The following is a 72089-nucleotide window of genomic DNA, read 5'->3' as shown; positions in this document are numbered from 1 at the left end:
GGTGGTGTATGGGCACCCATTCCATATAAAGGGCACAAGGGCTTGAACAAATAGAGCCGTTGATATTAAGAATGGGTGGGATGGATGCAGTTGCGGTTGGGTAGCAGGGTCGGGCTGGGACCAGAAATAGGCCCGGTCACCCATAAAAGTGCCCCACCCCTCCCCTCACGATCCTTGACCTCTGATGACATCACCGGAAGTGATGCCCTTTGACTCCATCCCAAAGTGACATCCCGGGAAGCGATGCAACACAACCTTTCACCCCTTGACAAAACAGGAAGTGGCATCAAATAGCATTGTTCCTAAGTACCCTAAATACTGTGAATCCAGGCAGACGTCCAAGGTCAAATGATAATATGTTATTCTATAGCACTTACGCTTAAGCTCTTTTTTATAGAACAACCATGCATACAATATCACCCAACCTGTGTTGGGACTCATTTCTCGACCTAAGAAGGATGAAAGGCTTTCTGACAAAAAAAAATAATTTGCAAAAATATATATATTTTTTTCAATTTCCTTTTCTTCCAAACCGGCCAGGCATGGCCAGAAACCGGACCCCACCCCCCAGGGACAATTTCTGCCCAGCCACGGGCTGAAAGGCTGAGGGGCCAATCCGACCCTGTTGGGTAGCGAGCAAGACATCAATAGTGACACAGAACGGTGTGCAAATTCAGAAGGTGCATGACGGTCAGATGGCTTCCAGTGGCATGACAGTGCCAGACAGTGAAACAAATGTTAAGCCTTATCAGTGGCCCTTTACATCAAACACTAAAAACATCACTGCAGCACACCAAAAGGTTCAAGCCTCTATCCACTTCACTTCAATATTTACATGACCCCCCTAACGAAGCTCATACAAACTCATGGACTGACATCCTACAACTACACAGATGACACCCAGCTTATTTTCAAGAAAACTATCAGCAATGACCATAACAACACTCTCACTAAATGCCTCCCCAATGTAAACACGTGGATGGCAAATAACAATCTAAACTAAACCCAACCAAAATGAAATTATGAAAACCCTATCAAAACGAAAGGCTAACACAAACATCTCTCACCTGGCCCCAGAGCATGGGAACCCAAACTAAATCCTCAACAGAGATGAAAAACCTGGGAATAGTCATGGACAGCGGTGTCACCCTGGAACCACTGTTCAATTCTACAGCAAAAAGATGTTGCTACCATCTTCGATTAATAAGCAGGATTTTGCCTTACCTCATCTTTCCACACAGAACCTTCGCTATCATTTCCTTGGTATTATCAAGAATAGATTATGCCAATAGTGTCTACCTAGGAATGCCTGAACAACTCACCAAAAAACTGCAAGGCACCCAAAATACAGCAGCAAGAATGCTGGTAAGACTAAATAGAAGGGACCATATCACCCCAGCCCTAAGAAGTCTACATTGGCTACCAGTCAAGAAACAAATCAATTTCAAAGCCCTCTGCGTTGCCCACAGATCACTACATAGTCAAGGGGCTCAATTCCTGCAAGAAAAGTCCCACAATATATAGCCAGAAGTACCTTAAGATCTAGCAGATAATTAAACTAGGAGGAACTGCCTTTTCCATTCTCATAGCCAAACTATGAAACTCAATTTTAAAGGAATCAGGATGACGGAAGACCACCTAACCTTAAGGAAATGGCTAAAAACCTGGCTATTCAACTCGCCGGAATGAAAACAGTTCAGCAAGTTCTACACAAAGATCCACCGAAGGGGAAGCCACTTCTACTGAATACAATTCACAAACCACACACAGAATGTGCATGTCTACTCTAAGGTAAACTCCCCACAAAAGAAAATAATAGCATAGCTAAATAATATCCAGAAACCACCAAAAACCTACTAAAGATCTCCATTTTCTACGACATGTCTCCACTACACACCTATCACACATTTACAGATCACTACCTCCCCCCTAAAACACCTTAACCTCAATTTACTCTCATAGCAACTCACACTCCCAAATAGCCTGCAACACTTGACAACACGATCACTGGACATCGCCCTTCTCGAAACAAACATCCAGTGTATGAAACAAAGTACACCCAGAAAACACACACGCTTAGACAACAGTTACTCCTGGTTCTTCATGCATCTACATGCATCAACAGATGAGTACAGCACCTGCTATATCCCTCTCTTCCCTGAACAAACCCAACTCACTTTACCTTACAGAGCCACGACAGCGCCTGCAGACCATTAAGATGGCAGCGGTGCGTGGTATAAATCGACTTAGCATAACATAACATTTATGGGATCAGGTATCAATATTTCCTCTATACTATTTTCCTCCAGTTACTTTCAGACAAGACGAACCATGCGACATGTGCCTCCCCTCATCGTCTGCATTGCATTATGGCTGATTGTGTGCCTTATTCATTCTGTTATGCTGGGTACAGCATTTTATGCCCTTAGACCTTCTGTCTCGTAGAGAAGCAGCTCAAGGACCCCTGCTAATCACATATCTGTGCAGGAGATCAACAGCTTCTGCAAGCCAAGTAACACCTGTTCAAAACACAGGCAGGACTTTCTCCACTACCATGTCTCTCTATTATCTCTCCCTGCCGTCACCCACTTCCTGTCCACCCTACAACCAATCCTTGCCTGCCGATCTTACTCATGGACTAGCAAAGTGTGAGGCCTACCATCTCCACATTACAGCGGCCGCACTCCACTTGTATTAATTGTTTAATTTCTTCACAAGCAATTGATTGTACCCCTCGAAATCTACTCAGGTGGTTCAAATGGTTATGATTTTAAATAATTTAGTGGTTGTGACTAAATAACTTCTGCTCTGCATAGGTAAAAGGATGATGTGATGACTCAGAGATGATTCCCCCAGAAAACCTGGCCTGCGACCCTTCTCATGTGTCCAGGGAAAGACAGATGCTTCCTGACCCTGGGGGTGGTGTTCTCTGGGAGGATCACATGGGCCGGGGAAGCAGGCCAGGAGGAATGGGAACACCCCTTTAACAACTTCCCCAAAGACCCTACCGTCTTAATGGTTTACTGTAAAATTTAAACTGTGAAAGGAAAGGGTCATTTGTACATTGAGGACTTCAAGTCCCACAATGCCCAAAGTACTGGGACGAGGAAGAGAGTTGCAGATGCACTGGACTGGAAGATGCAGCCCAGTGATGGTAATGACCCACACCTGAGAGAGAATGGGCAGTACAAAGGACCCCCTTAGGTGTAGGCCAGAAGGATATGTAGCAGGAGATGGAGTGATTGTCGTGACTCCACGTTGCAGTGGCTGCAGCAGATGAAGGAGAGAAGAAAAGCTGGCACCACCGCAAATTGCAGAGCGGGTACTGGTTCAGAGAGGGTCTCCACCTTTGAAGATCTTGTGTGCAGAGGCTGCGCAGTGCGAAACGTTGTTATGGAAGGTTTCCCCCATTGGGCCATGAATGCAGTGTTTGCACAGCGGGAAACGTTAACATGAAAAGCTTTCCCTAATATAAATTGGGCTGCAGTGGCAGACGAGCATCAGAGTGTTCGTGGTGCTGGGAACGCTCCTCTCCTGACCGGCATGGGTCGTGGGGAGTACAAAAGAGTGGGCTGCCATGTAGAAGGAATGAGAGGAAGCAGAAGTCACTGTGGCAGCGGGGCGAGTGTACGCGTATGCATCAAATGGTGAGTTCGCTGATACCGTGTAACCCCCGGAATGCTCTGTAATCGGCCACTGGCCATTAGTGATAATTTTGAATACTGAACTGATGGTTAAAGTGGCAGACTGATAATGACTTTGAACGCCGAGTTGATACAAAGAAGAAAATGTGGCAGACAAAGCACTTTGGGAACAGACAAACCTGTATTACCCCACTCTCTGTCACGCACTTGCACTATCTGAAACGTTGTTGGCCTAGTACGGTAGTTTAAAAATTGTATGTTCTTCTCCCTCTATCCCCCTTCTCGCTTCCTTCTTGTCTTGCACTTGCACTAGTATTAATGCTGTCAGGCATAGTTTGCTAGTCATTTTTGTTAGATCATTCAGAAACTTCAAGGCCTAAGATTGACTCTGTATTCCCTTGTTCTCTTCCCACCTTGAAGCGCTTTGAAGCACTTCACTTGTGTGTACGCGCTTTACAAATAAACAATTACAATTACAAGGAAATAATTATACTTATAACAATCAAAGCAATTGCCAAAGACATAAGAGGGCAATGTTAAGAGAAGTGAACAAGAACCAATATTGCCAAAGCCAAGAGAGGGGAATACTAGAACCAGTTGACAAAAACCATCATTGCCAAAGTCATGAGAAGGCATTTATAAACAAGCTGAGTATAACCCTTGTTCCCAAAGAGAGAAAGAGGCAAGAGTTGTAAAAGAACTAAACAAGCATTGGCTACGCCAAAGAGTAGCAAGTATAATAAGAACCCATTATAAGCACTTGGCTGATGTAGGAGTGGGAAAACAAGAGTGGCAGGACAGCAGCTCTCCCGATAGAGAGTATTCAGGGGGAGAGAAGCATAACTTGCATTGGATGTGGCAACGAAAGGTGTGGAACAAACAGCACCAATGTGTTTCATTTCTTCCCAGAAGAAGTAATCAATACTGATGTTAATGAAAGTGAAAAGATGTTGCTTACTTGCTTGAGGTAGAACTTTACCAAAGAAATACTTGAAGTAGTAGTGGTAGAAGCTTTCTATCTCCTGACAGGCAAGTATACCAGGGCAGGGACTTTGTAGCAGTAGTCCTGGCAGGTGAGTGGACCAGGAAGAAACAATTGAAGTGCTGTGTTCAGGTTAAAGATTGTGAAGAAGAAGAGGTGGCAAGGCCCCTAAAGAATAATGTGAACTTTTGTGGAATCATCCTGACAAATCATTATTGCTGATGCAAGTATATTGTGAACTGTTGTGGAATCATCCTGACAAAAGCATTTTTGTTGATACAAAAGAACTGTGGAAATATTCTTGTTTTCTAAGAAGGAGTTGTGTTGAACTCTCTACTACAAGTGGAGCGATAAAGACTTTTTGAATATTTTGAACTGCTGGTCAAAGTCAAATGGAAGACTTTTGGATGACAGAATAACCTTATCATTAGAAAAAGAAAGACTTGTTAAAGGTGTGTTATAAATGCCATATCATATCATATCATATCATATCAAGACAGATCTTTCCGATTTTTAACTGCTGATTGAAAATCCTGGTTGTGTCTGGGGGAGGGGATTTCACCCAGGCTACAAGGAGAAAAAGTTATCAGGTTTATATGGAAAATAACAGTAATTTCTGTTATATTTGAATTGCTATACATTACCTTGTTATGTTTGTTGTATGTATAAGTGTGAGGAACAGATTCCTTTTTTAGAGTGTTTCCTTTAGTTTATTTTGATAGGCAGGGACATCCTCATTAGGGTAGGGATATTGAGGCGTTTATCAAACCCAATTTTAAGTTAATAAAATGGCATCTTATGAAACAACTCTACAATTGTGTCTGCCTCACATTTGTGATCCCTCACAATGAGTAGTGGCGAAGTCGACCTACTCAGCCTTCACACTACTATAAACCTACAGTGATACCATTCAAAAAGGAAAAACAGGCACAGCTAAGAGATATACCTACTTTGCCTTTTGAGGAAACGTGGGCCAAGGGAAGGCTTTATTCATAGAGGGGTCTGAATGTGAGACAGTAGCAACTCAGCAGCAATAGTACACACGTTCCCAAATAAAAGAATGTCCAATCAAGGTTCTATGAAAATCTGTATACTGAAATTAAGCAAATCATTTGTACAGCGAGCCATTAAAAACACTGAAAAACGACCCCTGAAAAAGAAGACAGAAAATGCAAACAAATATGTTTAGGCACTCTCCATACTTAAGCAGGGAGAAAAGAGCCAAGAATTGTAATAATGCGACTCAGTCAGATGACAATCTGACTCGAATGCACACAGCCATTCTACAGCTGGCGTGAGCTCACAGTGTTGATAGGTGTATCCTACAAACCGGATGTGGCTTTAATAATTATATGATTTACAAGCCATCATACCAAATCTAGCTATGGTTTATACTTCAAGATAACCCTGCCACCAGGCAGTAGTTTATCTTATTATGGTTTTGGATCAGAGTTGTAGATTTAAATGCAACCTGTGTTTGCAGTGACTTCGTTGTCAAATGCTGCTGTCTAAGAGGGCACACGTGACTTCCAAAACTGACCAGTGCCATTGCAGAGCAAGGGTGACCATCAGGACACAGGTGGGCATTATGTTTTCTAAAAGGGGGGTCAGATTAGCACACATCATTTCTGGGATAGAATTACCTGCACAATTTAATTATGATTTAATCAAAATTAAATAAAAGCAAGGACTTTTACACACTTATTATATGACAGTTCCTCACAGTGGTTTTGTAAAAAAAAAATGCTCAACCTTTTCTTGCCCGTGACTGTTGAAAGAAATACATTTTTGGGAGAAATGCAAAATTTATAACCTTGTATTTTCACACCATTTTTTAAAGAACCACTCAGTTCTATGAAACCATAACCATTCAAACTACTTAGTCACCGAGATGCTTCATATTAAATTGAGTGCCCTCCACCAAAATCTATGTGAAACATTTTCTTTAAAATCATATGTTGAACTTATTTGCAAAATAAATCGAGTTCAGTTGTTGCGATGAGCAAGTAAATGTTCCATCATAGGAGTGATTAAGTGAATCTGAACCAAAGCATCTCGTTGGCTGAGGCATGCCAACCACTGCACTATGCCCTTGACACAGAACACCCACAAACAGGTATGCACACTGTACTGGGTACTTTAGAAATGCTGCCTCAACACAGCAGCAAACCTATCCTCCATTGTTCCTCTCTCCCCACTAACCTAAACTAGCCCTTCTTTTTCAGATTCACCAGAGAACCTGGAGACCATGCAAATGGCAATGGCACACGTTATAAAACCCCAAAACATAAAATCACACTTAAAAAATATCTGTTTTATCTGATCTCATGTAATGTAGTGTCTTGTTAGTAGAGTGTGTCACGTGACTGTTAGGCAAGTAAGGGGTGTAGAGTCTGTTTACCAGATTAGATTTCTAGGTCGACATTCCATTCTTGTGTTTTATTTGTGTGTATTTATTTTTAGGTATCTGTGTTTGGGGGGTGCTACCTGTGCTTTATGGCTCTTTCAATGTGCTTGAACATTAGACATTGAAAGCAAAACAACATAGTGACACATCACATACCATAACCATCCTGTCTCAAAAAAAGAAAGACAAAAGAAGGGGTTAATATGTACATAAAAATGCATGTAAAAAAAACATTCTGATAGATTCCAGTTAATATGCATTTACCTATGGGAACAAAACACATTGATGCCAGCAATAGGACACATGTTATACATTTATTTAGTACTCCTCTTTAGTTTGAAGCACTTGCCTCCTTTGTAAGTCACCTGTTTTCTTATATACCTTTTGTTTCTGTTTGGTTAGTTTTGTTCGTGGTATATGTACTATTATTTTACACCATCATTAACTGGCTCACTACTTGTTCTCATCTTTATGCTATTGTACAGTCACCCTTCGTGGGAATGCTTCTGCCATCTGCAAAAGTGCTAGTGTAAGTCATTTCTGGTCGAAATTGACATGCCTGTTCTTCAAATAAATACACATACAAATACAGATGACATATTATGTTCCTACAGCATAAACTCATTACCTGGTGTAGCATAACCCAGTGTATCATACTAAACCTAAGTGAACATATCCTTTTAAAGCAGGGCACGGCATAGACAGTACAGCATAGAGAGCAAAACATGCCATAGTTTAGCATGCCAAATTATAAAAAAGTAGGTGTGGAGAATTCAAGGGAGGACATAAAAAACAGGAAAACTAGAAACATAAGGACATGCCACATGAAACCCTGACTCTTTCACACATGAAATATTACCAAGGGAAATAAAAAGGCAGAGACCGACTGACGAACAGAGTTAGAACAATGCAGGTGCAGAGTAGAGGTTGAGGGTTGAAAGTGGGTGGAGTACAACTGATGGATCCTGCAGAGAGGAGAGTATATAAAGGGCGCCTGGCAAAGTCCTGATATGCCCAGGAGGGTATTTGTAGGTAAATAGATAGAAATCAGGGTGAGAGATCTGAGAGCCGCTGTCGAATTTTTGAAGCTATTTTATTTTGCCCTCAAAAAGATTTTGCACAGATTAGTATTTTTAAACATTTACACAGCTTTCGATAAGCACGAAAGGTTAGGTGGACAGATATTTCTTTTTTTGCGAAATACAAATGAGTATCGTCCTCTTTTCTTGCGGAGGAACAATTTTCACAGTGGTGCACAAGTATACAGTACAAGTGATTGACGACAGAAGGTGTCAACGGTGTGCAGCCCAGGACTGTGATAGGTCCAGGGGTACTAGAACAACAATAGCGAACACAACACTATTCTACAAACACGTATAAACAGGGGTTGTGCCACAGAAAATCGACACAACAGTGTTCCGGCCAAGCAGGGCTGGGATTACGCCCGAGGTGGTAGTGGCCTTCATCAGGATGCTTTCTTGCTACAGGTTCTGTCTGTAAGAGAAATCTGTGGGGGAAGGGGAGAGCTGTCAGGATCTTGGGTAGTTAAGGTTTTATTTACGTATTAATAAATAATGGCTGAATGGTGCCTAACGATACACTTGGAGTGTATTGCCATAGAACAGTTTACCGTCTGCTGTGGTGCAGCGGTGACGCTGTGCTGGAGTCCTGTTAAGGTTGCCGGACTCTTGGAGACATGGGAAGACTCGTATGACTAGGGTCACTCAGGCTACTAATTAGTGCCTATGCTCTCTGGGAGCTGTAGAGATAAAGGTAAGTATACCGTTAACCCCGCAGGTAGGGGAGTCAGTGTATTTAAAGCACAACACAGGCCCATGTACATCCAGCATGGGATGTGTTGGAGTGGTAAGTACTGGACCTGGAATGATGAACACCGGTGGTGTGGGTGTCTTATGAGAGTGGTGTTTGTTGGCAAAACGATCAGGTGGTGCCTATCGAATTGGTATCCTGTCGGTGGCAGGAGTCAAGTTAAAAAAGCCACGGTGAACTATGGGCTGTGAAACCCAGTTTACTGTGATTAAACGTGATATTAGCGTGCAAGAGGAGATACGATTTTGAGGTTGGTGCAAAAAGTCTGGAGTACTTGTGCGCGATCAGGGTGGAAGCTGGCGTGTTTTTTGGTATATGCAGTTTGCCAAACTTTTAGCAAGCATGGAGCTGTCGTGCGCGTGTAGAAGATGTCTACCAAAAGGCTAAAGGTTTCTACAGTGCACGAGTGGGACTATAAAAGGACAGTGAGTTAGGTAGGAAATGCTGGAGGTACCTAGACTGTCTGTTCTGAACTTTCTAAATGAGGGAAAGAGCATAAAGCAACAAGGTGACTTACCGGAGCCTGTGTTGGCTGTGTCTGCGCTCCTCGCGGTAATGGATGCTACTGAGGAGTGCAGACGCCATAGGTTAAAAACAGCACAACCGAGCCGGCCAGCCAATGGGTTGCCCAAAGGAGAGTAGGTCAGAATGAGTAATGGCCGTGGTTATTGGTGTTCGACAATTGGCCAATAGAGGAGAGGCATGACACGCAACACATGAGACCCGTATGAATGGGCTCCTGTCATGGATGACTTAAAAAACGGGCTGGACTATTGTGTATTTGGTACAACGGGAGTGCAGCAGGAAGTAAACTGCTACAGATAGATGGATACTAAAAGATGTCGGTGGCTTGAAACGAAGTCCATCAGAAGTCAGAGATTTAACATAGTTTCATTCAAAGTCTAGACTATGTCCAAGAATGTCCTTAGGAGGTGGATACAATGTTGTGTGCTGGAGACTCGATATACATAAATTGGTATTGAGGTCCTGGTCTACAGTTGAAAAATCCACATAAACGCACGACAGTATAAGGGGATAGTTGCTTATGTGATTAAAGCAGGATCATACAATGCTGTATATACATAGTTGTTCAATGGCATATATATTGTTGTTAAAAAATGCAAAAAAAAATGCAAAAAAAAAATATGCAAACATACCGTGTCAGATAAATGACAGCAGGATGTGAACCAGTACTCGGGGACGACCTGTACTGGACAATCGCCAGTAGAGTCTACGGGGGTCACTTAGTCCCAGAAGTGTTTCCACTCTACGGTGATGTTGAGTCCAGTTCTAACTGTGTCCAGTCTGTGGACCCATTTCTGTTCGAGCCTCGTGAGCGCTAGATTGATATCGCCTCCTCTTCTTTGTTGTTGTAGTTGTTGTAAGATGGTCCAGGTAAATTGCTCATTGGTGTGGCCTTTTCTGCTGTAATGCTCCACTAGTGGTTTATCCTGTATGGAGTTCTTGATGCACGATCGATGTTCACTTATCCTTTGTTTAATGGGTCTGGTTGTTTTCCCAATGTAAATGAGCTCGCATGGACACTTTATCAAATAGATTACGTTTTTGCTCTCGCAATTCGTATGGCTACGCATTGTCCAGATTAAATTTTTATGCGTGAATGTCTTGCTGGTCTTGGTGTAGCGACATGCTACGCACTTTCCACATGAGTAGTGTCCTACTATGGGCGGTAGGCCCCATAGTGTGTCTTGTTGTTTTTCCGGTTCGAGAAATGTATGTACCAACATGTCTCTAAGGTTCCTGTTCTTTTTAAAAGCAAATAAAGGTTTTTTGTCCAAAGTGCCTTTGTTTTTTATCAGGTGCCAATGCTTGTTTATGGTGGTTTTCAACAAGTTGCTGATGGGGTTGAACGTGGTGACACAGACAGTCCGGTCTATGGGTTCCTTGGTGTTGTTGGTCAGACAGTGCGGTCGGTGTTGGCTGCTCTTTTGCGGGCCACTTTGATGGATTTTTTGGGATAGCCTCTTTCGCTTAGGCGTTTCTGGAGTTGTTGGGCATGATGTACGAATTTGTCTTTGTCCGTACAGTTCCTGCGTACACGAAGAAATTGCCCGTACGGTAGGTTGTATTTGAGTCCTAGCAGATGGAAACTAGTGAAATGGAGTAGGCTGTTCCTGTCGGTTGGTTTCCTGTATAGTTCTGTTTTAACAGAGTCTCCAGAGCGGTAGATGTGGAGGTCCAGGAAATTTACCGCTTGATGATCCCATTCGATGGTGAATTGTATGTGGGAGTCTCTCTGATTTAGCCATTTGTGGAACGCAAGCAAAAGTTCTTTGCTCCCTTCCCATATTAGGAGAACATCGTCGACGTATCGGCGCCAAAGTAAGATGTGAGCTTTGTAGGGGTTGTCATCATGGTAAATGTTGTCGTCCTCATGTTGGGCCATGTATAAATTGGCTACATCAGGGGCAAAGGTAGCCCCCATGCTGACGCCTTTCACCTGCTGGTAAATCTGGTTTTGAAAAAGAAAGAAGTTCTCGGTCATTGCTAATCTGATACACTCCAGGATGAAGTTGGTGGGAGTGGACGTGATGTCGGTTCTTCTGTTGAGGCAGATTTTTAAAGCTTCCAGTCCTTCCTGTTGGGGGATAGAGGTGTAAAGGGCCTGTACATCCATGGTAACCAGGATGGAGTCGGCGGATAGGTGTATATTCTGTAGGACCTTCATAGTGTCAGTGCTGTCTTTGATGTAAGACTTCATACGTCCGATAAATGGCTTCATGAAGAAGTCAGTGTACAGAGATAGAGGCTCCAGAAGTGAGTCACAGGCCGAGACGATGGGACGTCCGGGTGGTTGAGTGGCATGTTTGTGAATCTTCGGAAGTATGTAGAAGGCTGGTATCCTTGGGCGGGTTTTGTTGAGGAAATGTCGTTCATCTTCGCATATCCAGCTCTGGTCTTCAGCGTGTTTTGTAAGGCTGAGGATCTCTTCTTGCAATCTCTTGGTAGGATCTCTGTTTATTTTCTTATATGAAGAAGTATCGGCTAAAAGACGTAAACATTCCTGGTTTTAGTCTGTGGTGTTCATACAGACAATCCCGCCGCCTTTGTCTGCTGGTTTTATGGTGATGGATAGGTCTTCGTTGAGGTCGATTAGGGCTTTTCTTTCCTCTTTGTTAAGGTTTTCTTGGTAGAAGTTTTTGTTGGTTATGCCTGTGTTCACAGCGGTTGTAACCAGCTTCTCGAAAGTGTCAAATTCACTAGGAATAGTGTGTTAAGGTGGTACAAAATTGGACTTTGGTTTAAGTCCTGTTGTATTTTCTTCTCTAGTGGTGGTATTCTGTAAAAGTGTGTCTTCTGAGTTCTGTTTGTTAGGAAGGTATATTTCAAAAAAGTATTTAAGTCTCAGAGTACGGAAGAATCTTCTGAGTTCTGCCTCGGTTCTGAAGGAATCTGCTTTAGTAGTGGGGACGAAAGATAACCCTCTTTGTAGTAATTTTTGTTCTGCGTTGGTCAAAGTTCTAGTTGACAGGTTGAAGATGGGTATCGTTGTCATGGTTGGTTGAAGTACCATTGTCTCGTCCTCATGTACTGTCCTGACTGCTGCTGGCGCCTTCTTGGTCGGCCCCGTTGTCCTCCCCTCTGAAAAAAAGGGTGTTGTGGAGGACCGGTGGTTCTACCACTCCCAGGTGGGCTGGGGATGCTGCCACTCGATGAACCCGAGCTTCCGGAAAAATTAACTATGCGGTTCCATTTGTTGAAGTAGTGCTGTTGTTGCAGATCGCTATAGAACGTCTCCTTGAGGAAAGGGTATGTTTTTTCTTCCGCGTAGTTCGCCAAATCTTTTCTGAATTTTTGTACTTTTCTGTCCACCGTTAGTTGTTTGAATTTGGTGATCTCCTCTTCTAGTTTTTCCAGTTTCTTCTTGGCTTCTATTATGCGAATAGTATTTGACTCAATGACCAGTGTCATAAAGATAAGTATTCAAATGCATTAGAAATAGAAAAAACACTTCTGGATAGTCATAGAGCAGCTTCCCTAGCTCTTAGAAAATAGCCCGACCCTAAGATGATTTGGGCCTTTTGACCATGTACTTCACAGATAGGTTTCTTAAGTGTCAAAAAGTTAAAGTTCAGGTAAGTAAACTTACTCAATCCCAGTCCTTAAAATAGTCCTAGGAAGAGATCCTTGACCAGGCCTACATCGAACAAGGTCAGGAAAGAATGATTTAGAGACAGAACTTTATGCCCATATAACCAGGGGGACAAGCAGGGGACACAAACATGCATGTAAACTTACACCCCTGACTTGATATCTCCAGAGATTCCGTTGGGGGGACAATCGTCTGTGCTTGGTCCTGTCAAAGAAGGCCCAGATGTCATGGGTGCAGAGATCACTTCCGAATACAGCATTTAGTTTCGGTTGGAGCTGTGTTAAGGAATCGGTTTCAGATAGCTTCCAGTACAAGACCCAAACAATCCAAGATGAACACTTCTGCGGAGCAGTACACCTCCAGGGATCGAAGAAGGACTGTTGCAATCGGAATCACCACAGTCAAGCAGCGACAGGCGATATTCAATGAACGAACAATGGGCAGGCCCAGCACAACTGTCAATCATGAAAAAAGACAAACATGCAGAAGCAGGTGTCTTGTTACACAAGCTGAAGAGCTTCCAAGTTTCAAAGTTGAGCTTAGACTGGCGACAGCTGCAGAGATGTAGCCCAGGAGAAAGAAAGCTGCTCACTCTACCGGTTGGTCAAGGGACACGTCAAAGGGCATGGATTCTCAAGCAGGGGTTGAGACTGATTGTTCCCACTTGTCCAGGGGTCTCAGAACTAACACAGGTATTCTTGGGATCAGGCAGAAGGACAAGGCTTTGTCAGGACATCGCTGAAGTCAAAGTTGTCAGCTGCAGCAGCTGTATTCAAGTTGTCAACTAGCTGCTCTTCTTCGTAGAAGATGAGCTTCTAACAATGATCTCTTGAATGGCTAAGGAGCTCTCCTTTTATCCAATATTTGGGCTGGGGCATTGCCCAAGCCCACCATTGGTGATGATCTTCACCATTCAAACAGGCTGTGGCTATCAGTCATGAATTGCCACTGGCCACCACATCTGCCATGCAACAGACATTCAGGCACCTGAATGTGAAATGGGACCAGGCAGTCCCAGCCTCATATCCAGACCACCAGACAAACATCCCCTTTTCATGCAAAAGCCGCCGCTTTTGAAAGCATTTCCTGGCACGAGAAGAAACAAAGGAGACCAAAGAACAATCATTACAGAAACGGATACACAGTAACCTAACCGCACTTCACTTTAAGGTGATGCGTCCATTTATAACAATAGAAGAAATTCTCAAAGAGAGACATTGGGCCTCATTATGGGTCCGGCACTAACCATGCCGGTGATACCGGCAGGTTGCAGCCAGACCCATAATGATTTACCAGCACCTGACTTCTCGGTAACACTGATGGATTACAATCCCGGCAGACCGGAAAGTCAGGTGCCGGTAAATTGTAAGTCCCCATTCCCATAGAGTTGCATAGGACTCTATGGGAGTGGGGACCACGGAAGCACGGGCACTATTAATAACAGAGCCAGTGCTTCCGTGAAAACTCTGCGGGCGGGTGCCATTCCGCCCGGCTGGTCTTACCTGCAGGGTGGCACGGTACCCGCCTGCAGAGTTATAGTGTGCCGGTCCAGAAACAACGTTGCTGGTAAGCTTACCAGCACCATTGTTTCCAAAACGGCACTCTTAGAATGAAGCCCAGAGTCTCACCGTACTGCTAGCCTTATGGACTTATCAGTTTTCCCATATGAATGTGCAAAAGGGCAAGAGAAGTAATGCAAAAGGCTTTACTTACTCCAAAAAGCGAGAGCCCAAGGTTCAAAACAAGCAAAGAGAAAGCAGTGGTTGCTATCCTCTTCCCCATTACAAGCATTCTTTTACTTTTTCTTTCTGCTGGAGCCTCATAGGTTAATTTTAGGGTTCCACAGCATCTCTGTGCACTGCTAACTACCATGGAGCCAGTTATTGATGCAGTATAAATAACATCAGATGGAGAAAGTTTGTACTACTTTTCCATGCAGGTGTTGGTGGCCGCTACTGTCACCGGAGCCTCCATAGAGACCTGAAGGTGTCTCTTAACAGATTCCATACAAGGGACAAAGTGTGGAACTGATTTTGGCTTTCATAAAATGTCCTCTATGAAGTTCTTCTCTTCTGAAATTGACTGGATATTGATGCCTAACGATGCTCTGGTGCTCTTTTGTTTGGCAGGTGGCTGGTGGTGTTTGTCGAGAGAGTTGCTGTCCATACATGTCTTAAGTGCACGTAGGTGTGTTAAGAATCCTTATGTTCTGGTACGTGTGTGGTTGCTTGGTCATGATCTACGCTGCACTAAGAATTTTTCACGGTTAGCACGACTTAACTCACTGGAAATAATGTGTTGATTGCATTACTGTTTTTTTCTTTTTTCTAGATTATAAAATAGATATTCTAGATTTCTCTGCACACTTGCCACAATTAGTCAGTCTTTTCCCAGCGTTCGACCATTTTTGCCTTTGAAACATTCCAACGCCCTTCGTCAGGCTCCTGGTTTTATACTCCTGGCTCATGCTAACTTGATCCAAGGTTGCCCCTAAATCAACTGGATGCCTAGATTCCTGTTGATTCCCCTAGTCCTCACTATGTAAGGCACTGTGAGGAGATCTAACTGACCTGCTTCCGTGCATCTTGGATCTCAGTCTGCATATAAACCTCCCCCTTATCAAGCTATCTCATCCCCAAGTAATAGTCCCCCACACGCTTTTCTCAGGTTTGTCTGTTAGGTAATTCCCTAACAATCAACATCCTTATTCATTTGTCCCTTCATTTTTATCTGACCCAATCGCCCTGATTTTAGACTATTGTCTCCATTGCTTTCACAGTGAGGTTCGGTGCATAGGAGCCATTACAGGAACTTGCGATGTATGAAGTTGCTGTTACCACTGTTCCAAACTAGACCCTGATGCTGCATATCTAGTTTGGTCCCCTGCTTACTCCTCTCTGCAGGAGTAGATAGAAATCAGGGTGAGAGATCCGAGAGCAGCTGTCGAATTTTTGAAGCTATTTTATTTTGCCTTCAAAAAGATTTTGCACAGATTAGTATTTTAAACATTTACACAGCTTTCGATAAGCACGAAAGGTTAGGTGGACAGATATTTCTTTTTTCGCGAAATACAAATGAGTATCGTCCTCTTTTCTTGCGGAGGAACAATTTTCACAGTGGTGCACAAGTATACAGTACAAGTGATTGATGACAGAAGGTGTCAACGGTGTGCAGCCCAGGACTGTGATAGGTCCAGGGGTACTAGAACAATAATAGTGAACACAACACTATTCTACAAACACGTATAAACAGGGGTTGTGCCACAGAAAATCGACACGACAGTGTTTCGGCCAAGCAGGGCTGGGATTACGCCCGAGGTGGTAGTGGCCTTCATCAGGATGCTTTCTTGCTACAGGTTCTGTCCGTAAGAGAAATCTGTGGGGGAAGGGGAGAGCTGTCAGGATCTCGGGTAGTTAAGGTTTTATTGACGTATTAATAAATAATGGCTGAATGGTGCCTAACGATACACTTGGAGTGTATTGCCATAGAACAGCTTACCGTCTGCTGTGGTGCAGCGGTGACGCTGTGCTGGAGTCCTGTTAAGGTTGCCGGACTCTTGGAGACATGGGAAGACTCGTATGACTAGGGTCACTCAGGCTACTAATTAGTGCCTATGGTCTCTGGGAGCTGTAGAGATAAAGGTAAGTATACCGTTAACCCCGCAGGTAGGGGAGTCAGTGTATTTAAAGCACAACACAGGCCCATGTACATCCTGCATGGGATGTGTTGGAGTGGTAAGTACTGGACCTGGAATGATGAACACCGGTGGTGTGGGTGTCTTATGAGAGTGGTGTTTGTCGGCAAAACGATCAGGTGGTGCCTATCGAATTGGTATCCTGTCGGTGGCAGGAGTCAAGTTAAAAAAGCCACGGTGAACTATGGGCTGTGAAACCCAGTTTACTGTGATTAAACGTGATATTAGCGTGCAAGAGGAGATACGATTTTGAGGTAGGTGCAAAAAGTCCGGAGTACTTGTGCGCGATCAGGGTGGAAGCTGGCGTGTTTTTTGGTATATGCAGTTTGCCAAACTTTTAGCAAGCATGAAGCTGTCGTGCGCGTGTAGAAGATGTCTACCAAAAGGCTAAAGGTTTCTACAGTGCACGAGTGGGACTATAAAAGGACAGTGAGTTAGGTAGGAAATGCTGGAGGTACCTAGGCTGTCTGTTCTGAACTTTCTAAATGAGGGAAAGAGCATAAAGCAACAAGGTGACTTACCGGAGCCTGTGTTGGCTGTGTCTGCGCTCCTCGCGGTAATGGATGCTACTGAGGAGTGCAGACGCCATAGGTTAAAAACAGCACAGCCGAGCCGGCCAGCCAATGGGTTGCCCAAAGGAGAGTAGGTCAGAATGAGTAATGGCCGTGGTTATTGGTGTTCGACAATTGGCTAATAGAGGAGAGGCATGACACGCAACACATGAGACCCGTATGAATGGGCTCCTGTCATGGATGACTTAAAAAACGGGCTGGACTATTGTGTATTTGGTACAACGGGAGTGCGGCAGGAAGTAAACTGCTACAGATAGATGGATACTAAAAGATGTCGGTGGCTTGAACCGAAGTCCATCAGAAGTCAGAGATTTAACATAGTTTCATTCAAAGTATAGACTATGTCCAAGAATGTACTTAGCAGGTGGATACAATGTTGTGTGCTGGAGACTCGATATACATAAATTGGTATTGAGGTCCTGGTCTACAGTTGAAAAATCCACATAAACGCACGACAGTATAAGGGGTATAGTTGCTTATGTGATTAAAGCAGGATCATACAATGCTGTATATACATAGTTTTTCAATGGCATATATATTGTTGTTAAAAACTGCAAAACAAACTGCAAAAAAAAAATATGCAAACATACCGTGTCAGATAAAGGACAGCAGGATGTGAACCAGTACTCGGGGACGACCTGTACTGGACAATCGCCAGTAGAGTCTACGGGGGTCACTTAGTCCCAGAAGTGTTTCCACTCTACGGTGATGTTGAGTCCAGTTCTAACTGTGTCCAGTCTGTGGACCCATTTCTGTTCGAGCCTCGTGAGCGCTAGATTGATATCGCCTCCTCTTCTTTGTTGTTGTAGTTGTTGTAAGATGGTCCAGGTAAATTGCTCATTGGTGTGGCCTTTTCTGCTGTAATGCTCCACTAGTGGTTTATCCTGTATGGAGTTCTTGATGCACAATCGATGTTCACTTATCCTTTGTTTAATGGGTCTGGTTGTTTTCCCAATGTAAATGAGCTCGCATGGACACTTTATCAAATAGATTACATTTTTGCTCTCGCAATTCGTATGGCTACGCATTGTCCAGATGAAATTTTTATGCGTGAATGTCTTGCTGGTCTTGGTGTAGCGACATGCTACGCACTTTCCACATGAGTAGTGTCCTACTATGGGCGGTAGGCCCCATAGTGTGTCTTGTTGTTTTTCCGGTTCGAGAAATGTATGTACCAACATGTCTCTAAGGTTCCTGTTCTTTTTAAAAGCAAATAAAGGTTTTTTGTCCAAAGTGCCTTTGTTTTTTATCAGGTGCCAATGCTTGTTTATGGTGGTTTTCAACAAGTTGCTGATGGGGTTGAATGTGGTGACACAGACCGTCCGGTCTATGGGTTCCTTGGTGTTGTTGGTCAGACAGATAGTGCGGTCGGTGTTGGCTGCTCTTTTGCGGGCCACTTTGATGGATTTTTTGGGATAGCCTCTTTCGCTTAGGCGTTTCTGGAGTTGTTGGGCATGATGTACGAATTTGTCTTTGTCCGTACAGTTCCTGCGTACACGAAGAAATTGTCCGTACGGTAGGTTGTATTTGAGTCCTAGCGGATGGAAACTAGTGAAATGGAGTAGGCTGTTCCTGTCGGTTGGTTTCCTGTATAGTTCTGTTTTAACAGAGTCTCCAGAGCGGTAGATGTGGAGGTCCAGGAAATTTACCGCTTGATGATCCCATTCGATGGTGAATTGTATGTGGGAGTCTCTCTGATTTAGCCATTTGTGGAACGCAAGCAAAAGTTCTTTGCTCCCTTCCCATATTAGGAGAACATCGTCGATGTATCGGCGCCAAAGTAAGATGTGAGCTTTGTAGGGGTTGTCATCATGGTAAATGTTGTCGTCCTCATGTTGGGCCATGTATAAGTTGGCTACGTCAGGGGCAAAGGTAGCCCCCATGCTGACGCCTTTCACCTGCTGGTAAATCTGGTTTTGAAAAAGAAAGAAGTTCTCGGTCATTGCTAATCTGATACACTCCAGGATGAAGTTGGTGGGAGTGGACGTGATGTCGGTTCTTCTGTTGAGGCAGATTTTTAAAGCTTCCAGTCCTTCCTGTTGGGGTATAGAGGTGTAAAGGGCCTGTACATCCATGGTAACCAGGATGGAGTTGGCGGATAGGTGTATATTCTGTAGGACCTTCATAGTGTCAGTGCTGTCTTTGATGTAAGACTTCATACGTCCGATAAATGGCTTCATGAAGAAGTCAGTGTACAGAGATAGAGGCTCCAGAAGTGAGTCACAGGCCGAGACGATGGGACGTCCGGGTGGTTGAGTGGCATGTTTGTGAATCTTCGGAAGTATGTAGAAGGCTGGTATCCTTGGGTGGGTTTTGTTGAGGAAATGTCGTTCTTCTTCGCATATCCAGCTCTGGTCTTCAGCGTGTTTTGTAAGGCTGAGGATCTCTTCTTGCAATCTCTTGGTAGGATCTCTGTTTATTTTCTTATATGAAGAAGTATCGGCTAAAATACGTAAACATTCCTGGTTGTAGTCTGTGGTGTTCATACAGACAATCCCGCCGCCTTTGTCTGCTGGTTTTATGGTGATGGATAGGTCTTCGTTGAGGTCGATTAGGGCTTTTCTTTCCTCTTTGTTAAGGTTTTCTTGGTAGAAGTTTTTGTTGGTTATGCCTGTGTTCACAGCGGTTGTAACCAGCTTCTCGAAAGTGTCAAATTCACCAGGAATAGTGTGTGAAGGTGGTACAAAATTGGACTTTGGTTTAAGTCCTGTTGTATTTTCTTCTCTAGTGGTGGTATTCTGTAAAAGTGTGTCTTCTGAGTTCTGTTTGTTAGGAAGGTATATTTCAAAAAAGTATTTAAGTCTCAGAGTACGGAAGAATCTTCTGAGTTCTGCCTCGGTTCTGAAGGAATCTGCTTTAGTAGCGGGGACGAAAGATAACCTTCTTTGTAGTAATGTTTGTTCTGCGCTGGTCAAAGTTATAGTTGACAGGTTGAAGATGGGTATCGTTGTCATGGTTGGTTGGAGTACCATTGTCTCGTCCTCATGTACTGTCCTGACTACTGCGGGCGCCTTCTTGGTCGGCCCCGGTGTCCTCCCCTCTGAAAAAAAGGGTGTTATGGAGGACGGTGGTTCTACCACTCCCAGGTGGGCTGGGGATGCTGCCACTCGATGAACCCGAGCTTCCGGAAAAATTAACTATGCGGTTCCGTTTGGTGAAGTAGTGCTGTTGTTGTTGTTGCAGATCGCTATAGAACGTCTCCTTGAGGAAAGGGTATGTTTTTTCTTCCGCGTAGTTCGCCAAATCTTTTCTGAATTTTTGTACTTTTCTGTCCACCGTTAGTTTGTTTGAATTTGGTGATCTCCTCTTCTAGTTTTTCCAGTTTCTTCTTGGCTTCTATTATGGTTTTGTCGTTATTGAATTTTTCTTCGAGCGTAGCAAGTTCTTCTCCTTGTTTTTTACATTCTTCTTGCGCCGTGTCCATAATGAGTATGATCCAGTCACGACTGCATTTGTTTCCAACCCCACTGAAGTTGACTTTGAATTTAGGGTTGTCGGTAAAAACCCTGGGGATGTTCTTTACTTGAAGTCCTTCTGATATAATTCCCGCTTTTAGATATTCGAGCATAAACGTGCCGTGCATTTCTGTGCGGATGAGTTTCTTCTTTTTTTGTTGGAGGATGTCGAGGTCATCTTTGTTCGCACCTTGTGCAATCGCACCACCTTCGGCTCCTAGGGATGAGGTGGTGCCCAATAGTTTTTTTAAGTAATCGTCTGAGTATGATACAACGTTTACTTTTTCCATTCTATATGGAGTGGCTATGTAGTGATTTGATGACACACAGCCGGATACTTATTAGCCCTACAACCACGGGTTGTGCTAGGAGCCGAAGGTGATGCGATGTCCCTCCCCAATGAGGCCGGGTACTTACCCAGCCATGTGAGCAGTTTATCCACCTTGATGGGGGAAAACCCCTTGCTATTGAGGCCGTTCACCGGCTCCCCTTGTTCCCCCCTCTTTCGTTCCCCCATACCCCACCATTACCCATGCTGTCTCTTGTGCCTGTTCCCGTTGCCGTGCGTGCCCTTGTCCCCTCTCCTCTTGATGAATCAATTCTCGAGGCACCTTAAGAGAAAAATTGGTTTATTTTAGTATACATTGTAGGTCGTGACAACCCCCCCACATATATCATGGCAATTGCCCAATGACCAGGAAATATCTTTCCAAGTCCTTCCCAGCGCTCATTTTTGCGGGTCATTCACCGCGGGCCTATTCCTGCACCAGCGCGCAGGGTGACCATTATGGCCACAGGTGGGGCAGGCATGCCTAAATTTTGTTGGTGTGACAATATTGGACTAGAGGTCTTACTTGCTTAGTTTGTATTTTAAAGGCGTAATATACTATTGTACATTTCTAAATCTACCTCTCTAACTGGAATTATTGTTCTTGCTGTGTGGACTCATTGCAGCCCTACAACACTTTCACACAATTGATGAGATTTACAGGCCGATTCATGGAATAAATGTGCGCCGAAAATCTCTGCGCAAGCGTGTGAAAGTGTGCGAATCGCAGCGCAAGTGCGAAAATCGCAGTCCAAGCGTGCGAAATCCGTGCACATCGATTCATGGAAGTCTGTGCGCATGTAAAATTTGGGATGTGCGCTAAAATTCTGCGTGGCGCACGCGTGCGCACATGTCATCAAACGGCATGCACTACGTGCACAGCGAAAGCGCACATAGCGCGGCGCACACAACAAAAGTAGGCGGAACACGGGGCGTAACACGCGGAATGTGGAACAACGTGTGAAAATGTGGGCGTTACGGGGGAAGTACAGGAGGCAAATGCGCGGCTACAAGACGTATTCATGGAATCGAACAGGGCTAACGCGTGCACCAAAAAAGACGCGCTAATCCGGAAACACGTACGCCAGCAGGAAGCAGGCGTATGCGGACCCGCGGAGCATAAAAGTGCGCGCAAACAACAAACAAGCTCAGACGCTACGATGAATATACCGTTCCTCGCAGCAGTGGTCGTGGGAAACCGCAAGAGGAGGAGGATAGTCTGGCTCAGAATTTTTACACCCAGGACCATGATGACCAGGTGTATGGGAGGTACAGGTTTCCACCTCACATAATACTCCATCTGGTGAGTGAGTGGGAGGATGACCTCACATCACCCACCCTGTCCTCCCAAGCACTGAGCCCCTTGGAAAAGGTGCTCAATGTACTGCACTTCTTGGCCACTGGTTCATTTCAGCGGACAAGTGCCATAGTGGGGGGGGTGTCAAAGACCACGCAGTCACGCTGCCTACACCAGGTGTTGGCCATCATGACTGCACGCCCATCAGTCCGCAGGCACATATACCTGCCCAGAACACCTGCAGAAAGGCAGGCTGCCGTCCAGGATTTTTACGGGGTGGCACACTTCCCCAAAGTGCTAGGTGCCATTGATTGCACCCATGTGGCTCTACGTCCTCCCAACCACAAGCACTGGCATTCCATCAACGTGAAGGTAGTATGTGATGCCAAGGGAATCATCACCTCAGTATATGACAACTATCCAGGGTCCACCCATGACAGTTTCATTTACAGAATGTCAACCCTAAACCGGGACCTAGAAGCTGGGCGGCTTGGCGATACATGGCTGCTTGGTGAGTATACATGCCACTCCACATGCATGCATGTCAGATACTGAGTAATGTCACAACCCCACTAATGATACCCATCATCACCTCCCCAGGGGACAGTGCCTACCCTCTGAGCACCCACCCGATGACGCCAATTCGGAACCCCACCACACCACCCGAGGTAAGATACAACACAGCCCATATTGCAACCCGGGGCATAGTGGAGCACACATTCGGAGTGCTCAAGTCACGCTTTCGCTCCCTTGACTGCTCTGGTGGGCAGCTGCTATATGCGCCCCCAGTAGTGTGCAGGATCATAGTGGCAGCATGTGTCCTGCACAATGTTGCAACCTGCCGGGGCCTGCCGGTGGACATGGTGGTGCCCCCACATCCCCAACCACAAGCACGGCCGCTACGCATGGGAGGGGAAAGGGCATGTGGTGAGGCAGCCCGTACGCAGCTGGTGTCCAATTACTTCAACTAAAATCACACCCCTGTGGTGTGCACACAGCCCTGGTACATACCAGCTGACAATCAATGATGATGACATAAGGGACAGTCAACTGTCACAACCATACCAGCCTGGGATTGGTCACCTGGAAGTGTTACATTGTGTGCATCCCTACCTACCGAAAGACAACCAATGCTGTGTCACAAAAAGACACACATTCATGCTGCATGAATGACTATCCCCTTGCAAAATACAACATGAAAACAGCGTCATGTCACCCAACCCCTCCCCATCTCCGCTACCCAACACAGCATGACATGTCATGCAATGTGAAAGCAAACAAAGGAATGCACAACACATGACACAAGTGTCACAAAGTGCACTGTCCCAAATGGAAACAGGCCACAGACAATATTCTCCCAGTAATCAATAACAAACAGCACACATGACCAAATACTTACCAGCAACACAATACAGCAACACAGGATGCAACATTGCCAAAATATGACAGTACCAAATTAAAGTAGTGCAAGTTTAACAACCTGAATAAGCCAGCACAACCACCCCTTCCAACTGCAGAGTGTTGACGTCAGGCAAATGTGTCAGTGTACTGCATACAACATGAACTGCATCCGCAAAGGAGACGGACTTGTGAAGACATGAAGAAGGTACCTGTGAATAAGGAGGAAGACATGGATGCACAAGCACATATCAATTCACCATGCAGTGTTCAATACAACAACAATCCCCACTAGGGATGTACACACGGTTTTGACTACAGACTGCCCACACAGCTCATGGGAGCCCAATGTCACTGTGTAAGTCACTGTCACTTAGTCACACCCTTTGCAAGCCCATGGAAAGGGAAGCAGGAGGGGTGTGTGTGTCAGGAACCCAAGCATCTAACCCAAACACAGGACAAGCCTGCATGTGCCCAGCTGGAATACACAGTGGATGCCCACGGGAGCCACACAAGGCAACACACTGTAAAAAAATGGCCTTGTGGGGGCCAGGGGGGGAGGCCACCCAGGAGGTTCAAGGACAGGGTGCATACCAACAGCCACCTGTGTGGATGTTGCGAGAAAAAAAATACCTCCATGGGCTCAAGGCCTGCACGGCTACGCTAGTGTGGGAGGAGTGCTGCTGTCGCTCTCATCACCCTCTGCTGCTGCATCAGGAGGTGGTGGTGCTATGGGAGGCAGCCCACGCAAAGCCCTGGTATGGGCCTCCATAGCAGCAAGCATGTGGGTGTGGAAGGTCTTGTTCTGGAGGATGATAGTACGGAGATCCCCATGCAGCACCTGACGGGTTGCCTGCATTTCTGCAAACATGGCCTCCCGTGATGCCCGGATCTCCTCCCGAGTTGTCTGCAGCTCAGCTGAGAGCGAACGTGTGAGCTGCTCCAGCTTCTGTTCTGACCTTCAATTTCAGGAAGCCTCAAGTTCACCCAGAGTCTCCCTGAGGTTATGGAGTTCTACCCTCAGGGCTTCCCTGTGGCCCTGTGACTCTATAGATATAGCTTTGCGCAGAGTCTCCAGTGCCACCCGTCGGTCCCTGTTGGACGCCAACATGTCTTCCCTGTGTGATTGGCAAATGGAGTCTGTTGCCTGCTGTTGTTGCTCCATCTGCCTTTCAGGGGGGAGAATGGAAGTGGCCACCCTCTCCATTGCCTGAGCCATCATTTCAACCGATGCTCCCTGTTGGGCTGCTGTACTGTACATGGAGTTTTCCCATACAGTATTGCCTGGTGGCGTACGGCCACCGCGTTGGCGGGCATCACACCTGTTTGGGGCAAGGGGATCTGCACCTTGCTGTGCTGGCACTGCCTGAGGTTGCAGAACTGCATTCCCCCTCTGATCTGCTGGCCCAGGAACAGGATCAGATGTTGTGGAGTGTGACCCTGCACCTGTAAGGCGGACTTACCAACACTGACATCCCCATAGAGGGTTCGACCCCTGGTGCAGGTGGGTTGGACAGAACAGAATCCCTGCCAGAAACACTCACCTGCGACGGCACATAAGTCTCATCATCCGATTCAGCACCTGAATAGAGGTCTGGGGAGGTGCACCCATTGACACCCCTGGACAGTATGGTCTGCAGTAAGATTGGGTTTTCACCCACCACCACACCACGTCCCCCACTGGTGCCCGGTCGTGGCTGAGATTCCTCCTGGGTCTGCACCATCTCCTGAACCTCAACAGCATCAAGTGCGTCATCACCTGCAAAAACATGAAAGACAAAAAATGGAAACAGGCATTAGCACCATAGCACACACATAGGCCTGACAAGCCAGAGATCCAGTACATGATTTACACACGTCCCACATGACTATAACCCTGGCATGCATGCACTGTCAATGAGTTGGAACGGGAGGTAAAAAGCAGACGCTGATGACACCAAGATGGAAAAGCAACACATTTGCTGCATGCTGGGTAGCACTAGCATCACACATTAGCCTGTGAGTGGCATGTCCAATACACATACATGGCACATGCCAGCACACAGATGGCATGTAGCATAGCCATGGTACATTTGACAAGTACAGCCATATGTCAGTGAATGAGTACTGTCACCCATCCATGTGAGATGGACATGATGAGATGAAAAATGCAAAATAGTGTGACAGAATACGCATGTGCCACACACTGCAACACATCCAGTGTACAATAATACAGTGATGGCAGGCAGATGTACACATTAGTGGTTGGTCACTTCAACATGACAGGAAACAACTATCATGTACCAAATTCAAACAGGCACCAAAAATCAATGTGAGCAGGCCAATACTCAATCAGCCTGAATGGTCTAATCATTCACATGACAAGGTAACAAATGTGGCCCAATGAGGGGTGTAATCAATGACAGAAGCATGTCACATATGTGGCATTAGGGCTGATAAATGCGTTGCGAAAATTGGAGAATTGAAACAATCAGCCTGAATGAACCCTGAAAAAATCTGAACAATGTTGTTGCAAGATGACAGTTCAAGGGCAACTGCAGTAATGTTGCGCTTGGCTACTGTGAGCAGAAGGGATACTGTCATAACCAAATTCAAGGCCAGTGAATATTTTGGAGGAAGCACATGGGTGACCCATACCACTCAGGCGAACACACCCTCACCAGACACTCAATCAGAACCCGTCACCCAAACAACATACACATGGATTACACACACATGCATGGGCACTCACCGGACAATGCTTCGTAATCTGGTAGGTCTCCCACGCCTTGGATTTGTTCCTCTGTGATGAAGGTTCCAGCAACAGACTCATGCTCAGTGAGTTGGTTGTCCTCTGGTGGAGACCCACCGCCAGTCACCAGAGTAGAGGCATGATTTGAGGCCAGCTTGTTCTTTGCTCTGCGTTTCAGGTCATTCCACCACTTGTAGCAATCATCAGATGTGCGCCTCACAAATCCAAGGGCACTAATGATGTCGGGGATGGTCTGCCAGTGTGCCTTACGTTGACCAGGTGTGGTCTTGCACCCTTCAGTCACCACAATTTTGCGGCTATGTGCTGACACATAGGCCACAAGTGCATCAAGTTTGGCGTCATTAAAGCTACGCTTCCTTGACGTGCCGGAGTGTGTAGCCGTGTCTGGGGTCTCAGCCTGTACTGCCAGAGCACCCTTCTTCTTCTTTTTCAAAGGTGGTGCGGATCCTGCGTGGCTTACGCCACTCTGGTCAGTAGGGGCAGAAGCGCCGGTGGACTGGGTACTAGGAGTGTGCGAATGCACAATGACCATAGGTCTTGGTGCAGGCATTGGCTGCAGGGTGATGTTGGCAGGGCCAACATCGGTTTGATGGACCTGGACCGACACTATCCCGGCTGGGAGACTCAGAGCTGGGGTGGATAGAGCTGCAGCTTCCCCTGCAGCCTCCCCACCCTGCCTACTTGGGGCAGAAGATGACATTGCTGCCCCAGATCCACGTGGCCTGGTGACAGCAACTTGCACCGCCACATGTGGCTTAGACTTGCTGAACTGGAAGTCAGCCTGGGAGTCATCCTGTGCTGGTTCTGGTGCCAAAATGGGCTGGTCCAACAAGGGCTGAGCTGGGATGGTGTCAGCTACGTTTCCCTCAACCATGGGGGGGCATGGGTGTCCCTTATTGGTTCTCCACACATGGAATTCTAGGGGCACCCTGCAAGTCCTGGCCACGTCCCCTACTGCGCCCACCACGCCCACCTTTTGGAGGTCAGCCACCTTTGCATCCCTTACCACTTGGTCGCCTCCCAACCATGGCACTGATATTGTTGTGCATATGGGAGTAGCAGTAAACAATTGTCCTGGGCTATTGGGGGTGAAAGGGGTAGGATACTAGATGGAATTCGTACCCTAGTGCTCTAGCAAGGCTGTCTGTGACCCCTGGGGGAAGATGACGGGTCACGCAATGCACAGGCACTCCGAAAACAAAAATGAACGTGCACGCAACCCCTAGTAGACCACGTGTGTTGAAAAATGAACCCGCACTACGCTGTGGCACCCAGAAACACAAAAATAAGCATGCGCGTAATACACGCAGCCTACACTGACCTCTGAAGGGGTACGCAACACACGGGGCAAGCACAGTTGGTAATTACGTGCGCGACTCACCATATGCCTGGAAAAAGAACGTGAAAAAGACACGTGTGTGCGCATTGGCAACACCCCCGCCAAAAGAAGAATTGTACGCTGTCTGAGGAAACAGGACAAAAGAAGAAGTGAACGCTGTTTGAGGAAACAGGCCAAAATAAGAATTGAACGCTGTCACAGGTAACAGGGAGTACGAACTTGAACCTTTGTGAAGTAATTGCGTGTGAACCGACTAGAAATACAAAATTCACCCACTCGCTCTCCACGAAAAGCACGTACAAGAAAATGGCGTGCTACACGTACCTTTTCTATCGGCCCACACGTACAATGTCACTTACGCGTGTACGCGCTAAGGCCCTTTCCTCCAATTACACAAGCTGACACTCGGACATGCAGTTTTTGCACGTGTACGATGAACATGCAACCGTGTTGAGGGAAACGCCCTTGCGCGTCACGTCACAGACGTGCTTACGCGTTACAGGGCCTTTGGTCCAATGAATTTGCGTACGTGCGGTGTATTCACGTGCTGATTCACTATGCACCTGTCACGAGGGAAACACCTGCACGCGTAATGTCACATACGGGCTTACACGCTAAGGGCCTTTCCTCCAATTACACGCTGACGTGCAATTTTTTCACTTGCCAAATCACTCCGTATCAAGATGGCCACGCGAAAACACACGGAAGACCACACTCCTGCCCAGAAGGCCGAATTACTGCCCCCAAGAGCCCCGAGCACGCTCCCACCTGCCATCTGCTGCTGCCTGCCTGCTGCCCACGTGCCCTGCTATTTGCTGCCTGCACGTCAGCCAGGGGTGCAGTTGCTGTGACCACCCCTGCTGGAACTGAAGACTCCCGACTGGGATACCATCACTCCACAGCCCAGCCCCAGGACCCAGTTGCCCACCCACTCCTGCCTCTGGGATTGCCATGTCGGGCACAACACCATCTGGCACCACTGGCAACCCCCAGCCAGAGAGGCAGAGGACCACCAGCTTCAGTGCCAGGGAAGTTGGTGTCCTGGTGGAGCAAGTCCTGGGGCAGTATGATGCCCTCTTTGGAAGTTCGTGCGCCGACTATGAAGGACGGACCAGGATCTGGATGGACATCGTGACTGCCATCAACGAGGAGCGGGTGGCAGTCCGCGGCATCAAACATGTCAAGAAGCGCTGGGAGAACTTCAGGTCCAGGACCCTCGACAAGGCCCGGCGCCTCTTGAAGGCAGCGGATGCCAAGGGGCACCGGGGTCACCTGGCCGACCACCAAATGAGGGTCCTGGAACACATAAACCCAGCGCTCCATGTCCAGGTCCTTGAGAGGCAGACCCATCTGGAGTCGAGCGGTAAGTGTACATGCATACTGGTTGGACGCTGTGCGTGTCGCGGTGTGCTAGTAGTGTGCCGGTTGCACATGTGTTTCTGTAGGGCCATGTATGGATGTGTATGTACAGGGGCGTGAGGCTGACACATGCAAGTCCTCTCATGTGTGAGACACATGGATGGTGTATGTGTGGGTAAGCATGCAGGCCAAATGCAGATGTGGGAGCACACATGTTTGAATTACTGTGTATGTACATTTGCATGGTTGTGGTGTCACACATGGATGTTGGTTCCAGCTGAATATATCTGCACTGTGTAAATGTGCATGTGTGTGTATTTGACAAGTGTGCAACTGTGATGCAACATGGATACATGTGGCACTGACATGTAGAAGGCTGAATGCCAGATGTGACATGGATGGCGATCTCATCACTCTGACAGTTGGTGGATATGTACACATGCATGTAAGTGTGTTGGTGTGTGTGCATGTGTTGTGTATTCCCCGTGTTTCATGTGACGTTAGGCTCACCTTCGGATGCTGATGCTGTTGCATGTGTAAGAATGGTGCTGCCTGGTGCAATATTGCTGTGGTATTGGTCATGTGTGTGAGTAGAAATGACATGTGTGTTAGGGAGTGTGATGCCATGTCTGAAGTTTGACACTGCCACTCATGTACAACTGTCATGTGTGTATCAGTCCATTGTACAGTGCCCTGATGCCTGTGTTCTATCTCTCCCTGTCTGCAGCGTCAACTGATGAAGAGTGCGGAGAGGCTGCTGTGGAGCAAAGCGGCAGGGATCGCACCACCAGCTGGAGACGCAAGGCCCGGCTCCCCTCCCAGATTGTCATCTCTTCGGGGAGTGAGGAGTCCGGTGCCGCATCCCAGGCCGCTGCTGCCGAGGGTAGGTCCAAGAGGCGGAGTTTGGAGATGGACTCCTCGGCAGCAGAAGGGGCAGCTGAGACCCCACAGGATCCGATGGAGGAAGATGGCATGGAGTCATCCAGGTTGGTGGGGGGTTTGGAGGAGGCCGTGGACGGGACACACACGGGGTCTGGAGGTGGGGATTCCACTGGTGCCAGTGGTGCAGTGCAGGGGCAGGGACAGGAGGCAGCACAGGCCGCCGCGAAGGTGCCTGTGTGTAATCATGTCCCTGATCCTGTGACTGCATCATCCGGCACCAGCAGGGATGCCGACGTCCAAACCCGTTTTCAGGGAGGGGATGGGTGCACAACAACTGGCCTTCCTCTCCCTGCGGACGTGGCTATCCGGGACCGGGTTGAGCCTGTCCTGGCTGGGATAGCGTTGTGTCAACGGGGCATGCAAGGTGACCTGCAGTGTTTTCGTGAAGACACTGCACGTCATCTCGGATGCCACTTTGACCGCGTTGACCTACTGGGACGGGTCACCAGTGCTGGATTCCTCCGTGTGCTGGACCTTCTTGCGACCCCCTCCTCACCTGAACCCCCTACGCGCCAGTCGTCCTCCATGCCATCTTCCCACCCATGTATCACATGGGTACCCTGTGGAGCTGCCTCTGACCCAGCGGCCAGGCTGGTGGAGGACACATCCCTGCCACTGTCGGGAGTCGGACGTCCAGCATGGGTGGCCACCACAACAACTGCACCCCAGCCAGAGGAGGACATGCAGGCAGCAAGAGCCAGGGCGCAGGCACAGGCACAGCAGCAGCAGCAACATGGTGGGAGCAATGATGGCTCGGGGCCTTCAACATTGGAGGGGCAGGCATTGGCCAGAGGGCAGGAGGACCCAGGATTGCAAGTGTCTTCCGTGTGGCAGCGGTTGGGCCACGCCATAGATGCGGAGCGGCAGTGGGTGGAAGAGGCACGGCTCACAATGGTCAGGGCGGAGAGCTCCATGCGGAGGGCACTGAGGCGGGCCGAGTGTCTCGAGGCAATTTGCAGGGAGTTGGAGGTCAACATGTCATCATCCCTGCAAACCTTCAGGGCCATGGAAGAGGACCGCCTCCAGGACATTGAGCGGGAGTTCGATGATGCCCTGGCCCGGGACATCAAAAAGTGAGCCGTCGGACTAGCCCGCTGTCATTGTAAATAGTTAGTTAGTTAGTTCGTGTTAGGTTGCATTTTTGTTTTCATTTTTTTGTTGGGGCGCTTGGACAATACCCCACATTTTTGTATATAGTTCTTCATTAGTTAGTGTCGGCATTTTCTTTTTTGATTTTTCCATGGAGCAATGGATTTTACTTTTTCATTTCTGTTTGGATTTGCTTTGTTGGAAGGAGACTTTGGAGACATTTTTGATTTAATATATTTTGGATTCTGATTTCCTTTTTTTATCATTCTGCATTGTTTTCCTTATGTCTATTGTTTGGTCTTTGAATTTCTTTCACCACATTTTTTGTTCAATACATTTTTTCCCGTACTTCAATGTGTGGTATTCTCTCATTGGTGTCATGCATGTCACGATGTGGGTTTTCACATTCACTGGCACCCATTGTGTGTGTGTGTGATGGACATGTGTTGATGTACATACATGCCATTTGGGTTGTTTCATGTAATGGGCATTTCATTGTGGGGTGTATGTTATGCTTGGTTGGTTATTTGGGCAGGGGTGGCGTGCCGTGGGATTTGGGTGGCCATGAGGACCATGATTGTGGGTCATGTTGACGTGTTGGGGGGACATGAGTGGGGGCCTGCTGGCAGGTGCCCCTCACTGCTGGGAGGTGGGGGTGCAGGGAGACATGAGTGAGACATGAGTGGGGGCCTGCTGGCAGGTGCCCCTCACTGCTGGGGGGTGGGGGTGCTGGGGGACATGAGTGGGACATGAGTGGGGGCCTGCTGGCAGGTGCCCCTCACTGCTGAGGGGTGGGGGTACAGGGGGACATGAGTGGGACATGAGTGGGGGCCTGCTGGCAGGTGCCCCTCACTGCTGGGGGTGGGGGTGCAGGAGGACATGAGTGGGGGCCTGCTGGCAGGTGCCCCTCACTGCTGGGGGGTGGGGGTGCTGGGGGACATGAGTGGGACATGAGTGGGGGCCTGCTGGCAGGTGCCCCTCACTGCTGCGGGGTGGAGGTGCAGGGGGACATGAGTGGGGGCCTGCTGACAGCTGCCCCTCACTGCTGGGAGGTGGGGGTGCTGGGGGACATGAGTGGGACATGAGTGGGGGCCTGCTGGCAGGTGCCCCTCACTGCTGAGGGGTGGGGGTGCAGGGGGACATGAGTGGGGGCCTGCTGGCAGGTGCCCTTCACTGCTGGGGGTTGGGGGTGCAGGGGGACATGAGTGGGGGCCTGCTGGAATGTGCCCCTCACTGCTGGGGGGGTGCAGGAGGACATGAGTGGGGGCCTGCTGGCAGGTGCCCCTCACTGCTGCAGGGTGGGGGTTCTGGGGGACATGAGTGGGACATGAGCGGGGGCCTGCTGGCAGGTGGCCCTCACTGCTGGGGGGTGGGAGTGCTGCAGGACATGAGTTGGTGATCATATTGCAAGGTGACATGTGGCTTGGCTGGGGGGCATGCCCATGGTGGATGGGCTGCCTACAGGACATGACCAGGGGTGCAGGGTAGTGCCCTGTGGTGTGGGCTGCCTGCAGGGGCCATGCAGGGGGTAGAGGGGACACCTGGGAGGACCCACACTGCCAATTCACGTGTGGGACTCCCCGCGCACCCCACTGGATACACGTACCCCACTCTGACAGCGAAATCACGTTTGAAACTTCACGCGCACCCCCGAAATACATGTATCCCGCTCTGACAGCGAAATCACGTGTGAAACTTCATGCGCACCCCCGAAATACACATACCCCGCTCTGACAGCAAAATCGCGTGTGAAACTTCACGTGCACCCCCGAAATACACGTACCCCGCTCGCACAGGGCCAATTGCGTGTTAAACTCCCCGCGAACCCCAGTAATACACGTACACTGCTCGCACAGTGCCAATCGCGTGTGAAACTTCCCGCGAACCCCAGTAATACACGTACCCCGCTCGCACAGGGCCAATCACGTGTGAAACTTCCCGCGAACCCCAGTAATACACGTACCCCGTTCGCAGAGGACCAATCGCGTGTGAAACTTCCTGCGCACCCCAGTAATACACGTACCCCGCTCGCACAGGGCCAATCACGTGTGAAACTTCCCGCGAACCCCAGTAATACACGTACCCCGCTCGCACAGGGCCAATCGCGTGTGAAACTTCCTGCGAACCCCAGTAATACACGTACCCAGCTCCCACAAGGCCAATCGCGTGTGAAACTTCCCGCGCACTCCAGTAATACACGTACCCCGCTCGCACAGGGCCAATCGCGTGTGAAACTTCCCGCGCACCCCCGAAATACACGTACCCCACTTGCAGAGGGCCAATTGCGTGTGAAACTCCCCGTGCCGGGGTTTACATGTATTTGGAGGAGTGCGCGGGGAGTTTTACAGGCGTTTTCGTGGTTGGGGGGCTGTATGCTGGTCCAAAGGCCTGTGCGCCATGTACGGGATTTGTATATATAGGGTGGCCTTCCAAAATCCTTCCCCAGGACTGATTGTGGAAATCCTTCTTAGCCATCGCCCTAGCACATTCCTAGTGAAATACTGACACAAAAGTGGCCAATGGAGTTACACAGTACTCATACATTTGCAGTCGAAGAGTATCTTGTAGAACAACTCTCCAACAGGTAGCCTGGACATGTTTTGTAACAGTAGCATGGCATTATGGGCAAAGGAAAAGTGAGTGTTCTTGAGTGGGGAGACTGGCTTTTATGGGTACAGCCAGCACTGACATGCTTTCTCACAGTGGCATGGCATTATGGGCAAATCCAACATGAAAGTTGTAACATGGTAATTCTGTCTGGTTTAGGCATAGATCTGTTTAGGATATTCAGGGACTCAGACGGGGGTGGGGTCAGTGGTTTTTCTCTAGTTTTCCCATGAGTCTTGGAGATTGGTGATGTCATTAAGCCTTGTCGCTCTGCTACCTACCTTGATTGGGTTCGGCTAAGCTCTGTGCCTTCACTGTTCACCATATAGGGTGGCCTTCCAAAATCCTTCCCCGGGACTGATTTTGGAAATCCATCTTAACCATCACCCTAGCACATTCCTAGTGAAATACTGACACAAAGGTGGCCAATGGAGTTACACAGTACTCATACATTTGGATGTGACTGCATGTGTTTTTCAGGTAAAGTATAGCAAAGCCCTCAACTGTAGACAGTTGCCCTAGGGGTTTGTAGACTATTTATAATACCAATTCCCCCTCGTGTGCTGCAATCCATAGAATACAGCTGAGTCTCACAAATAAACTGGGTGCAGTTGTCACACGACATAACAGTCATCTCTGCACCTGAACACAAAGTGCTGCATGATTTTAATTATATTTTAAATTAGCCATCTCTTCTAATAATAGAATAGTCACTAAATTCTAATGACTATTTGCATGCAATGTAATGCTGCTTTTATTTTTCATGTTTGCAAAGAATATGGTCTTTCGAAGGGCCTTCGTCCCCAGCAGCGCTTCAAAGCCATAACAATGGTAGCAGGTGCTATACAAATACAAAATAATAATACATAACATATATAAATGCATGCCTAAGGATTTGAGTGGGTACCATCAGCAAGGTAATTAAAGGATTCTGGCCACAGAGGCCTCATTTCTTGTTTTACATCATGCAAATGGCTAGGCAAAGGTTACCTTTAGGGGCTCAATGCCCCCTGTGTTAACGCATATTCTGCCACTATTTCCCTTGCAGTATTCTCATTTGTAGTCCCACAGGGGTCTCACCAATCAGTGCCTGTTCTTTGCAGATCATTTGCTGATGTATTGAGGGAGGCTAAGGGGACTGTAGGTCCTACCTCTTCACCACATAGCTAAGAGCAGATATTAGGAAAGGGAGCCACACAAATGCAACTTGATTAAACTGGAATACAGCAGGAACAAATTTTAACTGGTCAACTCTGAAATCCAAACGTATACACTTCCTACCATCCATTCATGCTCCCACCTCTCGTTCCCATTATGAAAAAAAGACCTTCATTTGGATGGTCCAACCCTGATTTGATGTTCATTGAGTCAGAATGACTAGTTTGGTATTGTGTCCCTTGAAAACGTGAATCAGGTCTAATGCTTTTCAAATAAAAGTTCAAGTTGTAGAAGCATTTCCATGACAGGGACAACTACCCATACCACACCTCCTGACGTCCTTTTCTCTAGCATGTCTTCCATTCTTCTCTCTGGCTTCCCCTCCTCAATTGCCTGCTTGCACGTCCACCCTACCCTCAATGTCTTTTATTAATGCCAGACCCCGTGATATACTTCTACTTTAGTCGTTCAAGTGCTGGGAGGTCCTCCTTGGCGCTCTCTTTGTGATGAAACCTGGAGGCGTGGTTCGGCTGTAGCCAAGGACCGTAGTATTTAAGCCTGTAGCAAGAGTCTGATGCCCTCTGCACCCACACAGTGCCGAGTTATCTTTGTCTGGTCTTTGGCTAGACTCTTCTTCTGGAGACGCTGCCTGACTCCCATTGCCCTTTTTATGTCCTTATAGTCCCCCACATCTCAATATTACCCTGGTGGATTTTGCGTTACTCTTTACCTACTTACTTTCTTTGCCTGCTAGTCTTGGTGGCTCTTGCCCTCCTGTATCCTGTTTTGTAAATGACCCAAAGTGGTTGCCGGCTGGTATCCCCGTTGATTGCCTGTTTTTACCTTTAAACCACCTGCCGTTGTAGCCTCCATTGGTGTACTTCACCAGCTTTGAACAACCACCTTCGTCCGAGTCTCTCCAGCAAGAGAAACGGGTTGGTCTAGACATATCACCAAGAGAGCTAAGCAAGAGAAAGTCAGAAAAGCACGTGCGATGTTTTAATTTTTGGCCCAGTCATGCAAAGAAACTGACAGGCTTAGAGCTCCCTAGAATTGCATGCCATGTAGGCAGGTCGAGGAGTCAAAAAGAACACAAAAATGTTCCTGTTCTATGATGCTAGATTATGCAAGTGGAAAAGGAAAAGCAACAAATAAAGGTAAGTGTAGTATACTTCCCCTACCGGGTCCCACTTTCGAGTCATGGAATTCATGACGTGGGGTGTCTAGACGTTCCCTGTGCATGCTCACATTGTAATTGTAATTGGTTATTTATAACCGCTTAATCAGGGGTGTTGCTAGGTCTGGAAAAGATCTGGGGCTACGATAATTTTGGGACTGTTGGGACTCGGGCTAGCTTGCCTTTTCGGTTGCAAGGCTTGAGCTTCTATCCGGGGCTACAACCAAAAGACCCAGGGCTATAACCCCCTCAGCCCACCCCCCCCTAGCAACGCCTCTGCACTTAATACTGAAGAGGTTTCTAAGCACGGACCCGGGATTCGAACAAGTTTTATTTGTCGTCTTGCTTCCAAGATGAGCACTTCCAAGACAAGCGCATTGCCCCTAAGCTATCCCATGTACAGGCATGTGAGTTGGAGTTGGTGTGGTCGAAAACATGACATGAAATTAAGACATTTGCATCCACAATGCTGTCTGCACCGGAAAAGAATAATCAGTGATAGAAAGATAAATGTTGGCCTGTGCCTGTGAATTTATGCACTCCGCAACATACCTCAATAGCTCAGCAGCAACGTGCTCGTCTTGGAAGCAAGACGACACGGTGCAACACCGCTTCGATCCCGGGTCCACGCTGAGAAACCTGTGGTTATTAAGCGCATTATAAATAACCTATCATATCTTATGCATGAGGTCGCAAACTCCCCCTCCTGACTTACCACAAATCCCTCCTATATGTGTTCATTTCAGAAAGAACAAAGTGATCCATGTTGACTTAGCAAGATGGGCAGCAAATATGCAAGAGTAAACATTTGGAGTCTAACGATCCTGGATGCAACCTGTCCTGCATTGGATAAGCATCCACTACGTGGTTAAAGGATGACATTGTTAGTAACGAAGGACAAACTTAGGGTAAATAACTGGATTGATGAAAGGACCACTGAGGGTACGCTGCTGAGAGTTTGATACTATGCAGTAGAATGTTGGCCAGATCAAAGATGCCCACCACCAGCACTACAACCATACAAGGGAATCATCTGCGAATTCTCATTGACAGAACACATGATATCCAGAGACAACAAAGCCTTCCCTCCCTTCAGTATGGGATTTGTTATCATTGTACTCATTGCAAGGCCACATGAAGAACATCTGGGGTTCACACTCACTAAGTATAGAGTGAGAGAATACCAGTGGCCTCAAATGGACGATGCTGTTGAAAAAGTACTCAGTCAGTACTATGAATGTCACATCAGCTATAAAGGCCTTCATACAAAGCAGACCCCACAACAGAGCATTACGCCACCAGAGGCGCCTATGGCTGTATTTTACTGGCTCATTAGATCGGACAGAACCCGAGAGCTGGTGTTTTGTAGTTATGGTGGATCCAAAAAAAAGAAATTATCATATCACCTGTACAAATGGATTGAGCTTCATTGTGTCTCTGAAATGACCACTAGAAGGGTGGTCCATGTATTGAGATGCATGTTCTGGAGAATATTTAACCAAAGAATTGGGGGTTGACAAAGGAGTTTGATTAGTACTGCACAGGATGTTAGCTTCACTAAACAAACTCAATGTAAAGCACATCAAAGAAGCTCTCCATTATCCACTGGTCACTGGAGAAGTCGAAATGGTGAATACATATTGAAAAGCAGTGGCTTCAAACCACAGACACCTAACACAGCCACAGTAGCCATACCATTCCTATTGGTGGGAGGGAGAAGGGCCCTTTTAAGTTGGATTCCACTTGTGTTACCTTAGAGAACACAGTAACCCGCCAGCAGAAGACTAGAAGAGATACTGTGGAGTCTTAAGATAATGCTAATGAAACAAATCCACCTACATGGCTAATGGCACTCAGTAAAGGCACCTGACATACATCTAAGTGGTTGGGTCAAAGGGAGGTATAGTGGTTCAGATAACACACTGACTCAGGTAGGTAGTCCCAAGTAGGTTTAGGACCAGGATACAGGTAGAGGATTACAGGTAGGTGTGAGGCTTGAGATGCATTGGAGGGACAGGGCCTTCATGCCCTTGTCCTGTACTCCCATATCATGCGTGTGCTGTGTTGTTTTCTGCACAGGAGTCCATGTTGGACTCCTGGCAGTGTAGCCCTTCCTATTTTTGGTTGTGGTGAACAGAGACACTTAGGATACACTTATGGCACCCATGGGTGGGGGTACAGCCCTGTACTCGTAGTGTATGTTTTTGGGCACCTGTGTTTGGCCCACAGAGTAGGGTATGGGCTGGTAGCAGCTCCATGCTGAATTTGACAGGTGCTCTGAGTATCATATATTTTGGTATACCCCGGTCCTGCCACCGGAATCAGTGGACTCCTGATAGGAGATAAAATGGCCCCTGTGGCTCTTTGGTTTCTATTACCTGTTACCTGTTACCTGTTACCTTGTTCCCAAGAAGCCCTGACTCTGTCCCTTCCAATGACTGGCTGTTGGGTGGAAGAATCATATATGGTATTGTGGAGAAGTCCAGGCCAGACTGGCTGGAGCCTTCCCAGTGACTGTATGTTGTGGGTACACCCTTGAGATGGGACCTGGGTGAAAGGAGTGTGTGACCAATATGCATTCCATGTTATGGGTGTCTGGTTTCTGTGTGTGTGACACAATGAATGAGACAGCCCTGCCAGAAATTGAGATGAATGCAGTGTGGTGTGCTGAAAGGCAGGGTGCTTGCCCCAATCCACATTCCTTGTTATGAGTGTCTGGGTGGAAGTGAATGGCCTGAATGCACTGTGATTTTAATTTTTTGCCTGCCTGCATGAATGCCCTTCTGACGGATTGGCTACCTGAGCTTGGCTCAGCAGTGTGAATGAGGGACAGATCTGTTTATCTGGGGACCTCTCTGTCAGGTTTGTATTCCTCTTCGTGGAATTCACTTAACTCAATCACCCCCTCCTCCTCACCTGTGTCTTTGGAAGCTGTGTCCTGCTGCTGTCCCTTCTTTTTCCGGTCTCTTCATTTTTTCCTGAAGAGAAATTGCCTCTCTCGGGTAAAAGCCACTCTGCTGCCTCAATGGATAAGGTGGACAAAGAGCCCCCTCCGGAGAGTGTCTGCGACAGGAAAAAGCCAAAAGGCAGAAAAAACATCTTGTGATCTGTGTGGACAGGTATCCTTGTAGCCGGAGGTGGCAAGAGTGGCTATTTAGCAGGCAGAATCCAGCAGAGAGAACAAATAAGGTATGTAGTAGAACTCCCACTTCCACTGTTTGCTCACTTTCCCTCCTCGTCTGAAATGGAATCGTCAAGCAGGGATTCAGTATGCAGACCTGCTCTTCACAAGAAGCAGCGTTCCAGAGTGGAAAAGAAGAGAAACGCTGAAACCGGGACCAAAGCGGAAGCAGGAAGGTTTCTGAGGCACAAGACAGATAGGTGGTAAGTAAGTATGGCATAGGGATGGATGGAGTCCCCCGGGGGGTTAGGAAGTATGGGCGAGAGCCCACCACCAGACAGGAAAGGAAAATGTATAAGCAGAAAGTGCAGACAAACTGGAAAAATAAAGCTGGACAGACCGCAGAGAAATGCAGCAAGAAGAGAGCACGGAAACACCCGTACGAAAACAGGGAGAAAGCAGAGACAAAAAGGAACGGGACGGGACCTGAAAAGGAAACGGAGGAGGCAGAAAGAGGAACGGGCAGAGACCCGGAATAGCAATCAAAGGGACGAGTGAAAAGGCTTGAGAACCGTAAAGGCACGAAAGCAAGAAAAGCACTAGCTCATAAACCCGGAAGCGAAAGCAGAAGGGTTGCAACGCGCAGAGCTGAGGAGTGGGCGTGATTAAGTAGGAAACACAAAAAACAGACAGAAAAGACTAGAGCAGTGCTGCAGGAATCAGAAAGAGGTTGCTGGTACAATTCAATGGTGGTGAAGCCGCCAGGTATTCCATAGCCTCCAGGAAGGCAGGCGAGTGAGGTGCGTGATAGTCTCAATTACCAAATTGTTCAGAAGCTGCTTATCCTTGAAGCCCAGCTGGAAGAAGAAGGTTTGCTGCTGCTCTCCGTCGACAAAATCCAAAAGCTATCGTGTCTGTCAAGGACTGACACAAGAGAGGACCTGGCTAGGAGACCTCTCCCCGAACTACGAGGGAACATCGTGCAGAAGCTGATCTTTATCAGGGCACCCTGGGAGTCAGTCCCCAAAGGCTGTCAACCGGAGACTGTGTCCGCCAAGAAACATTGAAGTAAAGCACCAGGATATTGAGAGGCTGTCTATGTCCATCACCGTCGACCGGGTTCGGAGGATTTCTCTGACCACTGGTAGCCCGTTGAGTCATGTTGCACAGAAGCGTGGACAGCTTGACGCCATTATGCTCAACAACCGGAGCCTCAATGCTCCACAATTGCCTAAGAACATTAAAACGAAGCGCTCCCTTGCCAACACTGTCGTCTGCTTTGTCCCGCTGGAGAGAGTCGAGGTCACCAATGACTGAGCAGAATCCGCCGGTGGGTCTCCAGCCACCTGATGTCAACAAATACGCAGACGAGTGAAGATCCAGCTGTGGTTGAGTCCCAATCGTTAATGCCAACGCCGACACCCGATGGCCACTGCTGGGCCTACGCTCCTCTCGGAGGTCTCTTTGCGGTACCGAACTTTGCCATCAAGTTGCACCGCAAGGCTCGTCTATGCAGGACTTCTACGATCGATCGCCAACGAGCACCACAAAATTCGAAGCTGCTGTCCCGACAACGGTGTTCACATTTTCTTTGCGGAATCTCGATGGCCGTGGCTCCTGATTTAAAGGGAGTCCACTCACGAGGAACCCGTGGACGAGTCATCGAAGAAACTCTGCTGAACCCAGGTACATTGGGGTAGTGGAACATTTTTGAGTGGCTATTTAATAGGCAGAATCCAGCAGAGAGAACCAATAAGGTATGTAGTAAAACTCCCACTTCCACTGTTTGCTCATTTCCCTCCTCGTCTGAAATGGAATCGTCAAGCAGGGATTCAGTATGCAGACCTGCTCTTCACAAGAAGCAGCGTTCCAGAGTGGAAAAGAAGAGAAACGCTGAAACCGGGACCAAAGCGGAAGCAGGAAGGTTTCTGAGGCACAAGACAGATAGGTGGTAAGTAAGTATGGCATAGGGAGGGATGGAGTCCCCCGGGGGGTTAGGAAGTATGGGCGAGAGCCCACCACCAGACAGGAAAGGAAAATGTATAAGCAGAAAGTGCAGACAAACTGGAAAAATAAAGCTGGACAGACCGCAGAGAAATTCAGCAAGAAGAGAGCACGGAAACACCCGTACGAAAACAGGCAGAAAGCAGAGACAAAAAGGAACGGGACGGGACCAGAAAAGGAAACGGAGGAGGCAGAAAGAGGAACGGGCAGAGACCCGGAATAGCAATCAAAGGGACGAGTGAAAAGGCTCGAGAACCGTAAAGGCACAAAAGCAAGAAAAGCACTAGCTCATAAACCCGAAAGCAAAAGCAGAAGGGTTGCAACGCGCAGAGCTGAGGAGTGGGCGTGATTAAGTAGGAAACACAAAAAACAGACAGAAAAGACTAGAGCCATGCTGCAGGAATCAGAAAGAGGTTGCTGGTACAATTCAATGGCGGTGAAGCCGCCAGGTATTCCATAGCCTCCTGGAAGGCAGGCGAGTGAGGTGCATGATAGTCTCATTTACCAAATTGTTCAGAAGCTGCTTATCCTTGAAGCCCAGCTGGAAGAAGAAGGTTTGCTACTGCTCTCTGTCGACAAAATCCAAAAGCTATCGTGTCTGTCAAGGACTGATACAAGAGAGGACCTGGCTAGGAGACCACTCCCCGAACTACGAGGGAACATCATGCAGAAGCTGATCTTTATCAAGGGACCCTGGAAGTCAGTCCCCAAAGGCTGTCAACCGGAGACTGTGTCCGCCAAGAAACATTGAAGTAAAGCACCAGGATATCGAGAGGCCGCCTATGTCCATCACCGTCGACCGGGTTCAGAGGATTTCTCTGACCACTGGTAGCCCATCGAGTCATGTTGCACAGAAGCGTGGACAGCTTGACGCCATTCTGCTCACCGACCGAAGCCTCAATGCTCCACAATTGCCTAAGAACATTAAAACAAAGTGCTCCCTTGCCATCACTGTCATCTGCTTTGTCCCGCCGGAGAGAGTCGAGGTCACCAACGACTCAGGAGAATCCGCCGGTGGGTCTCCAGTCACCTGATGTCCACAAAGACGCAGACGAGTGAAGATCCAGCTGTGGTTGAGTCCCAATCGTTAATGCCAACGCCGACACCCGATGCCCACTGCTGGGCCTATGCTCCTCTCCGAGGCCTCTTTGCGGTACCGAACTTTGCCATCAAGTTGCACCGCAAGGCTCGTCTATGCAGGACTTCTACGATCGACCGTCGACGAGCACCACAAAATTCGAAGCTGCTGTCCCGACGACGGTGTTCACATTTTCTTTGCGGAATCTCGATGGCCGTGGCTCCTGATTTAAAGGGAGTCCACTCACGAGGAACCCGTGGACGAGTCGTCGAAGAAACTCTGCTAAACTCAGGTACATTGGGGTAGTGGAACATTTTTGACCAGGAAACAAGACCATTTAATCATAAATGGACCGGGCTTGTTAATACACTTTATTACAGGTTGTCCATGTAGTGGGATCCTCGCACAGAACTGTGTCTTAGTAGCTAAAGTACTATTCTACCATTGTTTAACCCAACTTGCCTTTCCTCCTATGTCCTATGCTGATAGACATTACAGTTTGATTTGTATTCCATTAGAAATGGTCAGCAGTTAGTGCATTTTAAAGGAGTCCATAGTTAGGAGTGGTACCACATAGACATTGGGCCACATTACAAGTTTGGCAGTAGCCTTGCCGGTAAAACCGGTAGGCTTCCGCCAAACGCGTATTTTTCTGGCACCCGCGAATGGGAAATACCGTGTCATTATGGCCCCGCCGGACCCGGGAATTGTCCATTCACTGACACCAGAAAAAAATTCTCCCCATTTCCATTTGAGCCCCATAGGGCTGAATGGGAATGGGGAGGTTGCATGCTCACTGGCACCATTCAGAATGGTGCCGGTGCATCCGAAATGCTCTGCTCGCAGGTGCCGGTACGCCCACCAGGCCAGTCCTGGTGGGTGGGAAGGCACCTGTGAGCAGAACTCATAGTTTGCCGGTCCCGTAACAACGGTACCGGTAGCTTACCGGTACCGTTGTTACCGGACCGGCAACAACAGTATTGGTAGCTTACGGGTACTGTTGTTACCAGACCGGCAACCTTATAATGAGGCCCAATGTATATATTTGCCATAGTAGATTTGCCAAAGTACAAAGTGTGTTATTAATTGTGTATATATATTGAACCTTACTTTTATATAAAGAACTGTGTTAGCACATAACATAGTATGTGGACATTCCTTTGTGGGGGGCTTGGGGACTACCCCCTACTTAAGAACCAGCCTGCATCACCTCCTGAGAGCTTAAGCATTGGTTGCTCGCCCATTCTACCATATAGAGGATCTTGGCTGTTGTGCTCTGTGCTTCTACTCTGCCATATAGAGGGAAGGAGTACAGATAACCCCCCCAGTCTTTACACTGGTGGCAGTGGTGGGAAGCTAATGGTTTTAAGAATCTGTGTGACCTTGCCACCTACAGAACATCCACACTTTGTTAATTTAAGGTTTAGTGGTGTGTACTAGAATAACTAAATTACAAGCAATGGAATCTATTGAACATGTTAAATTGAATAGGGTGAGCTTAGAGGCTCTCAAGAGTGCTTGTTAAGCCAGGGAGTTAGAATTTGAAGATAAGTCTAACGTTGAGCTGGTAGCTACCCTGCTCGACTACCAGACCGATTGTGATGCTCTTGATGAAGGGTGGGATGAAACCACACAGGACCCAACCCCATGGGGTTGTCATGGAATATGTTTCTGGGAGTACCGCCTCTCCTGCTGCCTCTATTCCGAAACCCAGCATTGTTTCTTCATTGAATGCCTTCGAGCTTGAATTATTGAGGATGAAATAGGCCTTTGAATATAAAAAGTTGGAAACTAAAGCTGAATTAAAGAAGGAGAAGTTATTATAGCAAGTGATACTCAAAGATAGGGATCTTGAACTTAAAAACAAGGACACTGAATGCCAAAGAATGGGGACTTCAGCCAACCCAGTTGAGAGTGCCAGGTCCCCTGCCACCAAGTTCATGAAAGATTTGGTTGGTGTGTATGTGGAGGGTTCTGATATCCTCCAATGGATTGAAGCGTTTGAAATGGCTTGTGGAATCCATGACGTTGATAAAAGAGATTGGGGAAAGGGTTTGTTAAGTAGAGTGCCTCAGACTGGTTATGACTGTATTCTGAAACTGAGTGTGGAGGAAAGGGGTCAGTATGAGTGCATGAAATCTGCTTTGATTGCCAAATTTGGCAAGACACCTATCCAGTACCTTAAAAGGCTCAGGGAATATAAAAAGAGAGAAAATGTGTCATGGGTTGACTGGGTGAGTGCTGCACATATGAACCTGATGGAGTGGATTGATGGATACAAGGTGAAAACCTTTGTTGAATTGTCCCATGTTTTGTTTTTTGAGCATTTTTCTGAAGCCTGTTCACCAGAGCTGCGTGACTATGTTGCTGATAAGAACATTTTGGATCCCTTTAAACTGGCCAGGCTGGCTTACAAGTGGGTCTCCCACTGAGTGTCCCCTAAGGAACCCAGTGGGAAGGACAAGGACAAAGAGAAAGGGATCTCTCAGAAGTCTGAGGAGTCCCAAAAGAAATCATAGTCGAATAAACCTAAACCTTCCTCTCCTAGGAACCAAAGGTTTTGTTGGGGATACTTCTTATGGGAGTGGGAATAAGAGTAGCGGCTCTCCTGCTGCAAAGCAGGCTCCCAGTGGACCCAGTAACATACCTCGCATTCCTGGCACTTGTTGAGACTGTGGGACCCTGGACCACAAGAAGTGTGACCCCAAGTGTAAAGGTAAGGCACTTGGAGTCCAGGCTGTCAGCCTGACCTACCCTTGCTCCATGCCTGAGGTGGAGGTCACTGTCCTCCCTCGTTTACAGGAATCACATTTGGTGCTCCTGCAGAGCTTTCCCTAGTGTCCCTTGGGGCCTGGGACCAGTACACAGATGTACTGGCTACTATCGGACAAAACACCTGCACATTTTTGAGAAGTGTCCTCCTGAGTGTCCAGCCTTCTACTGGTTTGAGAGATACTGGAGCAAGTATGACAGTGGTGGACAGGACCCTGCTCATGCCAGGGGACTATATAGGTGCTCCTCTGAGAACTACCAGCCCTAGTCACCATCACAATTGTGGATAAGACAACAAAGCTTCCCATCCTGGTTCAGGACAATGTACCTGCCAACATCTTGTTGGGGAATGATCTAGTAGAGTTGGGGTTGATCTCTGATGGACTACCCCTGACTGCTGCTGCAGTCACTGGGTCTCAGGTCACACAGGGTCTGACTGCTAGTGAGGTACCCAAGCCAAAGGGGAGACCCAAGCAAGACGGAAGAGCAAGAAGGCCACCTCTGTGAAGGGGGCTCTTTCTCTTCCCACTGTTTCAACGGCACCCACTGGGATTCAGGCTCCAGATGGGCTGGGTCCAGTGGTAACCCGAGACTCAACAGCTGAGGGAGAGCTGCTCAAACCAGAGGATCACCCTGACCCTTCAAGGCCTTCTGTCTGAAGGGGGGCCTTCTAGGGGAGACTGCTACAAGGGTCCGCGAGAGTGCCACACTCTTGAGGGTCTAAGAAAACAGGCTCAGGCCCAGGCACAAGGTGAAGTGCCTAGGTTGTCCAAGATGTATTGAGAGGGTGAGCTCCTTTGTAGTGAGCCCATTAAGCCTGAACCTGGTGCCCTCAAGAGGTTGAGGGTACCCCATGTTTACAGGCCCTTCATGTTGCAGTTGAAGCATGAGGTGCCCTTAGCTGGTCATCTTGGGGCTAAGAAGACTAAGCAAAGGCTCTCTGAACATTTCTACTGGCCCTGGATGGTAGTTGAAGTGGAGTCCCACTGCTGGACCTGTCCCACTTGTGAGTTATCTGGCAAGACTGGAGGCAATGTCATTGCCCCACTGCAGCCTTTGCCGGTGGTTGGCACAGCATTTGAGAGGGTAGGCATCTACATTGTCATTCCCTTGCACCCTCCCACATCAGGTGGACACTGGTTCACCCTGTTCCTGGTTGATCATGCCACCAGATACCCTGAGGCTATACCGCTTCGGACCATTACTGCCAAGATGGTTGCCAGGGCTCTCCTGGGCATTTTTACCAGAGTTGGATTCTGTAAAGAGGTGGTCTCTGACAGAGGATCCAACTTCATGTCTAGTTACATAGAAGCGATGTGGAAGGAATACGGAATAAGGTATACGTTCTCTACCTCCTACCATCCCCAGACCAAGGGTCTGGTTGAGAGGTTTAATACAACTGTAGGCATGCTGGGTGCTTTGGAAGAGCCCCTAAGGAGTAAATGGGATCTCCCCCTACCACGCTTGCTCTTCGCCTATAGAGAAGTGCCTCAAGATGGTATTGGTTTCAGCCCCTTTGAGCTTCTCTTTGGACATCCCGTGAGGGGGCCCCTTGCCTTAATCAGAGAAGGTTTGTAAACCACCCCTCCAGTCCTGCCAAGCAAGTGGGTGACTATGTGTTATGCCTCAGAAGAAGGATGGCACAGATGATGGGCCAGGCAACAGCGAATCTTAGGGCAAGCCAAGAATTGAACAAGTACTGACATGACCTTAAGGCCTCACAAGTGGATTGGACTCCAAGACAGGAGATCCTTGTGATGGAGCCTACCAAGCCTTGAGCTTTGGCAGATAAGTGGACTGGACCCTTCAGGATCATCTGCAAGATGGGCAAAGTCAACTATCTGGTTTACATGGGAGTCCCTGGAGTAGCCCCTCAGGTATTCCACGTTAACAGGCTCAATGTCTTCTGCTATCTTGGGGACAAGAGGAGGATGAGACTGCGCCCCTTCCTGATTTGCTGCATAGCAATCCTCAGGATGGCTCAGTGGAGGGAGTGCATCTCTCTACAGATCTGACACCAGAGCAGCAGAGGGCCTGCAGCACTTTGCTCAGGCAGTATTCCCCTCTGTTCTTACTGACACCAGGCCTCACCCCGTGGTGCAGGCATAAAATTGACAATGGGGACAGCATATCTGTCATAATCAGATGCTTTTGGATGTCAGATACTGTAAAAATCCACATCCAGACTGAGTTTGCTAAGATGTTGGATATGGGTGTAATTGTACCCTCAACTAGTCCCTGGTCCAGTCCAGTGGTCCTTGTCCCCAAGGCAAGTTCACAGGCAGGTAGCAAGGATTGGAGGTTCTGTGTGGACTACCGAGGAGTCAATGCCGTCACCAAAACTGACGCGCACCCATTGCCCAGGGCTGATGAGTTTGTGGAAACCATAGGTGCTGCCAAATTTGTAAGCAGCTTTGACCTTACCTCAGGCTATTGGCAAATAGCTCTGACGGACAAGGCCAAGGAAAACACTGTGTTCTCAACACCTGAGGGGCTCTACTAGTTTAGAGTCATGCCTTTTGGGTTGAAGAATGCACCTGCCACCTTCCAAAGGTTGGTCAGTTATGCGCTCAGTGGGCTGGAGGCCTTTTGTGTGGCCTATTTAGACGACATTGCCGTCTACAGTTTCACCTGGGCAGAGCATTTGACTCATTTGGATCAGTGTTACAGGCCTTGCGAAGGGCTAGCCTCACTATCAAGGCCACCAAGTGCTTGATAGCTCAGGGGAAAATCACTTGGTCATGAGGTAGGAGGCGGTCAAATCCAACCCCTCTGCAATAAGGTACAGGATGTACATGACTGGGAGACCCCCACTACTCTATCCTGGGTGAGAACTTTCTTGGGCCTCACTGGATATTACCCAAACTTCATGGCGGACTATGGAACCATAGCTGCCCCTCTGACAGCTCTGACATCACCCAAACAACCAAGGAGGGTTAATTGGATGGAAGACTGTCAGAAGGCCTTTGTTGGCTGGAAGGAAAGTCTGTGTAGGGCACCTGCCTTGTGTGCGCCTGATTTCAGCGAACCCTTTATTGTTCAAACTGATGCCTTTGACACTTGAACTGGAGCTGTCTTGTCCCAGTTAGATGACAAAGGAAGGGAACATCCTATAATATTCATCAGTAGGCAACTCAAAGGTAAAGAAATTAGGTGGGCTACTGTTGAAAAAGAATGTTTTTGTATAGTTTGGAGCCTTAGATGTTTTACAGGGCCTACCTTTAAGGTCCAAACAGACCATAAGCCCTTAACATGGCTTATGCAGATGAAGGGTGAAAACCTGAAACTGCTCAGGTGGTCCATTAGCCTGCAAGGGCTAGACTTCACTATTGAGCAAAGACCAGGGAAGAGTCATGATAATGCATATGGCCTTGTGGGACTCCTGGCAGTGCAGCCCTTCCTCTTTTTGGTTGTGGTGAACAGAAACCCTTGGGATACCCTTATGGCACCCATGGGTGAGGGGTATGTTTTTGGGCACCTGTTTGCGGCCCACAGGGCAGGGTATTGGCTAGTGGCAACTCCATGCTGAATTTGACAGGTTCTCTGAGTATCTTCCATTTTGGGATACCCAGGCCCTGCAATACCAGTGCACTCATAGTGGACTCCTCATAGGAGACAAGATAGCTCTGTGGCCTCTTGGTTTCTATTACCTGTTACCTTGTTTTCCCAAAGTCATTGGAAGCTCTGACCCTGTCCTGTCCACTGACTGGCTATTGGGTGGAAGAACCATATATGGTGTTGTGGGGAAGTCCAGGCCAGACTGGCTGGAGCCTTCCCAGTGATTCTATGTTTTAGGTACACCCTTGGGTGGGACCTGGGGGAATGGAGTGTATGACCAATATACATTCCATGTTATGGGTGTCTGGTTTCTGTGGGTGTGACACAATGAATGAGACAGCCCTGCCCAGAACTGACATGAATGCAGTGTGGTGTGCTGAAAGGCTGGGTGCTTTCCCCAATTCACATTCCTTGTTATGAGTGTCTCGGTGGAAGTGAATGGCCTGAATGCACTGTGAGCCAGATTGGATGCCTGCATGCATGAATGCCCTTCTGACTAATTGGCTGACTGAGCTTGGCTCAACAGTGTGAATGAGGAACAGATCTGTATATCTCGGGACCTCTCACTTACCAAATTGTTCAGAAGCTGTAGGTGAAACTGCTTATCCTTCAAGCCCAGCTGGAAGAAGAAGGTTTGCTGCTGCCCTCTGTCAACGAAATCCGGAAGCTGTCATGTCTGTCAACGATTGATCCAAGAGAGGACCTGGCTAGGAAACGTCTCCCTGAGCTACGAGGGAACATCGTGCAGGAGCTGATCTTCATCAAGGCACCCTGGAAGTCAGTCCTAACAGGCTGTCCACCGGAGATGGGGTCTGCAGAGAAACATTGAAGTAAAGCACCAGGACATTGAGGCCGTTGACATCCATCACTGTCGACAGGGGTTCGGAGGATTTCTGTGACCACTGGAAGCCCATTGAGTCGTGTTGCCCTGAAGCGGGGACAGCTTGATGCTGTGTTGCTCGATGATTGCAGCTGCAATGCTCTACCATTGACTAAGAACATTTAAAGAAAGGGCTTGCTTGCCATCATCAACAAACGCTTTGTCTTGCCAGAGAAAGTCGAGGTCGCCGATGACTGAGGAGAATCCGCCAGTGGGTTTCCTGCCACCTGAAGTCCCCAAAGACACAGACGAGTAAAGATCTAGCCGTGGTCGAGTCCTGATCGTCGACGCCAATGCCGACATCTGACGACCACTGCTGGGACTTCGCTCGTCACTGTGTCCTCTTTGTGGCACCAAACTTTGCCATCGAAGTGCACTGCATGCCTCGTCTATGCAGGACATCCACGATCGATCGTCAACGAGCACTGTAAAGATTCAAAGTTGCTGTCCTGACGATAGTGTTCACATTTTCTTCACAGAATTTCAACGACCGTGGCTCCTGCTTTAAAGGGAGTCCACTCACGAGGAACCAGTCGACGAGCCATCGAAGAAACTCTGCTAAACTCAGGTACATTGAGGTAGTGGAACATTTTCTACCAGGAATAATGACTATTTAAACATAAATGGACTGGGCTTGTTAATACACTTTATTACAGGTTGCCCATGTGGGGGGATCTTCACACAGAACTGTGCCTTACTAGCTAAAGGACTATTCTGCCACTGTTTAACCCAACTTGCCTTCGTTCCTATGTTCTATGCGGATACACATTACTGTTTGATGTTTATGCCATTAGAAATAGTCAGCAGTTGGTGCATTTATAAAGGAGTCAATAGTTAAGAGTGGTACCACACGGACATTGTACATATTTGGCATAGTAGATTTGCCAAAGTACAAAGTGTGTTATTAATTGTGTATATATATTGAACCTTATTTTTATATAAAGAAGTATATTATCAAATTATATAGTGTGTAGACATTCCTTTGTGGGGGGCTTGGGGACTGTCATGTACTTAAGAACCAGCATGCATCACCTCGTCAGAGCTTAAGCCTTGGTTGCTCGTCCATTCTACCACACACAGAATCTTGACTGGGGTGCGCTGTGCTTCTACTGTGCCATATAGAAGGAATAACCCCCCTCCAGTCTTTATAGTAGGTAAAACAGCTAAGTACAGAGGAGAGAAAGGACCAGGCATCCCATACCTAGGATGGCTACATATATCTGCCCTTACTGACAGGCTAATAACACTGACATGGAGCATAGACACCAACACTCCACATCATCTCTCTCTCAGCCACACACACAACATTCCATCCAGACCAAGACAGACAGATACTACAGAGACCTTATCCAAGTACAGCCAGCCACTTCAGGTGCTCCGTGTAGAAAGGACCTTTGCCATCATTGATGACAGCACAGCCTGGAACAAGCAATACATCAGTGCTCTTCCCTCACTGCCTCGTCCCACCCTGACCCACTTATAATGGAGTCAAAGAGTAGAGTGTTGTCCTGAGACATTTGGAATCCCAAGCAACTTAGAAAGAACTCTGCAGTGATCAGGACAAGTAAGGAAAATGCAATGTTCGCTGAACTTTGGAGACTGGTCTCCCATTATGTTTGTCTTGTGAGAATGGAAGGTTTCTAGTATCCTAACCCACCCGTGAACACTTAGGAATCACAGAAGTGGTGACACAGGGTGACTGGTTATTCCCTGTGCAGGCATTCCTCTGTGCATTCATGGGAATTAGATTTGGCTAGTAGCGAAGCATTTATGGATGCCTGCGGTAGCTCTGCTGATGCCCAGTTGGTCACCTGGGCAGTGGTCGAAGTGAGCGGCAATGGTCGGGAGTGGAGTTCCACTACTTTTGTTTTTACTATCAATACCTCCACTACTTTTTGCAACCATTTTCACCATTCCAGAACTGTTTTTATGAAGGTAAAACGCATTTTTTCACTTCACCACCCAATAGAAGTTACAGCTAAACTGAAATCTGTTTAATCTCAACTGGCTGACATGCAGCATGGCTGCAACCCTTGAAAAATATGTTGCACTTTGTTCCCTACCAACGTCACAGGGTTATTTGGTACAGTTCTACCACTGCACCTGAGGCCAGATTACAGTAACTTTGCACAGTTTCAACTCAGTATTAGCACTAGGGCAAAGGTTGCCCTAGTGCCAAAAACATTGGGGCCATGTTTCTAAATCTTTTCACCATTACAAGTACAATTTTGAATCGTGTTAGCAGTAGGGCAAAAAGGTTCCCTGAGTGCTAAAAAATATGTATTTATTTTATTAGTATTTAGTACTTACACACACATTTGAATGATCATATTAATCATAACTATAGGTCTATCAATAAAATATCAAAGCAAACAAAAATTCGAAATTGATTTAAAAAATCTTGTAGTACATTAACATGTGAGGAAGAACCATTTTCATTAATCAAGAGCAACACTCCTTTCCTCTTGGCACAAATAATCCTAAACATACATTAGGCATAAGGTCGTGATCAGCAATCAGCACATTTTGCAATCAGGAGCTTTAAGACCATAGGTGGATTCCCACAGGAGACATTCCTAATGTATATAAAATATTTGAGATCTTTAATATTATAAATACTAAAAATACCAGCCGCCTAAGGCATGTACAATTAAAATCAATTAAGATAAGTGACAATTGTCAACTATGGTAATCCCGGCATAGAAAATATTACATAGCACACACTAATCAACCATACTTTAATCCTTCTGCAAGCAACCTAGCTTCAGAGCAGATCCGAGTGTCATGGGTCTTGGGAAAGCTCTGAGTGGCGCTTTGTCTTGTTTAGGCGCAGAACAGTGAAACCCTGCATGGAAGAAACATGGAATGGACTCGGCTCCCATGCCATTCACCACATTAAAACAGCCATTTCTGAGTGATGTGCTCCATGCTCACCTGGACATGGCAGAAGCCAGCAATTACAGTCTGTATTGAAATTGTCTGTGCACCAGGGGTTGTCGATGTAAAGATAGAAATCAAAGACAAATGTTCCCTTGAAGCAAAATCAAACTAATATTAACACAAACTGATTTAAAATAAAAGTAACACACATAAAATGCTGCATCCAGTAAAAACACACACACGTGAAAACATAAAGAAAATGAAAATACAGCCAAAATGGTAGGTATGATATGATATTTTATTTGTATCGCGCCCATACACAAGTGTTTCAGAGCGCGAGGTGAGCAATTCATATAGAAAGAGAAGATTATAAACCATCTTAAAGTACAGCAACAATTTACACATAAAAATCACATAATGTAAACGTTACAATCAAAACAGTTTATCATGTAGGTGACAAATTAAAAATAGTTATTTGTATTGGTAATTCACCTCATTTACTGGAAATAATGTGGGGATGGGCTTTTAATCACCTTAACCCAAAACAAGCCTACCACTTAGGAAGAAAGTACACAGTTGTACATAAAGCAAGTTTATTGTGCAAAACTCTGGGGAGAGGTTAGATGGTGTTGCAGGGCCAAACTAACCCAAGTCTCAACAATACAAGATTTGTTGACATCTTATATACTGTTTGCAACAATTAAACCCCCCAGAGACTTTATTACAACTGACCCTCCAAATATGATTGGACAAAACCTCTTCAAAGAAATCCCATCTTTCTTAATTCATACATTTTCATTGGCCAGTGTTATCTTGATTATCATCTTCAGATCATATTCAACACACACCTCTTCTTGGGATTCGTCCATAGTAGGTCATGACATCAGTCATGGTGAAACATTGGTATTGAAAACATACTTCATTTTGAGCAATAACTGGCCTAAGGACTTTAACTTGAAGTGTCATTGCACATGGTCCATGTACGTATTTTAGTAGAGGAAGGTCTGCATAAACAGGATTTTCTTTGAACTACTGATTTCAATCTCAATTCCCCAGACTCCTGGTGCCTCTAAAAGACCTTCTAATTTATGGGGCCACATAACACCTCTGATGACCTGAAAAAACACTTAAGCACTGATGCCCTGGCCTCGGACCACCTGTTTGTTACCACCAAACAAATGACTAACCCACTCTAAAGATCTAAATACAAAGGGTGAGCTAATATCTGTTCCCTTCCAGGACTGTAAGCCTTGTCCTGTTTGAATGCTGACCTTCTTACTAGGTAACTCATTGAGCCGGAGGCACCAGCTTCCTAGTACAAGCGGTTCTAGCCTGGAATGCCCTCCCACTCAACTTACGCATTGAGCAAAACTTCCATAGCTTCAGGCTTAATACCAAAAAAAAGGCTCCTCACGAACGACTCTACTGCTTCCATGGCCTGAGTTTCGTCAGCTAGCTGTCACCTGCCCTACATACCCGCACTTATGACTACTCCTGCTGCCAACCCATCTGATGCTTTCCTTCCTCATACTGACAAATGTATACTTGTTTGCCCAGCTGTGTGTATCTACCTATGTACTTAACCTCTATGTTTCCACTTACCTACCACACTCCCTACATGATGTTCTATGTATGTATTCATTTTTACCTGTATGTAATCTTGCATCTTAAGCTGTCTTAAAAAGCACCCGGATACCCCAGGGTGTGGTGCGCTGTATAAATAATAAACAAAACAAAACAAACAAAACGGAATGTCCCTGTTACTTAAAATTCATGTGCAACAGCCAACTGTGGAGCAAAGCACCCCATTGTGTGGATTGTGTTTGTGTTGTATTTGCGGTTTTAATATACTATCTTTCTACGTGCGTGAAGATCTAATATGTATACATTCTAAATGATTGTAACACTAAAAGTAATATATACCATCCATAAATAACTCCATTCGATTTACATGGATTTGCAACACTGTCCCAGTTTGCTGCCATCCCCCTGTCATCAATATGGTGTGCGCAACATGAATCCTTCATAATAATGGGGCCCCTGCTTCACCACTGCGACATTCCCCACTTTAGTTAATACTTTAACTGACAAATCATAATCATCGTCCTTGGGAACATCTCTGTAACCGTCTCTTAGCCTGGTCTCAATATGGGCTTACTCCTCTGCTGAATCATCCCAACTCGTCCCCCCACCATTTCCACAATCTACCCACCGCTCCACACAAGCATGCCAATCTGGTAGAGGAAACAAAAAAACTGCTTCAGTTTGAGAAACCTTATGGGACGAAGTAGTGGTGGCCCTAGCATTGGACATGGCAGCAACTGTTGGTACTTGGGCAGAGCAACAACATCAGATAAGTTAGCAGGAACAAAAACGTATCAGTGAAAAGACAAAAATGGGCATCAAATCTTCACAACAAGGCTCAATCAGGGAGGTACCCACAAAAATAAAGAGTCAATCCATGAGTCGTTGATGATCTCAGCCTCAGTTTCCATGACCACTTTCACTTTATGCAGGGCAGCAATAGTTCTGGTAATTGTGCCATTTCTGGTGTAAATAGGAGGCACACATGTGCAGCAGGTACTCCTAATTTTTCTAGCATACTCTGCCCTCCATGGCTGTCAAGAAGATGAGCATGTACTGGTTTTTCAAAGTTATGAGCCTCAGTGCCCATAATTCTTCCTTAATGGCACTAAACACTGACTCGAAAGTGTTCACGATGAGCAAGAGTTCATACCAGGAGCCATTTGCCATTTGCAGCTGCTAGAACGCCGGGTGACCAGGAGGGAGTTGAAAAAAGTCTTGGTGTTGCTAAACAACCGATATGGATCAGGAATGGCTCCTAAGGCCTATGATGAGGCTGCTGAAAGGTAGTTGAACCTTATCCTTTGTTGTAATTGTCTGGGGGTTTCGCCATTAAACATAGTCTCTGATTTGTCTATATACACTGGTGAAGGGGATGCAGGGGGCACAGGGGACGAAGGGCGCACAGATGTAATTCTGGGCATTGGATGGGCCAAATCAGTTGCTCTTCATGGATCACAAGGACGGGCACATGAAAGGTAACAAGACTGTATACACCTCACCAGGATGGAGGCAACTGCCTGTATATACTCTACCCACAGATCAAAAAGATGTTGATAAAGGCAGTCGTACCTCCAGCCAAATCTGTAATGCGTAGAGTGTTACTGCAGTTCCCATTTGTGCCAATGGGCACTGTGCCATCACCTTTAAAACAAATGGGTACGTGTCTGTATCTGAACTGGTTTTTCTGGCTCTTTGAGCCACGCCAGATACTGCAAATGGGTTTTCCATACTGTCACATACTCTTTGTTTGTTTATTTGTGCCACCCCTTCTTCTGAGAATTCCCTCATTCCTCCAGCTCTTCAACTCTTCACTCCTTGCTCCCTTCGATTTTTAGAAAAAAAAGATCCTTTCAAGATCAATTGGCCTTTTTGAGCACACCTAATCATTTTGTGTTCTGCCCGCTAAGCTTTTGAACAATTATTGTCCCTTGGTATGATTGATGCTGTAATTGACTGCCCTTTAAACTGCTTACAAACCCTGCAAAGGGCTAGGTGCACTAGACATAGCACATCTGGTACCTCTGTCTCCCTTGGTATAAACACCCTAGATACGGCAGAAGCATGGGGGGGGTGAGAGAGCAAATACAGCAATATCTTATGGATCTCTCTCTCTCCCCAACTTCCTCATAAGGCCATACCATATGTTGTCAGCTGCAACCATGTGCATTCGTTATGGGATTTAACTTATCATTATCATAAAAATTGTTAGCAACATTTATTTTTAACATTTTCTCCTCAGACTTCATAAAATTAGACAATTGTGAGTTGTCTACATTTGTACTGTTTCCCATCTTCAGACATGATGACTCAAGGCCCAAAAAAACCACTAAAACATTAATTGTCACACAATTTACAATCTTAAATTAAATATTCCTTTTCTTATACAAACATTATTTAAACCCCAGATCCCCATTTGCACTGAAATGAATGGTGAATCCTCAGGGCTTTCTTAACTTCTATACCTGCTCCTGTCCTGTGCAGGTGGAGGATTGCCGGTATCCCTTTGAGTATCTTTCAGGTGGATCCAACTCTTAATGCCCTCCACCTTCATGGCAGTCAGAGTCGCATACATCACCATATGTAGCCCATGGAAATGCTGCTCGTTCTAGCGACACACAAAGGTGCAAATGTAGACTCTGTCCCCAGGTAGAAGCTGTAATTTGTGCTAATCATCGGTAGTCTCACCACTTTCTCCTGTTGTATGTTGGTGAGAAGACACAACCTGTGGTGATATAATCTTAACACATTTCGTAAATGCTGTAAAATAGTCCTTAAAATCGTCTCCTAATACCGCTGTGGTCTTGTGTGCATCTGATGTCATACGTGTAGGTGAGAGAGGTGTATGTTTTCTATTCCCAGTCATGATTTCATGAGGGCTCAAATGGTGGTCCTTCCCTGGCTGATTTTGTATATAAAATAAAGCTAGTGTGAGGCAAACAAACCATAATTCACCTCACTGATGAGGCCCAACAAGGCTGAAGCACGTGTATGGGGTTGCTGTTGATACTCTTGTTCAGAAGGGAATTGTCATAGCATTTTGGTGCTGGACTGCCCATGTGGGCGTGACACAGACTGATATGCAAATGAATATTACCCATCTGTGAAAGATACAGTGAGCAAAATGCAGATGGCTGTGAACTCTCAAAGTCGTTAAAAACCATTGAACCGATTATCATGCCGTGTTCTTTCAAGAGAGGGGCGCCTGCTACCTTTTTTTGTATTTTTGGAAGGAACTTGGGGTTGGTCACCCTAAGTTACCTGGGGGCAACCAGACGTGGACTCCCTGCTCACTGTGCTCAGAGAGGCACAGCTTCACCTCACTGATGAGGCCCAACAAGGCTGAAACATGTGTATGGGGTTGCTGTTGGTACTCTTGTTCAGAAGGGAATTGTTATAGCATTTTGGTGCTGGACTGCCCATGTGGGCGGGACAAAGACTCATATGCAAATGAATATTTTTAATCTGTGAAAGGTGCAGTGAGCAAAAAGCAGATGGCTGCAAACTCTCAAAGTGGTTAAAAACCACTGAACAGGTTATCATGCTGTGTTCTTTCGAGAGAGGGGCGCCTGCTACCTTTTTTGTATTTTTGGATGGAACTTGGGGTTGGTCACCCTAAGTTACCTGGGGTTAACCAGACATGGACTCCCTGCTCACTGTGCTCAGAGAGGCACAGCTTCACCTCACTGATGAGGCCCAACAAGGCTGAAACACGTGAATGGGGTTGCTTTTGGTACTCTTGTTCAGAAGGGAATTGTCATAGCATTTCGGTGCTGGACTGCCCATGTGGGCGGGACAAAGACTGATATGCAAATTAATATTTCCCATCTGTGAAAGGAACAGTTAGCAAAAAGCAGATGGCTGCGAACTCTCAAAGTGGTTAGAAACCACTGAACAGGTTATCATGCCGTGTTCTTTCGAGAGAGGGGCGCCTGCTACATTTTTTGTAAACAAACCATAATTTATTTAACTCTGCACACAATTTGGCTATCTGGGCCTTAAGCACTCCATTGACCTCTCCACAAATCTGTTGGCCTGTGGGTGGTACACCGAGCACAACCAATGCTTTATTCCTAGCTGTAAAGTGATTTCTGCAAACAGGGCATGAAAGAATTGTCGGATTTTAGATTTTCACAAATTCCCCACCTTTGAAATACCTCTCTCACGAGAAATCTCCCCACTGATTTAGCCTCAGGATTTACACAGGGACCAACCTCAAGCCACTGGGAGAATGGACAAGCCACCACAATAAGATAACTGAAATTACTGCACCGCATTGTCATGCCCACAAAATCAATATGGAGCTCCTTGAATGGACCAGTGGGCCTGGACAAGACACCCCTCACCGACCTGGTCTGGTGGTATTTCTGGGATTTAACTCCTTGAACAGTACACAATTCCCTACTTACCTGTTCTTGTAAATTAGGGATAAAACAATCCTCCTGGAGCTATACTTTGATTTGTCATCAAGAACTATGTGACAGGTAATGTAGTTGCTCTAGGGCCAAAAGAAGCAGCTCTACAGGCATTACTACCTTCCCCGGCACTTCCTTTCTCCAAAGCAAATCTTTGGGTGAGAGAACACATCCCCTCTGTTTCCATAGCTCCTGTTATGCTCTAGGGGCTTTCCTTCTATTTCTATTATTTGGATAACCAGGACTGCAGTGTACAGGCCTTGTTACTAATTAGTGCGGTTAGTATGGGCAGCGCGCTTCACTAGACTTATCTCTGGTGATGTACGCAGAGTCAGAATAAACAGTGACTGCCATCCCCTTACACATTTCTAGTGCCTATATAAGTGCCAACAGTTTTGCAGCTTGTGCAGAGTAATGAGAAGGCAACAGTCTCTTCAGTCTGACCAGGTACTCTCCATCCACAAGACGCATTACAGCTGCACCCGTATACCTCTCACCTGTCTCTTGGTTGATGGTCAAAGTCTCATTGACAAAAATCACCTCATCACCATCCAGGGCATCCTTTTTCACATTTACCCTCTCTTCCTCTTCTCCCTCATATGTATAATCATGAACAATATCCTTAGGCTGTGCCAGCTCTGCTAGAAATGTCATGTGATTTACTAGATGACATTGCAAAGGATGAATTGATGAATTTGATAAGATGACCTCATACCCTGACATTCTCTGAGTCACTAATGTGGATTTAGATTTTTCCAGAATTGCCAAGACTGCGTGCTCTACGTACAATGTCACCAGCTCTGCTACAAATGTTATGTGATCATAGTAATGGTTGAAGACATTTGAATTTCAAAAGCCTCTGCCACCAGAACTTGTTCACAAGGGAAATGTCCCTTCATCATTGGGTCTAGGAGTCCACTGTAATTCGCAAAAGGTTTGTGGCCTAGTGATGTTTGATTGGTCAGAAGCACTGTCATCACCTGCACATTTGAATGGGAAAACAGAAAGAATGGCTTCTTGTAATTTGGGGTTGCCAGGACCGGATGCTCACCTGAGGCTTGAGTTCCCGAAAGCAAGTCCCCATTTTCTCAGACCACTCTATCAGACTTTTCGCCGTCTGTGCTTCCTTTCGACCCTGCAATAAGGGACTCACATAACTAGACTAATCAAAAATCCCTGACCTCCAATAGCTACGGAGCCCCAAAAACTGCAGCATGTGTTTCAATCTGACTGGCTGAGGAGTATTTTGAACTGCAGGGTCTCTCTCTGGCATTGCCAACCTTTGAGGTGGGCTGACCCAGTAGGGATGTTACAGAGGAGGGTGGCAGGATTTGGTGCCACTGGAAATTCTGCTTCAACAATATAAGTGAAGGGGAGCAAATCCCGGACCATCCTCTAAATGGACCCTTAAGCTTTCTTCACAGGATGGCCGTGTTGCATGGGGACACAAAGTTTTGTATTATGCCTTGCTTTAACAACGCCATAATGGTCTCATAAATCACTTAGCCCGCTTCCTTGGACATGGGGTACTGCTTCACCTGTGGTAATATCGCACCGGGTTTCAATTTTATCCTCACTGCTTCAACACACTAGCAGCCCCACATCATGAGGATTGCTGGTCCACAAATGGTCAGGCACTGTTCCCAAATCCTCCTTCCAAAATGACGATCTATTCTTAATGATGAGCATGGTCTGTGATACTTCCCTTTGCTCTATAGCTATCTGGCACGACACCCCAATTTCAAAGACCATCCATCCTGTGTCTTCGAATAATTGCTCGTCAGACACGTCCCTTAACGATAAAGTCAGATTGATGCGTCACTCTCTGTCTTCCTCATCGGTGCCTGAGAGAACCACCATGTTCTTCTTAGTCACTACAGCCTCTAAGAAAATGGTAACAATGGGGCCTAGCATTACTTCCTTTGGAACATCAGGCTGAAATAAAAACTCAAATGGTACTTGCCAGGCCTGATTTCTGATCCCCGGGACACAACACAACAAAATCATCACCCCATAGTGAAACCACGCTGCTTCCCTTACTGTATACAACCCTGGTGTCGAGCATACAATACCTTCCTCTGTGAAAGGCAATCGACATCCGCAACTTGCTCACAATGTCCCTTTCCAAAAGATTTGCTGGGGTATCCTTACAATACAACAAAGGGGCTGATACATTTTAATTACCCAGCTTCATATGAAGATCTTCAGTATAAGGAACTGACAGGACAACCTCAGAGAATCTGTGTGTGTCCATTTGTTTTGCCTGATAAGGGCTACTCACTTTCCTTAATACAAGAATTGGTAGCACCTGTGTCAACCATGAATGAAAACCTTTGGTGACCTACCTGCACAACTATCCAGGGCTCCTCTTTCGGATTGGTTGTAATGGAAGGTACTGGACACATCAGAGATCCCTGTGGGCCATCCTACTCCTTGTACATATTAGCACCTGGGAGAGAAAAAGGATTTCCCCCGAAAACACTCACCCAAGTTTAGTGCGCAACTGTTCCTTGGAGTAAAGGATCCTTGTCCCAGGTCTGCACTGATGCTTGTGCTGGCATGGTCGGTAGGATCCAGAAGTTCTTTGCAACCCAGTCAATGGGTTCTGTTCAACCCATGCCTATTGCAATTGAACAGGGCCTGAAGTATATGGAAGGTTTGGGGCCTGCATCTGTTGCTATCCCATGTTAAAGTACTGTGGCTGTTCACGACAATTCCGTGACACTTGCCTCAACCTTCCACACTACCAACACTGACTCCCATAAAATCCTCCATAATTGTTTCTGCTTGGCCCATTAAACCGTGGCCCCATTCCTCCGACCTCCCCAGCTTATCCCCTGCTTCTTGTGTCTGTTCTACATTCTCCCTCTCTGTTTCCTCTTCTCTTGCAAAAATGCACAATGGAATTTCTGGCCAACTCTTGGCCTCCATCCCTACTACATTTGTTTCTAAATCATGCTGGACTTCTTTCAGAAGTCCCTTCTTCAGCATGTGGTGAAAAATCCTCACATTCATGTCCCATGCTTCTCCCGTTTCTGCCCTCCATATCTCCTGAACTAACTGGATGTGTGTGCCAAGATCATCATCCAATTTCATCATTTTAGCTCAAATTTAATTGATATCAAGTGTATTGTACATAACCCGGAAGGCTCCCAATACCTGTGCCCTAAGAATATTAAAAGCTGCTCCATCATGGATATTCATATCCATCTGAGCTCCCGTAATACCCTGATCTCTCCCAAAGCTTGTCTGACCGCTCCCCCATTAGGGCTGTGAATAAGTTCTTCATATCCCCTATGGCCAACATGACAATGGCAGTTGGCTTCTCCAAAGCATAAATCCATTTCCCTGCCCCCTCAGTGAGTGAAGGGAGTGTCTTAATCAAGTTATTCCGGTCAATGTGTGACCATGGGACATAATGCACCCCTTCTCAGACCCTTATACCTGTTTTTACTCGGGCTTCCCCATCTCTCACCTACCACTTTCTACAGCCATGCAAATACCCTGGAGTATCCTATGGCTCTAGGGTGTGCTTGCTTTCTATCACTGCTACTGGAACGGGAGGTAGGGTGCCTATGCCCTGCTCTCCTTGCTGGACATCCCATTCCTCTCTTTCTTCATCATCTACTCTGGCTACTACAGCCCCTAACCCTTCTATAGAGATGCATAATCAGCACTACCATAGGGTACATCTCCCGTCCTCCCTGATCAGCCTCTGTACCCATGGTAGCATCCCTGTTCTCCATGCCCACCTCAACCGTTCTGATAATCAAGTTGTCCAATCTAACAAGAACCTGCCCATGTATCCACCTTCCTCCTTCTATGTCCCTTACCTACCTTCTCACTTCCTCCCGCTCTTCATCTCTCTGCTGCTGTAACAGCATTACCTCTTCCTCCGCATGCCATATCACTTCCTTCATCTTTTCCCGTTCTTGCGCATCTACCCCTATTTGCATCCTATTCCTCTATCCTCGCAGGAAGAAGCCTAACCTCTTCTTTCTCTTGCATTTTCAATTCTCCTCCACTTTTCTAACTATCGGCCTCACTCTTTCTTGCTCCTCCACCTTAATCTATCTGCTAACCTAGTAGTTGGGGAAGTTATCCCCTAACCTCTCTCTGTTCTCAACCTCTCTGCAGCCCTAACCATTGAGGGAGTTACCCTTCCACTTTCCTCAAAATCCCAGAAATCTTAACTGATGGAGGTGTTACCTGTGTCTGTCTTGCAACCACCGGAGTAGCATCTTGGGGAAAATGGTGGTACGAACTTAGGGTCTGTGTACCCCTCTGTGTACCCCCAAAAGGTTAGCACCCATTTGGGGTGGTATAGAAGAAATTGGCAAACCCTACTTTTTCGGCCTTCTCCCAACAATTTCAACATTATGGCCCTTCCTGCTTTTATCATCCATCCACCATAATTCTGAAATGTTTAACCACTTTTCTAATTTCAAGCCTTTTGTAGTTAAAAAGGTATGCAGGCTCTCTGATATCTCTGTATCATAGGATCCCCCAATAGGTAAATCAGTATTTTTTTCCCTTACTCTCCTGCAACCATTCCCTATGATATTTTAAAATATTTGCCTAATAGCTGGGCAACACATGGCACAAATGATTCAACAGAGTCTCCATACTCCATACTCCAACCCAAGTTATCAAAAAACAGTTTCCCAAAAATCCAATGCCTTGCTGAACCTGCGGCACGAAAATATTTTCACCTAAGAGCTCACTTTTTACCCTTACCCAATTCCTTAGTTGCACTTCACACTCATTCACCGTACTCACTGATAACACAATTACCTCACTTCACTATTTACTCCAATTCTATTTCTCACTCATACACAGAAGACAGCATCTTATGAAAAACACTCACCGGCCAATATTTCCGAGATATTCCCACCACTCGAGAATAGGAGGGGCGCAATGCTTTCCACTACAGCACAGTTGCTGTCGCTCTGTTCATTACTAGTACGATTTTCTCTACTACAAAACTGTCTTTTCCTGGCTACAAGAAGTTTCCCTTCACTACTTCGACTAACCAAGGAAATCAAGGTGAGGGGCTCCGCCCGCACAGCAAATATAAAGGAATGTCAAGGCCTACTTCAGACAGATATCTACTGTTGGACTTCACCTAAGATATCACCCCACCTTCAGGTGTGGGCTCCAGCCAATCAGACAAGGCAAATTGAAAGGTATCAGGACAAGCTTCATACTGGGCGTGCGGGGTAAGGTACACCCTCACAGCTCTAAAATAACAAACTAGATTAAAAAAATGTACAAAGGACTTACAACACGGAACAGTTCAACCACAAAATCAAAAAACATACACGTTTTCAAACCCTGCAACATCAACTATTTTCACACCCACACTCGAAGACTACCTAAACTTAAATCAATGAAACAACCCCTTTTTTACCTCTATTTCTCCCTTGCTTTACACCCCCAAACCTGTACTCACGTGAACCAGAGGTGCTTCGATGTGCTTCATCAAATCATTCTGCATAGCTAAGCCATGGCACCACGTCTCTGGGGAGCAGGCGGACCTGTAACAAATATGGCATCCGCAGGCCTCTTTTTCACCATGTACGGAAGACTGGTCCCTGTCATGAGGCACCATAGCTGAGAGGTGTGGACAGAAGACCCCCAACATCTCGGAATGTCTGGGATCCTACCGTGGCTCGCCAAATGTGGGGATGGGCCTTTAATCTCCTTAACCCAAAACAGTCCCACCACTTAAGAAGCGAGTACACAGTTGTACATAAAGCAAGTTTATTGTATAAAGCTGCGGGGAGCGGTTAGATGGTGTTTCAGGACCAGACTAACAACACTCTCAGATACTTTATTACAAACAATCCCCCAAATTTGATTGGACAAAACCTCTTCAAAGAAATCCCATCTTTTCCCAATTCTTCTATTTTCATTGGCTAGTCTTATCTTGATTATCCCCCTCTTAGTGTTAATACAAAGGGCAAGATAACATCTGTTCCCTTGTGGGGCTGTAAACCTTGTCCTTTCCTGCGCTGCCCTTCTTACTAGCTTTGTATTATAAAAAAGTGGAATATATTTGGGCCCTACCATTTCTGCTAGAAGTCATTGCCCTTCACCTTTCAACAGATTCAAAAGGCTACTCCTAAAAAGTATATTTCACAAGGATTTTGTGACATGCTCAATGCCTTGCAGACGGTAGAGCAAGCTGCCATCAGCCCACATATTCAATCTACACTTAAACGTTTAAAACACTTTAATGCATTTTTAAACACCAAACAGGTATTTGGAGATTGTGTTTTATCGTACTCTTGCTCGTGTTTCTCTATATCGTCATGTTAAGGGCATGAGTGGACATCAGCCAGCTAGTCACCTGAATGGTCTTTATTCCCTATAATGGTGGCCTAAAAAGGGTAATTAAAGGGTCGAAAGGGGACCTATTGTAAGAATGTCTTCTAATCTTCCAAAAGGTCTAAACAAGACTCTATGGATACATATTTTTAAAATGATAGAAAGTATAGCTATAAACTTGCAAGCAAATTTGAATTTCATTCAAAAAAGAGAACCTCCAAATTTCAAACGTTCCACTGGACTAATAACGGTCAAAGTTTAGGTGTCTTCCCCACCAGTTGATAGTTTGCACCCATGAGGGCCACCCGTACCCCTGAAGACATAATGTGTGCACCCCACGTCACATGCAAAGGCATATTGATGTCATTCCGGCTCTCATACTAGTATTCCTTGATAACCACTAGACCATCAAGCGTACAGAAAGGGCGGCATAATATTGTTGCCATCTGCTAACATCCTTTGATGGTAAGGCTCTTTTGAAACCTCAGCTATCATGCTCATTGATATAGTTCTACATCAAATGAAATTAGAATATTGATATGTTATCCAGGAGGTTTAAAATCCCAGCCCATAGAACATTGCCCCCCCTACCTGTTATAGCTAAGATGAGGTCAGACTAAATACAAAGGCATTGAGGTGATAATAAATATGGATAATTTTCTGATAATTAATCTACTGAGGAGGTCACTAACCTACTCAGTGGATTTACCAATTATTTGTGGATCTTGGGTAGAGAATATATTGTGGACAATACTGGATAATTGCAGGCAAACTCTTGAAGTAAGCCTACCGGCACCCTTGTTTCCAGACCGCCACACTCCAAGTCTGCCTGCTGGGGCCGCTGCGCCTGACAGGTTGACCCTGCCGGCGCAGCGGCCCTGGTAGGCAGACTGATCACGGAAGCACCGGCATCGTTAGCAACGGTGCCAGTGGTACAGTCAACTCATCCCTGTAGAGTCTTATGGGACTCCACGGGAATCAGGACTAACATTTTTGGCACCCAGCTTACCTGTCCAGAAGGACTTGTAATGTTTGCTGCTAAGTGCCCCTTTTCATTTTTGTTTGTAGTGTTGGGTTCCATGGCCCCATCGCAAACTCCACACACATAGGTGGTGGGTGCATCAATCATTTACAGCCCATTCCTAACAGATCAGAATGTCTCTATAATTTTGCCCTTGCCCCGGACAGAACTTCACATGACTCCAATGTTGGATTTATATTTTTGGGGAAAATATCCTTCATATCAATTAATGTGAACCTTTATGTACCATACAATGCAGTGTGAATCATCAATTGGCGCTGCGCAATACTGCAGAAACTGTGAAGCATAGAATGCTGAGGTTTGCTGCTTGAAAGAGGAGAGGGTGGAATTTCTGTACTCATGCCTAGATGGAGACTGTTCCAGTCCTTAAGGGCCCCCCAGATGGCAAATCCTTGGCTCACACATGATGAAAGAGTGAAGGAGGAGATTTGTATTAGATGAGCGTATCCGCTGGGACAGAATGGGCTGCTGGATTTTAAATGAGTGAAAAGTCGGAGCTGGCTTGCAAATACACATGGTTTTAAATGTGATTCTGTCTTTTACAGGCAGCCAGTGGAGGGAGCACAGAAATGCAGTGATTTGAATGTGCAGATGAAATTCAAGTGCCACCTGAGCAATCATATTTTGGATCAGTTGTGGTATCCTCAAAACTCGCAACCATTTGTGTAGCAAAGGCGGGTGAAAACATATGATTTTATTTTTGGCGGGTGAGAGACCCATTGAAACGAATGGGCATGCAGGAGGCTAGACGGGTGAGTCAGCTGTTTACAAGGTGGGTGACACCCACCAAAAGCGTGTGAACTGAGCCCTATGTATCCTGATGGCCACATTAAGAATCCCTCCATAAGGGAGATTTTTGGATTCCTGATGAGAGCTGGTAAGAACACCTACCACCAGGGGTGCCGAGTACGTGGGTGCCCCGTGGTTCACTCCCCAGGAAAGGCCAATTTCGTGAAAGTCCCCATACATTGCAAAGGGACTTTTTTTTTGTTGCTGCCGACCCCCCCTCCCCCATAGTCCGCGTGGGGAAAACCACAAGTCTAAGCCCCTGCCTACCACATTTGGTCTGGCTTCATGATGCGGGAGATAATGGAGGATAAACTGGAGTTGTCCTAGCTGGTGCATGCGGGAGGGTTGGACTTTGTTGATTTGTGTGGGTCATTCCAGAGTCAAACCTTGCTCTTAGTTTTCTGACAGGCTGGGAAAAAAAGGTTACTGAGCAAAGGAAAGAGGAGAGGGAATAGTTTTGGGTTACTGGTAATTAGTTTTATAAAGGGCTAAAGCGCATGGTTTTGATCTCATTAAGCTGCAGTCAGCTAATGGCCATCCTTTTCATAATGGCAGAACAATGTAAAATATATTTAATGAAAATGAAACCCACTTTACTAAGCAAGACATATTGATATGATATGATATGATATGGCATTTATAACGTGCCTATACAACAAGTGTTTCAAGGCGCGATGAGGCAAGGGAGGGGGAACAGAGGGAAGACAGAGACAACGACCCTACTAGGCTAGGTGTCATTCAGATCGCGCAAGTGCATGGGAAGGGGGGAAGAGGAAAAGTGTGGGGGGAGGGGACAGTGCAGTACATGCAATAATAGAATAATAAACGGTAGTAAAAAAAGTGCGGCCAGCCCGAGGCAAGTGCAAGGGTAAGTGCAGACAACAGGTCTCAAGTGCTGGTAGTGGGGCTGTAAGGATACAGAGAACAGTCCCCAAGTGCGGGGGCTGCCAGGAAGGCAGTGCAGGTGTACAACTGGTGGGGGAGGGGACCTGGGCCTGAGATCAGAGGGTGCTCAGGAACCAGCCCAGTTTCAGCCAGGAAATTCAGCAGGGGAGAGGAGGAGAGAAAGCAGAGGCAAAGAGAAAGGTTTTGAGGTGCTTCAGGAACTGGAGATGGTTCTCCTCAAGTTTCAGGGAGGCAGGGAGGCTGTTCCAGAGGGAGGCCCCAGCCGAAGAAAGAGATCTGCCACCAACTTGTTGCTTGGAGAAGGAACTGACCCTGTGGGAGTTGGAGGCGGATGAGCGAAGAGTTCGAGAAGGAAGATATTTAGGAAGAGATAGTTGAAGGTATTGAGGCCCCAGACCCCAGAAGGCCTTGTGGACAATGCAGAGGGTTTTGAACTTAATCCTTGCTGCCACTAGGAGTCTGTGCAGAGATTTCAGTCCCAGAGAGATACGATCCCTGGGCTTGAGGCCAAGGACAAGTCTCGCAGTCCTATTTTGGATGAGTTGCAAAGGGCGGAGAGTAGAAGCAGGCAGATTTAGAAAGTGGCTGTGGCAATAGTCCATCCTAGAGAGAACCATAGCTCTGGAGACAGTGAGCGTCTGGGGGAAGGAGAGGAAAGGAAGAATACCTCTGAGGAGGTGCAGCTGGTACTGTGACTTCTTAGAGACATCTAAGATGTGAGGAGAGAAGGAGAGTGTGGAGTTGAAGATGACTCTGAGTTTTTTAGCCTCACAGGTAGGAGCAGCAAGAGGGCCAAGAGAGGCTGGCCAGAGAGTGATAGGAAAGGAGTGAGTGGGTGTGCCAGTGAGGAGAATCTCAGTCTTATTGGCATTAAGGCAGAGATCTTTGGCGGCGCACCACTCCTGAGAGAGGGAGAAGAGGTGGCTGAGGGTAGCCTGGAAATTAGCCGAGTGTCATCCGCATAGCACTCTAAGTTGGGGCAGTTGTGCATGACTTGTCATCCTTATCATGTTAAAATGTCATCAAAGTCTTTCCCTTTGTTAAGTGACTTGTCTTGTTTTGTTAAGTTATCATTGGATGTGTGTGAGTAAGTTTGAGTATGCATGGTTGAATGAATCTGATGGTATCCAATGTAGATGGATTAATGTATTTGTATTTGTATTTATTGATTTATAAAGCACCTTACACCACGGTGCTGTACAGAACAGTGTTGACAAATGTGTGTAATTTTTAAAAAAATAAATGTAAGTTTATGTATGGCAATTTTGTTGTTAGTAATATCTATCCAACCTCATTACCAAAGTCCATTGTGCTTATTACTTTAAAAATATAATGGCATAGAACTTGGAGTGCGAAATGCACATATCTATTATTCTTTGGCAGTAGCCAAATTAATCTCTGAGTTTTCACAGATGGATTCTATGCCTGGATCTGTGAATAGATATTTAGACTTGTTTGTATATGTATGGATGTCTGTGTGCATGTTTAATGTCAACATTAGTGAGATAATTGCAGGATGGTTGTGCTATCATTCTGTAGGCAAGCTGCCTGTATTCTATCAAATATTTCGGGTGACTGCCACAGCATAAAGTTAGGTGACCGCCTTTGGTTTTGATTTACTATTTTAAATAAAACTGAATATTCAGATCAAAAGCGGATCAAAAGCAGCCTGCTTCTTGTTCCAGTATTTGATTGTTGTGGTAGGAGGCATTGGATTAGGGGGTGACTCATTGCACAAATATGCACATTAGACAAAATCACTTACAACAACAGTTGCCTAGGTGAATAACATGAGAAGACATCTGAGGTCTGAATGTATAATTGATTGTATCCCATGTAAGAACGATAGTTCAAGAAAGAGAAGAGAGGTAACCAATAAACATTCATGCAATACACTATAGGCTGGAACATTAGGGGGACCGCAGTAGGGATTACCTGGGGCAGGAAGGAGAAGATGCCCAGAAAGGAAAGAGAGAAGCCAGTTCCTGTTTTAGGGTGAATTATGAGCCACTTGTAAGCGTGTCCAGGAATGGCAGATGAGATCGTGTGTGTTAAGGGTATGCTCCATGTGGAAAGGCACGCATAGATGATACCATACCAGTTCATAAGCTTTGAATCTGGGAGGCACAGTTTTCTTCCTGGTGGGACATTGATTCCCCTTGGATTACATTGCAAACTCTTCTTCCTCTTCTAGTTGAGATGAGTGGATTGTGGATAATGTTTCTATGACCATTTGTTGTATGTTGCCATTATATGTTTATATGCCATCTTCACTGGCCACTGATGACCCACTTGTTGAGAAGTTTCTCTTGGACTGATAGAGTAGCACATTACTGGGGTTGCAATATGTTGGACTGCTGATGTTCTGAGGGTTTTTTGGGGTCCTGGTGTACTTGATCTTCTGGGCGTGATCCATTTGGTCTTGTTGAGAAGGATGTTTATAGAGAGCCACTCTGCACAGATTAAAAGGTGTCCTAACTCCACTCTAAAGCAGGACAGTGTATTTGGACATTCTCTTGGCTGGTGGACACAAAGAGCTGCCAAATATCCCTATGCCATAGGATGGCACAGGGATGTCATCCTATGGCAAATGCGCGCAGCAAACCTGACTTTGTAACCATCAGTACTACTGGGATGCCGAAATCCGTATTTACTAATTGAGAACAGAAGCTTCAGTTCCCGGAATGAAAACTGATATTGTCTGGGAAACTGAGACTGGATAAGGTGTCACATGAAACAGGGCCATTTCCCAGCCATTCACATGTCCAGGCCCCAGCCCTGCTGGAAAAGAGAGGATTAGATGCTCAGAAATCGGCAGTCCTAGACACATCATTAAGTGCATTTCTTTCCTAAATTCCATGCTACATTAATTTTATGTGATAGCCACGAGCCACCCAGTAACCAAGGCAACTGCTTTTGATATTATGAACTTGAAAGACAAAAGAAAAAAATGCTCAAATTGCTGACAGTCGTTCTTTCTAGCAACGGTATTTTTTTCGCGCTTTGAAAGATAACCTGTGCCATTAACGTCATTTCATTCAGCTGCTTTTGAAGCAATTAATCCATTTGCCTCAAGCTCAGCCTCAGCAGCATCGGACTCATAATTGTTTGTGCCTTTTTTGCAGTTATTTCTCATTCGAGAGAAATGCTGAGACATGTCGTAAGTAGGTTTTCAACAGGAAATGTAACGCCAGCTAAAACATATTTTTCAAGCTTATGGAAAGGGGCAAAATGCAGGCTAATGCAGTAAACTGTAAGACTGGTGGGCACTGGGGGTTTGTAAGTGGATGGGGCGGTGTGAGAGAAGAAGAAACCAATATGCATAATTGGTTTAAAATGGGCTATGGAGTTCATGACGGAGGCAATATCTTGTCTGCTGGGAGTGATGTAGTAATGGCATTGATTGATGCCAAGAGTTGAGCTGGATAGAATATGGTTATGAGGCGACTTCTGGTACACAGGTAGAGTTGGATATAAGTCTGCAAACAGCTTTCTTACCAGGAAGGGGTGAGAGGATCAACTGATCTTCAGGTCGGGGTTTGCTATTAGTTAGGACTTATAAACCCAGGAAGGTTTCATCATCTCATGATAAGTGCATGCCCCAAAGGAATTTCAAACAGAAGCGCCTTACAGTAACACATTTACACATGGCTGAAGCATTCCCATGAAGAATGCCTTTACAATAGCACAACGATGAGGAAAAGTGGTGAGTCAGTTTATGAGAGCGTAAAAATGAAGGACATATGCCAGGGATGAAACACAACAAACAGAAAACACACACATTACACGGCCAGGAGGAGAAGGAGCTTCGTCCCGAAAGCGTGCTTTTGTAAATTTGGTGCCAATCCGTCCAGTACTTTTCTTTAAAGTAACCAAAAAGTATATCTGAACAAATTAGTGATATCTATGTCCGCTCTGCGGTCACACTTCCCTGTTCGCTCCGCAGACAAGATACCGATTGAGTAAAGGGGCTGGAGTCTTGACCGCAGACACGCAACGTCTCTGTCGATTGGCTGTAGTGAGCATAATATGCTGCGGTGGTTGTGGCCAGTGCCGAGACTCTTGGGTGCATGGCCGTAGGCCGTAGGCCGTAGGCCATACTTCCAAGACAGCATGTCACAGCAATGGATACACCTGTAGTATTCATTATCGACCAGATGGTTATGGGGAGTGTTATAAGCACTGGAGTTACAAGCCACTTCACACCCATACATTGAAATATGTATGGACATACACCTAAGACTTTAGGCCCTGGCATATTACAGGTATAGGTACACTCATACTATCAAACTGCATTTAGGTGGTTGTGGGGAGGGCGTAGCGTTTTGGGTGCATGGCCAAAGGCCATGCTCCCCAACCCAACTTTATACGATGTGAAGTTAGAAGCCACAATGGGTGCGATATGCTGTGGTGGTTCTGGCCATGCACCCAAGACTGAAGTCATAAGCAGTGAGGTTATAAGTGAACATGGGTGTGCTGTGGTGCAGTGGTTCTGTGCATGACCTAGCATCTTAGGTGCATGGCTGCAGACCATGCACCCAAGAGTAAGCTTATAAGTAGTGAAATTACAAGCACCATAGTTTTGA

The sequence above is a fragment of the Ambystoma mexicanum genome, chromosome 2p (assembly GCF_040938575.1).
Source record: "Ambystoma mexicanum isolate Mex_15411 chromosome 2p, UKY_AmexF1_1, whole genome shotgun sequence".
Lineage (NCBI taxonomy): Eukaryota > Metazoa > Chordata > Amphibia > Caudata > Ambystomatidae > Ambystoma > Ambystoma mexicanum.
This window is presented reverse-complemented; position numbering follows the sequence as displayed.